General features: G+C 42.7%; 1 protein-coding gene across 1 annotated transcript; it reads left to right on the forward strand.

Moving 5' to 3' along the window:
• Positions 1–8,701: 8,701 nt before the first annotated feature.
• LOC311246647 (serine/threonine-protein kinase pkn3-like) lies at positions 8,702–34,929 on the forward strand. Its single transcript, XM_084336816.1, has 5 exons — positions 8,702–8,710; positions 19,784–19,969; positions 25,555–25,690; positions 31,481–31,570; positions 34,115–34,929. Exons 2-5 carry the CDS (start codon positions 19,812–19,814, stop codon positions 34,736–34,738), a joined length of 1,008 nt encoding a protein of 335 aa, XP_084192942.1. The 5' UTR covers positions 8,702–8,710; positions 19,784–19,811; the 3' UTR covers positions 34,739–34,929.
• Positions 34,930–52,500: the final 17,571 nt, after the last annotated feature.

Genomic DNA, 52,500 nt, shown 5'->3' on the forward strand with positions numbered 1-52,500 from the left:
GATTTTGGTGGATGTGCCATACAGAATGCTGTTGCAATAGTCCAGTCGGAAGTGATAAGTGCATGGGTCAGTGTTTCAGCAGCAGAGAAGGATAGTGAGGGGCGTAGAGACGGCGGGCATGTTCCTGAGGTGGAAGAAGGGTTTACATGCAGGAGGAAGGAAAGGGTGGGGTCAAGAATGATACCTATAGGTTGTGGACGTGGGTGGAGGGGGGTGACAATGGAGCCGTCGGTGTTGACTGAAAGATCCTGGGTGGGGCGGGTCAGGGAATCTAAATGTGGCATGCCGGTCCTCTGCTTGTGCGCTCGGCCTTCTACTCCTATCATGTACAGGATTCAGTTCAAAATATTACTCATCACCACAAAGCCCTCAACAACCTGGCCCCCTCCTACCTCTCTGACCTCCTTCTCCACCACACGCCTACCTGCAACCTCATGTCTGCAGATGCTAACCTTCTCCAACCCAGCAGAACTACTGTAAGGGCCTTCACTGCAGCTGCCCCCATCCTCTGGAACGCCCCCCCCCCCCCCCAAACCGCCATGCAGACACTCTCTCATCGTTCAAACAAGCCCTCAAAACCCACCTTTTTATCCTTGCTTTCAACCCATGAAGTTCTTGACAACATGAACAACCTTTTTTTTTTCTCTACTAAAACTCTAATGTATTGTTTTGTTTTGTTAAAGCGTCTTAGAGACATTTGGAAAAGCAGTGTATAAATCTGATGTATTATTATTATTATTATTATTAAGATGAGCGGAAGCCTAGCTTGTTGTCTTCTTCCTGGGGGGTCGGAGTGGGGGCCAGGGAATAATCCTCACAGCTTACGTCCATCTCTGATTCATCAACGAGAGGGCTGGGGACGCTGTGGGCGGTCTCTAGTCAGTCTCTAGTCAGTCACCAGTCAGTCACCAGTCAGTCTGTAGTCAGTCTCTAGTCAGTCTCTAGTCAGTCTCTATCATTCACCAGCTCAATGTCCGAGAGAAACACTGGTGAAATGAGGCGTCTGCAAAGACTGATTGAATGTAGTTTGGTGAACCAATTTCACCAGTTACAGTGTTTCTCTTACAGGGGGGGGGCATTTATTATTGTTTACTATGAGGGGGGGGGGGGGGGGGGCATTTATTATTGTTTACTATGAGGGGGGGGGGGGGGGGGGGGGGGGGGCATTTTCAGGATCTCGCCTCAGGGCCAACAGACCCATGGGTTGGCCCTGAGCACCAGCATGTAATTTATCCAATCAGGTGCATTCCACCCCAAGTAGGGAGGGGGTTACATAAATACATGTAAACAACAACGTTATTTGGGACCCGCCAATGTTTTTTAAATGATAAATTCACTAATCAATCATTGATTAATAAAAGTGTAAAATGTCATACATTTTATTCTACACATTTCTAAAATCTCTGTGGATGTATTATTAAAAGAATTAAATGAATTACTCCAGGTTCTGCACATAAGATAAGATCAGATAATATAAGATAAGATAAGATAAGATAAGCTAAGATGAGATCAGAGCAGATAAGATAAGATATTCCTTTATTGATCACCTTGGGGAAATAGATAGATAGATAGATAGATAGAAACTTTATTGCCATTTCAACACGGTTGATTGGGATTTGTCTTGGTGCCGCATACAGTACAGACATTGTTAAAAACATACAATATAAAAACACAAGAATACAATCCCCACAATAAAAGTTTTACACAAACAATTAAAAAGAAAAAATGCTACAGTACCTAAAATAAATTGCTCATGAAGTGCAGGCATCATAGCAGCATGGGGGAGGGGGGAGGGGAGTTACAGGTATGGGCAGGGTAATAGTAGAAGACATAAATACAGGCAATAAAATGATAGTACAGTAGAAAAGTACAAATAGGCAGTGTAAACAATACAATTTACTCTGAATATACACATAATTATGAGCAAGTAGGCAGTGTGATCAAAGGTGCAGATGAGGGTCTGTGAGCCCTATCAGTTATAGTATACATTACAATGAATATGGTGACAATAAACACCAGAATCTAAATATATACTACGAGTAATATTTACAGTAAAGCACATTCCTAGCGCTCATCCCATGAACAGAGAGGCTGAGGCCCACATGGACAGCAGATATATCTGGTGGAAAGTCTCCAGTTCCCCCTGCTCCTTTGTAAATCAACCCTGGACGTGTAACGCAACACTGCAAGCCTCCCTCTGGGGCCCTGGGAGGAGGTCAAAGGTCACTCCTCACAGACCACACAAAGGATCCCTAGACCGCAAGCGATGACACCTATTGTTTCATTACACATATGAGTGCATGCTTACCAACTGTTTGCCTGTTTTATTGCAACACTACTATCACCGACATCTAAGAAGGGAGATCCCCCCTTGAACGGCCCTTCTAAGGTTTCTCTCCTCCACATCGCCTGTGGTGCATTTTTTCCTATTGCTAGGTTTTAGTGAGTTGTTCCTTACCTTCGTGTGGGGTATGTCTGGGAGTGTTGCATTCATTTATTTTAAATGTTTTGGACTTTATGGTGTTTTTGTTTTGTTCTTGATTTATTGTGATGTTTTCTTCTTGACTTGTTTAAAGATGACGTGTCCGGCCCATGGGGACATTGACGTGTGTTGTCGGGCCTTACAAATACATTTGATTTGATTGTACTTCTCCCAAATGGTCTCCCATCGTCCAGAAGAATGTTATTCGATGTATTTTTAACGTGTAGGTTGTGGGGAAGGTTATGAGAAAGTATCAGGTAGTATGATGATGTGTGACTTCAGGTTCACCGTGGAACCCGCCGGCCATTGGAGGAATAATTGGTACGTATTGGTATGTATGGAGCCACTTTTGTATTTAAGAAATTCATTATTATACCATGGTAAATGGTAAAATGGTGCATTTATATATCACTTTTATCCAAAGCGCTTTAACATTTTTGTTCCTCACATTTTACCCATTCACTCACACATTCACACACCGACGGCGGAGGCGACCATGCAAGGTGCCGACCTGCTCATCGGGAGCAGTTAAGGGTGTCTTGCTCAAGGACACTTTGACACGCTGCCTGGGAGGAGTCGAACCATGACACCAATCGTAATATTGTGGTATTTCTTTTGTACGGGAAGGTTAAGGTTAAAGAAAGGGATAGGTTTATAAACAACTCTTTAGGTAAGATTTACATTGACATTGTCATTTAGCTGAAGCTCTTATCCGAAGGGTTCACCTCTGAGTGCTACATATTAGCATAGTAGTAGTAATAAGTTAGGGCTTTGCAAACCGTCAACAAAGAGGCCTATTAAGATGTTTATTTAATGTTCTATGCCTTATCTTGACTTTGTCTATTTAGCTGCTGTCTATTTTATGCTCATTTTATGCTTATTTTATAATAATAATAATAATAATAATAATAATAATAATAATAATAATAATAATAATAATAATAATAATAATAATAATAATAATAATAATAATAATAATAATAATAATAATAATAATAATAATAATAATAATAATAATAATAATAATAATAATAATAATAATAATAATAATAATAATAATAATAATAATAATAATAATAATAATAATAAAAGCACCTTTCATGCAGAATTGCAGCTCAAAGTGCTTCACAACAGCAAAATGAGCACACAAAGTGCAGATGTGTACAAATCACATAGTTTTCACATTAGGATCTAACATCCCAATAGGCCGCCTTGTTTATGGTTTGATTCTATTGCAGTTTTAAAATAGACAGTAATAAAAAGAGTAAAATAGAATAGACAGAGTAAAATAGTGCAATAGTGCAGTGCAATAAAATAGTTCTGAATAGTTTATGCCTAATTCTATGTCTGCATTTTACGCATTGCTCTTGATCTGCCCATTTTGTGCTCATTTTTCTTTTGTCTTTCTTGTCTTTTTTTTCAGCTGTGAAGCACTTTGAGCTGCAATTCTTGTATGAAAGGCGCTGTACAAATAACGTTATTATTATTATTATTATTATTATTATTATTATTATTATTATTATTATTATTATTATTATTATTATTATTATTATTATTATTATTATTATTATTATTATTATTATTATTATTATTATTATTATTATTATTATTATTATTATTATTATTATTATTATTATTATTATTATTATTATTATTATTATTATTCACAGCTTGTCTAGCAAGTGACGACCCCCTCACATCACAGCAGACGTCCTGTCCAGCTACCTTTTTCAAACCAGGACTACAAATGACTTCAACTCTGACCTTTTAAAAAACATTTTTGTGGATCTACTCGTGACGACGCCACGTCTCCTTTAGTTCAAACAGAGAGTCACAAAAGAGTCACATTATTGCCTGACGCACTTACACGTGTTTGTTTTTGGCAACACATGCACACACACACACACACACACACACACACACACACACACACACGCACGCACGCATGCATGCACGGCATTGCACGCACACACGCACGCACACACACACACACACACACACACACACACACACACACACACACACACACACACACACACACACACACACACACACACACACACACACACACACACACACACACACACACACACACATAAAAGCACACACACACATGCACAAAAGCACACACACAAACACAAACATGCACACACACAAGCACAAAATCTCACACACACACACACACACACACACACACACACACACACACACACACACACACACACACACACACACACACACACACACACACACACACACATGAAAGCACACACACACATGCACAAAAGCACACACACGAACACAAACATGCACACACACACACACACACACACACACACACACACACACACACACACACACACACACACACACACACACACACACACACACACGCACACACTTCTCTAACCATTAGGCCACCGCTGCCCACGCGCTGTGTGTGTGTCTCATGTGTGTGGTCAGTCTCGTGGGAGCAGTTTCAGGACATTTAAATGCACAACTTGCCTCGTCTTTGTTGTTTACTCTGCAGCACCACCTGGTGGCAGATAAAGATATAGAGAGAATGAAGAGAGAGAATGAAGAGATAGAGAATGAAGAGAGATAGAGAGAATGAAGATAGACAGAGAATGAAGATAGATAGAGAATGAAGAGAGATAGAGAGAATGAAGATAGATAGAGAATGAAGAGAGATAGAGAGAATGAAGAGAGATAGAGAGAATGAAGAGAGATAGAGACTTTGACTTTTGATATTCTGTTAAGCCCTATTTTCTGAAAATCCGCCTAAAAATACATACCTAAGTAAATGGAAGATTGCTCCACTTCTACAAGGGTAATTTGCATGTTCTTGGTATCTAGGGACATCTATGGATCTCAGGGAATTCATTCCCAGTGTCAGAAATATTGTGTCTGTTACTAGGCTTGAGTAAATTGTGATGAAACAAAGGAGAATATAAATGATGATTTTTCTTTGCATTTTTGACAGTGAATAACACCATGCTAAAAATGACCAGACATGAAAAACTGCCACTGAGCTCGTCCAGCACCTTCTTGAGATCACGTGTACAAAAAAATCTAAGCAAATTAATAAATGGAAGATGATTAAACAGAAGGTTTTGTAGATACAGTAATGAATTCTGCCATCCAGACACATGTCATTTGAAATATTATTATAGAATATAGAATATCAGGCCTATACTGTAAATGACCTTACTTATTGCCAAGTTGCACATCTATGGATTGGGCCAAATCAGGAGGAGTGCAGGCCTCATATCCAGGCTCGGTGATGACATGATGAGTCTCAGGTGTGTAGGATGACCCAGGTAGACAGCGTGGTGATGAGGAGTCAGGAAGCAGCCCATATAAGGGCGTGGGGACCTGCTGCCAGACAGGAGAGAGAGAGGCCCGGGCTTTTATCCAAAGCGACTTACAAGTTTTGTACAACAAGACAGCAGGAAGGGCACAACTCTATCAGCTGAGTAACAATGTTCATCAAAGTGTTGCGTGCTACAGTGTAGGTTAGCATATTAGGACAAGTGCATGACAAGTGCATGAGTGAGGTTAGTTAGGGTTTTATTTTAGATTCTTTTCCATTTCAGATAATGATTGAAGAAGTGTGTCTTTAGTCGACGGCGAAAGATTGGACGGGTTTCGGCTGTCCTAACTGTGGTGGGAAGTTCGTTCCACCATTGTGGGACAAGGACAGAGAATAGGCAACTTCTCTTTGATGACCCTCCCGGAGCTCGGATAGGAGTAGGTCTGAGGCGGCCAGAAGATGGTAGATGGGTGTGTAGTTAGAGACCATTAACCGGAGGTACTGTAGGCAGGAGCCGTTCCCTTCGCTGCACGATATGCCAGGTCGAGGGCCTTGAAGCGGATTCGAGCGGCCATGGGGAGCCAGTGCAGGTCCCTGAGAAGTGGGGTGACATGGGCCGACTTCGGTAGGTTTGGGATCAGGCGGGCCGCTGCGTTCTGAATGAGTTCAAGAGGCTTGGTGGCAGTGGTCGGAAGGCCAGCAAGCAGTGCGTTGCAGTAGTCGAGGCGGGAGATGACTGTTGATTGGACGAGGAGTTGGGTGGCTTCTTTTGTCAGGAAGGGGCGGATCCTTCTGAGGTTGCTCAGGAGGAATATGCAGGCCGAGATCCGCTCAGAGACGTGGTCACGTGGATATCAGAGGGAGGGAAGGAGAGGAAGAGTTGATATCATCGGCATAGCTGTTGTGTGGGACTGACACGTTTCTAGTCTGACTGGTTATTGCTGGTTATCTTACTGGATTATGGTGATGACACAGTAGGAGAAGAATGAAAAGAATGCTTTTATGGAGACGGTTTTTGATTTAGTTCCGCCTGCATGACCCACATACTTTCTTAACCGCAGGTTGGTTCTGGATTCTCGTCACACCCTGATACTGGCACTAGGCCTTGTAACTAGGAGTTCTGACAATTTGCTGTCGTGGCCCCTAGCTTAGTAATACTGAGAACCCATGTTTGCATTTTGTCTCCTGTCAAATAGCACTGTAGTATAACGTTAAAGTGAGCAAGCAGCCTAAACACTGGTGCCAGTGCCTTTTGGGTAAACTGAAACGTCTTCCAATTTGTGACATATCATATAAAGACGCATAAAAACCAACAACACATCAGATGAAGACACATAAAAACAAAAAACAGCAGACAAAGAAACATGAAAACAAACAAACAACAAAAGGGGGAACTATTTTTTATTTTTATTTATAGACAATGTGCATTTAAACATTGTCACATGAAAACATGTTTGCACCAGATTTAGCAGAAGCTAATTTCCATCTGTAGTCTATACAAAACATGAAATGCAAACAGTGCCAGAGTTCAAAATATTTATACACGTAAAATGCCACACAACATGCACAGGACACACAGTAGACGGGTCAATATACAGTATGGTTGAACCAGTAGAATAGGTTTCTAGGCCGCCGCCTACCACTGCCTTCAAGAGTTACTATATAACAGGCGGCTGGGTGGCGCAGTGGACTAAGCGCTCGTCACCAACGCGAGAGACACTGGTATCGAATCAGACTGTCACCGTTGCCTCCGGCTTGGCCGGCCGTCATACTGGCTCAATTGGCAGAGTCAGCGGGAGGGAAGCCGGTGGGGTGGTATTCTGGTCGTTGTAAACAGCGACTCCTACAGGTCGGACAGGGCGCCTGCACAGCGAGGGAGGGAGATGGCGAGGGTAGTGTGACCTCCCACACGTTACACCTCACCAATGAGAGTCCGCACTCTCAGGTGAAAAGATGCTGCTGGCTGTCTCCTATGTCTCGGAGGAGGCATCTGATAGACTTCAGGGCTCCCTAGACCGACCAGTGGGGGGCATAATGCGAGCCATGACCAGGAAAGGGAGGGGGGAATTGACATAATGACTAAATTGGGATGGGAGAAAAAACACAGAAAAACAGGAGGAGAAAAAGTGGATCAAAAAAAAAGAATTACCTGGTTTTTAGTGAGTTTTTCCTTACCTTCGCGTGGGGTATGTCTTATTTTACATTACATTTTTGATTTCATGGTGTTTTTTTGTTTTGTTCTTGATTTATTGTGATGTTTCTTCTTGCCTTGTTTAATTAATGGATGAAGCTTATCAAAAGTTGCATAAGGCTTGTTTATATCTTTTGAACATCTCCTAAACAGTAAGTCAGATTGCTACAGCATTATGTGGGGTGTCGTGAGAGTCGGCCAATGTTAAATAATAATAATAATATCAGATGCTTCCTCCGACACATAGGAGACAGCCAGCAGCATCTTTTCACCTGCCAGCGTGGACTCTCATTGGTGAGGTGTAACTTGTGGGAGGTCACACTGCCCTCGCCATCTCCCTCACTTGCTGTGCAGGCACCCTGTCCGACCTGTAGGAGTCGCTGTTTACAATGACCAGAATACCACCCCACCGGCTTCCCTCCCGCTGACTCTGCCAATTGAGCCAGTATGACGGCCGGCCAAGCCGGAGGCAATGCTGACAGCCGGATTCGATACCAGTGTCTCTCGCGTTGGTGACGAGCGCTTAGTCCGCTGCGCCACCCAGCCGCCTGTTATATAGTAACTCTTGAAGGCAGTGGTAGGCGGCGGCCTAGAAACCTATTCTACTGGTTTTATGAAGAGGATAATACTTTCAGTTTCATTTCCGTTGGTTGAAAGGTTTCCAGTGAAAGGAAAGCTGTAACAGACGTTGTTTTGAACATAGACCTCTCCTGACGTTGACAAGGTAAGCCGTTTTGACTATCCACAAAAATTTACCATCAGTTAAAACCTGATTCCTGAATTTTCCCCAAGTGGATCAATAAAGGAATATTTGATCTTAACTCACCTTATCTAAACCTTAAACCTACTTATGTTACTTTTGTTTTGTTGTTGTTTTTATTAGTTCGGTTATGGTTCATATTGCTAATTGACAAACAAACCAAACTTTCTAATCTAAACCAAGCCATGTGATCAAGTCTGATCAAGTTCGAGTTTTGTTTCATTTGTCACATATAAGGTACATTACATTACAGTGAAATGCTTGGTTCTGTATGACCCTCCTGAGATTGTGCTTCATACAGCAACACCAAACACTATACAAAAAATATACAATATACAAAACTAAAATGCTAAAATTAGGTGGAGAGCAAACGTGTAGGAATAAATAGATAAAATATGGTGTAATGTTTAAAAAGTGTTTAAAGTGTCTAAAGTGAATTAATTCATGTTTAATGTGAATGTTTAAAAAGTGAGTGTGTGAATATTATTGCAGTGAGTCATTTTGGTAGTTTTGTCCTCATTCCTTTTGGCTGGCTCTTTATCAGGCACTGAGGAGACGTGACCTACAGTACTTTAACTTTGGGTTGCCTGGTGGGGCAGGAGTAATTAAGCGTCTTTTCCTGCTTTTTGTTCAGTTTGCGTTCAGACCTCAAACGTATCTGTGGGTTGTTCCTCGAATCAGGACAAAAGGATATTGAATATTAGACACAGGACAATGAGTTCAAACATCATGTATGGTATTTATTGAATAATCAGAAAGCATAATTACATGAATTATCGGGTGGTCCATGGATCACGACAAGCTTGTTGACAGCAATGCAGTATAGCAGAGTGGCCAAGGAGCTCTCCTTCCCTCTATTCTAGATGGTCTGATATACTGTCCGACCTAGGGTGTCTTCGCTGGCTGACCAATCAAGTGTGAGACACCTGTGTCCTTTCCCATATGATCCAGCTCTGACCAGGTCATAGTTATGTAACCGGAAAATGCACAGGCATCCCTCCCGGACCGGCCAGCCACCTTTCTGGAGATAAGGGGGCCCATCTAACCTTGGCCTAAAAGCCTCTCATTGTAAAAGGCAATCATAGTGTTCTCAAATGTTTATGATACTGATTGTACTGTAATCCTATTTATCAATGACTTTTAACTTAATCAATGTTCCTAATTAACTAATATATTTATATATGATATAAGCCTAAAGTCTGACGTTAATTTCCGACATATCGCTCCAGAGTTCACTTGGAGGCGGACTGACACCACCCCGAACAGGCGTGCAGATTTGAGTTAGATTACTGCCCAAACGAGCCGCACCCCAGAATGAATGTGAGGGCTGCTGGTTTTTCGGTCACTAGCAAATAATAGGGATTGAAAACTTGATTGATTGAAAACTTTATTAACAGATTGCAGAATGGGTACAATACAGTACGGCTCAATACAAAACAACTGCAGAGAGGATGCAGACCAGAGAAAGACTTTCGTCTTGTTTACATCAGGGTCCCCCATTTTCAATTTATCAAGAGTTGAAAGTTGAAAGTTTAAAGGGACTCTTTAAGTTATTCATAAATAATATACACAGTAGATATAATAGATATACACAGTATATGGTAGATCTACATAGTATATGTAGTAGATATACACAGTAGATCGGTAAAGGTCGGTGGGACAAAATAAAGCAAATAATTAGAATAGGAATATCTCCATGTCTTACTTTGAACAGCTATACTCCTACTTTGACCTTGTTCTGGTTAAGGTCACCTGAACATGCTGTTTACATGGCAATCTCTTATTCAGAGTAATATATCCACAGGGGTAATATCAGAATATTGCAAGTCCAATGTAGTCAATGTCAGAAAGTGTGGGTACCCCTGATTTGGATCATTATAGCTGACGCTTCTTTTAACCAAAGTGACTTACAAAGTGTGCACAACAAGTCAGCAGGCGGGGCCGGCTACACCTCTGGAAGCTAAGGGTCAGTGGCATTATTTATCTAGCAGTGCCAAGCTTGAGTGCTACATTCTGATAGTAGTAGAGACATAATTAGCATAGTAGATAGTAGTATAGACATAATTAGCATAGTAGATAGTAGTACAGACATAGTAGATAGTAGTATAGTAGTATAGACATATTAGCATAGTAAATAGTAATATAGACATATTAGCATAGTAGATAGTAGTATAGACATATTAGCATAGTAGATAGTAGTATAGACATATTAGCATAGTAGATAGTAGTATAGACATATTAGCATAGTAGGTAGTAGTATAGACATATTAGCATAGTAGATAGTAGTATAGACATAGTAGATAGTAGTATAGACATTAGCATAGTAGGTAGTAATATAGACATAGTAGATAGTAGTATAGACATATTAGCATAGTAGATAGTAGTATAGACATAGTAGATAGTAGTATAGACATTAGCATAGTAGGTAGTAATATAGACATAGTAGATAGTAGTATAGACATATTAGCATAGTAGATAGTAGTATAGACATATTAGCATAGTAGGTAGTAATATAGACATAGTAGATAGTAGTATAGACATAAGTAATTATAAAAGTTATTATAAGATATTATAATAATATTATTAGCATAGTAGGTAGTAGTACAGGCATAGTACATAGTCACTGAGAAGAAATCAAATGCTTTATTGAGTGGTTGATTGATGTTTACATCTTTGTTTTATTCTATTCAACCCTAGGTATTGTGTAACTTGTGGGTCATTCCAGAATTGGAGGACAATTAGGCATCAATACTTTTGAAAAATGTACCCTTTATTTGATAATTTTCTGTTATGTATTTCATAAAAACAGGTATTAAACCATCAAATAATTGGATTCGTCCAGCTCAGGCATCAAGGGTACACTTTTTATGATACGTTTTATTTGTTGTGTGCATGTTTGCCGCAACCCTGTTACAAATACTCAGGAAGCTGAAAAAAGTACATTTAAAAATATTTTCACTAAATCCTTTACAATTAAGTAAAGAAAGTCACATGCTTACTGAATACTGATTTAATTTCAGATAAGACTTCACTTATATTAATTTAAGCAACTTTGAAATCGATCTTGCCCAACTTTTCAATAGTCACATATTTCTTTTTTACTAATTTCAGTATTTAATTTCAAATATTTGTTCAAATACATTATGCATTTAATCATGCAAACTATTACATTTACAATAGGTTAAACCACTGTGAGCTGAGAAAATCATGTACGATTATTTGAATAAAAATGATATGGTAACAGCCTTCAAATTAGAGTAACAGGGTTGCGCTAAGTAACAGTTGAATGAATACATTACTTTTGATTGTAGATCATGACATATATGTAACAAATACATACTCAGGACCACAGGAATGTTGTTTAATAATATTTTATATTTGGACTCAACAGGATGAGTAGGAATGATACAAAATAAACATGTCAACAAAACCACAAACTGGATCAGGACAGGCCAACAACCTGGCATTTTTGCTGCATTCCTCACCTGAATAAGCATATAAAAAATAGTAATGAACTGATATACTGGGAATGATACAAAATAAACATCTCAACAAAACCACAAACTGGATCAGAACAGGCCAACAACCTGGCATTTTTGCTGCATTCCTCACCTGAATGAGCATATCAAAAATAGTAATGAACTGATATACTGGGAATGATACAAAATAAACATCTCAACAAAACCACAAACTGGATCAGAACAGGCCAACAACCTGGCATTTTTGCTCCATTCCTCACCTGAATGAGCATATCAAAAATAGTAATGAACTGATGAATCTTTTAGAAAGCTGATTTTATGTTCAGATTTCATTTTCCGTGGTTGGCCAGAGTATCCCATACCTCTCTCGCTATTGCCATGTGGCGCGAGGTAACGTTCTCTGGGGGAGGAATGAGGGTCAGCATATCCTCTGAGGGATACCAGTGGAGATCATCCCTCAATGGCCAGAAAAAACGGTTTGCCCCCACTCTATGCATACATTTCACTTGGCAGTGGGTCTCATTCACCTCCTGGATGATCCCAGGGTAGATGGTGTGGTCGTACAGCAGGGCACACCATTTCCCCACAACGCCTGGACCAGTGGCGGCCGGTGGGTACTTCGCCACTAGGGGCGCTATACCAAACATTTTGCAAACATGTACAGTACAGTACCACGCAACAGACTCATGGCAAGACGTGAGCGATTCGACTCACGCTCACGGCAATGAATCGGCTCTTATGAACGAGTCGCTCAGCTGTTACTACAACAACACACAACCAGTCAAATAAAGTATAGTCTAGACTCTAATTCACAACTTGAAACACAATATATAAATAGAAAAGTTAGAAACAAAACTCGCCCCGTCTCCAAACACAGGCAGATCTCTCCCTCTCTCCTTCTCTCTCTCACACACAGCGCGACGTGGAATCGATTCGTTACACAATCAGACCTATTATATACCAAGAATAACTTCAGTATGAGTACAGGGCTGTACACATATTTTGCATATTGTTAAACGAGCCAAGGCTAGCTATTAAACTATCGATATGAATCGAAAATCTGGGACCCTGATGTAAACAAGACAAACGTCTTTCTCTGGTCTGCATCCCCTTAACAATTGTGTGTATTGAGCCGTACTGTATTGTACCCATTCTGCAATCTGTTAATAAAGTTCTCATTCATTCATTCATTCAAACATAGATGATATTGAACAAGCCATAATCCACGTATTTTCAATCCGAGAGAGCTGCAGTAGTTAAATCAATGAGCCATCGACACAGTCAGTGTGCGGTAACGTTATTATTGCATCCAAGATTGATACATGGCTGGCTAGGCAGTTGGTAGTCATAGTCTTGTGTTATAAAATAAATAAACAATCAGCAATGTCTCGCTTCATGAATGGCCAGCAGTAGCCTAACAGTACTGCTCCTAAAAAAAACTATTTATAAACCTTAACGTTAACCACAGAGAGAGAGAGAGAGAGAGAGAGAGAGAGAGAGAGAGAGAGAGAGAGAGAGAGAGAGAGAGAGAGAGAGAGAGAGAGAGAGAGAGAGAGAGAGACTCACTGTTTAGTTGAAACGTCCAGGGCAGGAGAGCTTGATAAACGTGTATAATCCACTGATGATGTATTCCAGACCACTGTCCACTGTAGTCTGTCTCCAGACTGCATCAGCCATATAGCTTGTTAGCCAAGTGTTAGCTCGTTAGCACAACACAAGTACATTCCTTTGTCCATTTCCACTCGAACAGACTGCAAACTACCTGGCGTTCTATCGCCATGCTCTAAGACAAACTCTAACCTTAACCAACTTTGAAAGAGTGCCTAAGCTTAACAGTCTAAAGAACTTGCAGTCACGGCATGCTCGTCTAAGACAAACAGCTGCCTGCATCATTCTCACAACAACACAACTATCTCCACCGACCAACCTAGGAATAACCTAGAATTGGAACATTAGAAATTGGATTCGGCCAATCAGAGATCGTCTCTGTGAAATTCTGCTACGGAAAAAAATACTGGCGTCGGCCAATCAGAGAGCGTCTCCGCGAAATGCGGCTACAGATATTCTTGACGCTACTGGCTAGACCGCTTCAAATCGCGCCCGGAATCCAACATAATAGTCATATTTCAACGCACAACGCGTTATGCACTGATTGGCTGTGACGGATACAGCGATCAAACTGTGACGCGCACTCAGAGCGCTATCGCGTATAGCCCGGGCCGAGAAATACGAAAAAATAAAAAAAATAAAAAAAACGTGATGTCACTTCCTGCTCTGGAAAACGAGTGTTTTTTAATTGCGATAATAACGTTATATTGTGCATTGGAAATACAAACATACTTAAAATGAGTAAATATTATTCATTTTAAACATGTTTATATTATTTATAGTGCTATAAAACAAAAAACAAAAAGATACTTTTTCTTGTTCTACTCTCATATAACCAGGCAGGGCCTGAAGGGGGGGCGGCGCCCTTGCGCCCCTAGTGGCAGAGCCGCCACTGGCCTGGACTGAGCCACTGCACTTCTTCACATACATGTGTGCTGTGTATGGGGTCTTCTGTGTGGTCATCTGTGGGATTAAAGCTGAAGCTCTTGGTTTTTTGGCAATCACACTCCAGATTCCCTGTTGCAGAACATATGCAGCTGACATCGCGGTAGAGCATTTTCCCAGGTGAAAGAGTGACCACCTGGTGGAGCCTCATAGTGGACGGTACGGCTGGAAGGTCAGCTGGCATTTCTTTCACTGCATCATCCACAGCTTGCTCCTGAATGTAAAACAATTTCACTTTTGATTGTTCCTTACTCAGAGCTTGGTACAGGGACAGTGCCGTGGGGATATCAGCTCCTTGGGCGACAAGCCTGTCGGCCCTCCTCTTCAATGTGCCACCCACACCATCTGGGGCACCTTTTCCATGGCTGGCTTCAAAGTAGTTCCATGATCCTCTTGTAAACCCCCTTTTGAAGATTTCAGTACAAAACAGGTAAAAATGTGTGCAGGGTCCGTCGCTAAGAAAATGGATGGTTTTCACATCTGGGAGTTTCTCTCTGATTTCCCTCAGGATGGGCTGCAGGTGTTGCCATATGGCAGGTGGTCCCTTCAGTCTGGATGCTGATACAGTGCAGAAGGAGGTAGGGGCAGATGCCTCCCCCACATAGTAAACCCCAGTGTGCAAAGTGGCCTGTTGGTGTGATGCACCAAAATGGACAGCCTGTATTTCAGTGCTGTACTTGCAGCTGTAGTTCTCAGAGAAGTCTATATGGACTGCACATTCATTTGCAGGGAGGTTCAGCTTCAGGGCCCGTGAGAAAGCATATTGCTGCCTGATGTTGTAGAGATGGCGCCTGAACTTCTGGAGCAAAATCTGAAAAGTTTCCACCAGCTCTTCTTGGGAGCATTCAAATTATTTTTTCAAAGTGACCTTTGAGGCTGCTCCAGGATCATTTTTGTGTTCTTTGTCCACAGTGGCCCACTGAAGGTAGGAGACACGATCGGTGGCTCTGTAGTGGCTTGTGAGTGTATAGGTATTGTTGCTGCAGTTCTCACATTCCCCATACATACATTGCTTGCTTGTGGTGTTACACGTAATGGCTTGTGTCAGGCTCTCCAAATTGGATGTGTCAATGATGTGCATCTGGTGAAGCTTTTTGGCAATAAAGCCTAGATTTTCATGTTGTTTGCACATGCAGGTTTCACGATCTGCCAATGTTGGATGCACAATCCAGTAGGGGCGAAGCGTGCAGAACAGTGAGTATGATAGATGGAGGTTGGTGTGCTCAGCCAGGAACTTCAAATGGAGGTTCTTCATTGAATCCATCAGTAACCTTTTCTGCATTTTCTTTTTTTCTTTTGTCAGCGTTTGCTTTTTTCCAGTTGTGATCCTGCTGACATCGTCACGTGAAAAGAACAATCTCACTGTGGACCTCAGTGTAGCAGCTTTACCCTTGTGTTTCTTCCTCTGGTACTTGCAGACATTTTCATTTGCCAGTTTTGTCCACCTCCTCCTTGAAAATCCATAAACCTCCTGTGCCAATCTCTGCAGCCTGTACTTCTTCTGGACTTTGTTGGTGACTATTCGTGCAATGACCTGTTTGTCACTCTCTCTCTTTGAATGTGCATACTTGTCACGGACTTCCTCAGCTACAGCTGTGTGGAACAACAGGGTTCTCCTTAGGGTTGTGCCCGAGATGTGCCGAATCAACTTGTTGACTTTGGATCTTGGAGATGGATTGTTCTTTTTCAAACGTTGGAGTCGCTTTCTGTATTTTGCTTCCCTCTGTTCAGCTTTCCTCAACGTATCCTGTACTTTCTGGAACTCCCTGTTTAACTTTGCTTTGGTAGCCCTCAATTTTCTTCTCCCAGCATCACGTTGCCTAAAAGAAAGATATAAACATAAATACATTGTCACATAATCATTTCACTTGCATGGACTTTTTCCCAATTGTAGTTTTGCACCAAACAAAGTAATTACCAGGATTACATGGGCCTAATAATTACTGAGTACATATATCAAGTAAATAAAATGGTAAATGGTGCATTTACTGTATATCACTTTTATCCAAAGCACTTTAAAAAAAATTGTAGCAAATGTAATGACAATATTTTTCACTATGTCACTGTTCATTCTACAGATAAAGTTCACCTTTCTTTACTTAAATATATATCCTCAATGACCTAAACGTATGTCCTGACCTTGAAGTCCCAGGTTGAGAGCTGACTGGGGATTCTGGCCTGACTGGAACGTCTGGACTGACTGGGGCATCAGGGCTGACTGGAGGGGTGTTCAACCCTTCAAGTACACTTTTCCTGGCATCACTCCTCTTATGAGCCTCCTTCCATTTTTTACGCTGGGCACGCTGCTCTCTCATACTGCGGTCTTTTTGCCTTTTCTTCTTCCCTGTTTCTACATCTTTTCTCCACTTATCTTTCTCTTTTTCTAAGTACTGCTGTCTCCTCTGTTCATCAGCATCACGCCTGGCACGGTAGCGCCTCTGCTTTTCAGCCAAGGTACCCATGTACATGTCAAAATACTTCCCAAAGGTCAGTGAATACCACGATCACAACACCAGAGGGAGCTCCACAAATCATGTAAAACCCAGATTCGGCTCAAACAAGGGACTAAACACGTTTCGCAATTATGCCACATCAATGTGGAACGCCCTGCCTAAAGCTGTAAAGGAATGTGAATCACTACCCACCTTCAAAAACACTCTCAAAAAACACCTACGTGAGACTGCAATTCGAAACTGGCCCCTACAAATGTCCTAACCTAGTTGTACAGTAAATGACCAAGTAAGGCTTTGTCAATATTCCAATGTACAGTGTAAAATGTGTGTGTGTCCCCTACCCAACCCCCCCCCCCCCCCCCACCTCCAATGTACAGCCCTCACCCAACCCACCCAACCCCACCCCACCAACCTCCTCCAATGTACAGTTTCTACGCCAAATGTATATACACTCCTTTTCTGGACACTTTTGTATCACAAACAGTACTGTATTTGCAAATCTGATATGTCATAAATGTATAGATGTAGCAGTACTGTCTATCTGTATGTCATGTATGTCATATATGTTATGATGAATTGAAAATGGGGGACCCTGGTGGAAACAAGACGAAAGTCTTTCTCTGGTCTGCATCCCCTTAACAATTGTATGTATTGAGATGTACTGTACTGTACCCATTCTGCAATCTGTTAATAAACTTTTCAATCAATCAATCAATCAAGCAGTGCTCAATGGTGTGGAAGAACTCTGTAGAAATCAATTACATTTAGAACAACATGTCTATTAACCTTTGATAAAATAATGATTTGGGTAACACCTTACATTAAGTCTGCATTCACTACTATTAGGCACTAATAACATAGTTGTTACTAGTACACGTAAGTACAGTTAGTTACAGATGGAACAAGACATCTAATAATTACAAAGAAATGTGTGTAATTACACATGTTTGTGTTCTACTTGTGTAAAGACATACTGCTGAACTGAAGGAGATGCAACCCTGTTACTGTAGTGCAACCCTGTTACTCTAATTATAGTAACAGGGTTGCAAGTAACAGGGTTGCAAATCAATGCTAATGTTAGCTTTTACCTCAGGAAAAGATGCTAGCTGAGGAATGTAAGTTACTGTCAATGTCAAGGTTAAACATAGTTATATGAATAAAGAAAGACACATTTGAAATAAATGTGTCTTATTGTGATAATATGAGTAACAGGGTTGCATTGGTTAGAGTGACACAGTCAATCAAGGCTGAAAAGATTAGAAAAATATAAAAAGTAGAAGAGAGGACTTACCTTTGGTCTGGCCATTTTATTAGCACATGGCTTGATGATGTCATTTCCTGTGTCATGTGACTCACTGTTTTAATTTTTTTCCTCTATCAGGTGAAATAGGTTTCTGTAACAGGGTTGCACACATGTTGTGGGACACAACTTCAGTTCATAATTACTATTATTTAAAATATGTTGATGAATAAACAAATTGTTTTTATAATTACAAAAGACATATATCAACAATCTAATACCAAAAAAGTAGATTTAAACCATATATTTAAATGTTATATTGGACATGCAAGTTGGTCATCAAGAAGGTGGGACAAGAGAAAAGTGCCATTTTAGGGGGTGTTCAAGAGCTATTTGGTATTTTAAATAATATTTTGGAACCACTTTTTCTACAACCATATTTACATTTTGTCTCAGGACAAGTACAATTTACATAACAAGTGCATGTTTTAGTATTTTGTGCATGGATTGTTTGGAATTTCATAGACCACTACACTTCCGCGTTACATTGAAATCAGGGAGGAGATTGCGGGGGGGTCAAATGAATGGATGTGGACTAGAGCCGTGATGGAAGTGGTTGCCGATACGGCTGTGGGGGTGCTAGAGACATGATCGAATAGACGTTTATGCGCCTCGCTCTCCTGAACACGGCGTGACCCATAACTAATCGATCAGAACTAAATCGCCAGAGAAAAAGCCCATTTTAAAGCACCTATTCCGCATGGACATGCGCAGAGTGCCCATGGAGTCTGGACGACGCGAGATGACGCACGAATGAATGTGGACTGTTCCATCAGAGGGCGGAGCTTCGGTGGCCAATGTCCTTTCAGCCGAACAGGATAATGAAAAAATGATCCCACTAAATGGCCAGACGCGTCTTATGGCGACATCTACAATTACCTCATTGAGTCTACAGGTAGACTAATGTTTATATTTAAGTGCAGCGGTCTGTAGCCACTTACATGACCATCGAAGCTCCCCCCTCTGATGGAACAGTCCACATTCATTCGAGCGTCATCTCGCGTCGTCCAGACTCCATGGGCACTCTGCGCATGTCCATGCGGAATAGGTGCTTTAAAATGGGCTTTTTCTCTGCCGATTTAGTTCTGATCGATTAGTTATGGGTCACGCCGTGTTCAGGAGAGCGAGGCGCATAAACGTCTATTCGATCATGTCTCTAGCACCCCCACAGCCGTATCGGCAACCACTTACATCACGGCTCTCGTCCACATTCATTCATTTGACCCCCCCGCAATCTCCTCCCTGATTTCAGAATCCCGGAAGTGTTACGGTGGTCGAAAATGTCCTCCAATTCTGGAATGTCCGATGTCACAATTGGAGAAGGCGCTCAGGGGAAAGTGCGGAAGGAGCGGTTTCGTGGAGAATTGGCTGCTGTGAAGAGGGTCCTCAGAGGCACCACTACTGAGCGAGACATCGACAGAGAGTATCGCATATTCATGTGAGTATGAATAACAGCCATGGTGTCTGTTAGCTAAAGCAGGGGTTCCCAAACTTTTCAGGCCGGGGCCCAGAAAATAAGGCGTCAGAGAGCCGCGGCCCAATGCACATCGTCTGGCTTTTTTTTTTTTTTTTTCTTTTTTTTTTTTATGCGACCGATTTTTTAAGCCAAATATCACTTCAATCCTATTAAGTTAGTTCAAGTTAGTTATTCATTTATATGTGCTATTTATGAGAGGGCTAACTTGTTGCAAAATAATAATGATAATAATAATAGCCTCATTAAAATACTATTGTTGCTTCGGTTGTTTTCAGCGTTTTATGTGCATAATCTGTTATTTAGTTTGAAATGTTCGTTGAAATAAGTAGATTTTTCGTTTTTGTTTATTTATTAAGTTAATATAAACCATATAGTCACATTTTAGAATACAATAGAATATAATTTTAGAATACAACTAGAAACACTGTCCTGGCCTGCTTCTAAGTTCAGTGGCCTGACAAAAAAAAAAAAAAAAAAAAAAAAAAATTATTTATTTATTTTTTTTAATCATCTCGCGGCCCATCCGTGGCTGCTCGCGGCCCACCTTTGGGTCGCGACCCCGACTTTGGGAACCACTGAGCTAAAGGACCCTTCTTCAAAAGGGGCATAATGGCCAAGGTCAACAAATATCTAAGGGTGGTAGGAAAAAGTACACAATTCCTTGAAATACCCTGGTGTGATAGGTCAAAGGTCAAATTACATTCAAAATCCAATTAGGCTACATTCAGACTGCAGGCAAATGTGTTGTTGAACAGTGGGCCTCATTCACCAATACTCTTATTATTTGTCTTGTATTCTTTCTTAACCGTTTGTTAAGAGAAAAATAAGAAAAGCCACCGCTGCATTCATCAACCCGTTCTTAACGTCCAAATCTGTTCTTACCCAGGTGTGTTGAATCCCACTCATTCTTAAACTCAAATGTGCATTCGCGCTCAATTCATTTGCATACAGACAAATTATAATACGAGAGCCGTGTGCAAAACATGGGTTTACTCTGCATGAGTGGATCCCTGTATCCAACAGGTAGCGCTGGAGCGCTTTGCGACGGATCAAAGTGTATTGTGTCAGATTCAAATGTATTGCCATCATATAGCACCTATAGCTATATAGTGGAATAGACTGTATTAATATACCGTCTAGTTGCTCACTCCTGGCCACCTGCCACAGCGCTCGCACACACACACACACACACACACACACACACACACACACACACACACACACACACACACACACACACACACACACACACGCACACGCACACACACACACACCTCCGCGGGACCTGTCAAAACGCGGACCTGTGTGTAAAAGCCTCACAGAAAATACGACAACAGTTGTCACTTGCAAGAAGATACAAGGAAAATGAAAATACTGAAGCAGACGATGAAATGCCTTCACAAAGTGCATCGATGTGTAAGCTGTCACTTGGAAAGCAGGAGTGTTTGGACAGCAGGGCAGTGGCTGATAGTGACTGATAGTTCATGTAGCGGGTTTTGAATTAACTGATCGGTGGGTTGATATGTCCTAATTGTGCAGGGACAGGGCTTCAAATTATAATTGATCCGCAAAATCAGGGGTTTTGGATAAATATGCCTTGTTTTATAAATATGTATACAGAAACAATTCCGTTGCTTTTGTTGGTAATATTCATTCATTTCATTGATAACAGTGCTGTAATTTCATTTTCTAATAAATATGCATGATCAAAATCAACAACGTGCGCTTTTATTTTGATATTCCTTATTTCCACGTTGAAATTACACGATACATTAACACATTGGGTGCCGTTAACGTAGATCTACGTTTCTGTGGCCCAGCGGTTGAGTGCCAGAAACGTAGATCTACGTTTCTGTTTCGTTATTTCTTTTATTCGCTATTGCCATTCATAATCCATCGAGGCACCTTGTGCAGGCTGTTCTGAATGTGTCTGAGATCGCAAACGGCCAATACCGCCGCCTAACGCCTTGCGGCCGCTATTGCACTCGATTTGAAACGATGTGGTTTGTTTTCTTGGCCGAGCTGCGGCGTGAGGGCGGGTTCTGAACACTCCGGCAAGACAGGCAGTCACCACAGTTCCCTCGACAAGGGTCCCTGCCCGCCAGATCATCTGCAATGCTGGATAACGTTGGACAAACAATCGCGATGAAAATTTGGAATGGCGATCAGATAATTGGATTCTTCTTTTTGCAGTACATCAAATACAAGGTAAGGACTATATGTTACCAATCTTGCGTTGATGCGATTACTTTTTCACCGCGATTGCAGCGTGTCTGTGTGGTATGTGTGTGTGGTGTGTCCCGTTGGTAGTACTCACAGCACGGAGGGGCGCCCCGCTCCAAACCCCCTTTCATGCGTGCATGATGAAAGATAATACCGATAATCTAGTGTTGATTTCAGTTTGATTGTTGATCAAAGCGAGTAATGGCAACGTGTTTAGTGCATTCCACTACAACGCTGTTTTCGAGTCTTTTCCTGGGATTACTCAGAATCACTCAAACTATACTCATATTCACCACGGTATGAAACGGAAATGTACGGATGAAAAAATTATCTGTTTTTTGCATGTTGACCGGAAGAAACTCACTGACAATCGACAACGTTATTAGATCCATAGCTATAATATTTAATATAGTTTTTGTTATGGGAACAGAGGAACGTTATTTATTTACAACAGAAAAAATATACAATACAAAATACTGAGCACTACAACAGCAACGGTGGAAGTGTGGTGTATGCAGGTCAGGGCCTGAGTTAATGAAGTGTGTGTTAACCCAAAAATGTGTGGTGTAGCAGATTATGTGTGTGTATTTAATATGTGAATAAAGTCTTACCATGTTGAAAATATGTAGTGGAATCAAGGTTGCTTCAGCAACGCCGGGGGCAAAACAATAACGGATTCCCGAGGGGATAACGCGAGGGAAACAGGCGAGATCGGGGGAGAAAGTAAAACACGGGAAATTAACGAGGCGATGAACACGACAAGCGTTAGAGAACGGCAGCCTCCGAAAACTAGACAAAAGAGAAAAAGAGAACACGATACTAGTTAACCAGTAACTCATCTACCCACGCTAGAGCGAGAGAGAAGAATGAGGTTAGGATTAACAACAAGCAGATAACAAGCGCACCAACAACGAGAGTTAAGTACACAGAAATCTGAATGTAAATCACAAGAACTAGGAGAGACAAAATAGTATAGAGAATTACTTTAAGACGCAACCAACCTATGTTCCAACAGAACAAACTTGCGTAGTCCACTGGGCTGGTCAAGCATTTATAATCCGGGAAGAGGCAGCAGTCTCTGATTGTAGATCAGAACCAGCCATGGAACGGGAGCGTCTAGCGAGACGCACACATTGGGGCTGAATAACAGCGCCACGCGACCTCTGGGGGGAGGTGTCAGACGCAGTCCTCACAACAGTATCCCCCCTCTCACGGGAGACACCGGGCGACCTCCCCACGGCCTCAGGATTCTGCCGATAGAACTCCAGGAGAGCTGGATCGGCCAAAGTATGAGGAGGGAACCCAACTGCGATCCTCCGGGCTGGACCCCTCCCAGTCCACCAGGTACTGGAAGCCTCGACCCCGACGGCGGACGTCCAACAGCTTCCTCAACGTCCAGACCGGGTCGCCATCTTGTAGGACCCTCGGAGGCGGGGTGCAGCAACAGGGGCAGACAGGCCGCTCTCCAACACAGGCTTGAGCAGGGAGACATGAAACATGGGATGGACCTTGAGGGAGGGGGGTAATATCAGACGTACCGCGGAGGGGTTGATGATCCGATCCACTTCAAACGGTCCCACGTTATGAGGCGCCAGCTTCCGGCACAGGACTTGAAGCGGCAAATCCTTCGCCAACAGCCAGACGCGCTGGCCCGGGTGGTAGACAGGAGCTGGGATTCGTCTGCGGTTAGCGCTCCGCTGGGCCTGCTCCGTAGCCTTGACCAGAGCACTGCGGGCAGTCTCCCACACACGGAGACAACGCTGGAGATGGGCGTGAGCTGACGGCACGGCAATCTCCAACTCCTGAGAGGAAAACATAGGAGGCTGGTAGCCCAACGAGCACTCAAAAGGGGACATACCCGTAGCTGCGCTGGTCATGGAGTTGAGGGAGTACTCCACTCCAGGACGCTGGATTGTTCGTGGTGACGCAGCGGAGGGCAGTCTCTAGACACTGGTTGGCTCACTCGGCTTGTCCATTCGTCTGAGGGTGGTAACCGGAGGACAAACTGAACTGAAACGGTCCACAATAGTTAGGATAACAGTCTTACCCAGGAAGTCCGGAAGCCCAGTAACAAAATCCAGTGCAATGTGGGACCATGGACGGGTGGGCACAGGTAACGGACATAGGAGGCCTTACTGTGGTCACACACCGGACAGGCAGCCACGAACTCCCTAATGTCTCTCTCCATGGTTGGCCACCAGAAACTCCGCCGCAGGAAGGATAGAGTTCTCCCGATGTGGTGTGACCCCATTCAATTACCTACGAACAAACCAGGTCGGGGAGAAACAGTCGGTTAGGGGCTCCGTTACCAGGGTCTGGGCGTGTTGGGTGGTTCGGACCCTGTTCTCCAGCGCCCACGTTACCACACCTATCATCTGGGAGGGAGGAAGGATAGTGTCGGAACCCTCCTCAGCAGGGTTCTCCGGAAATAACCTACAGTGTGTCGGCCTTAGCGTTCCGCGACCGCGGGCGATAGGTGAGGGTAAAATTTAAACGGCTGAAAAACAGAGCCCAACGCGCCTGCCGAGAGTTTACTCTCCGGGTGGACTTAACGTAGGTGAGGTTCTTGTGGTCTGACCACACCAAAAATGGATCTCTGGCCCCCTCGAGCCAGTGTCTCTACTCCTCTAAAGCGGCGTGAACCGCCAGCAGCTCTCGGTTACCGATATCGTAGTTTCGCTCTGCCGGGGTAAACGTACGAGGACGAGGTGATAAGCATTACGGAGGTCAAGCTTGGTGAAAACTGTGGCATGGGTAAGCGGCTCAAAAGTAGAGCTCATTAGAGGTAAAGGATAACTATTCCTCGCCCTCCGTCCTTCTTCTTCACGAATAAAAAACCTGCTGCCACAGGGGAGGAAGAAGGACGGATGAGCCCCGACGCCACAGACTCACAGATATAGGTATATAGATATAACCCTAACCCTAAAGAAAATAATGATTAAAATCATGAAAATAAATAAATGCACAAACCTCTTGGAGGCCTCATCCATCCTTTTATCATCTTACTTATGAATCATTCAAATGTTAAACTGTACAGGCTGTGTATTCAAAAAACTTGTTTAACATGGGAGTCAACCTGTTCATTCCTCTGACTAGGGTGGAAGGTGTATAAAATGCGTAGTGATTTTTGAAAAAAATACATGGATTATGGTCATTTGACTCAAAGATGTGATACTGAGCTACTTTCCTGGCATATATACTGTACATAAAATTTTGCCAACGCTATCCACAAACACGTGAAAAAAAGGCTATTTGACGAGAATTGCGACAAGGGTGACTGGAGGGTTAAGATGGTTCCTTTCTCTTTGTGGTCTGTGGGACAGGAGGGCACAGCATCCCAACGTAGTGAAGTTTTTGTGCGAGCCGACTCTGGAGGACTGTTATTGGATCATTAGGATGGAGTTCATACAAGGAAAAGACCTTGAAACCCTCAACAAAAGAATGGACTTAAGGAATAAGGTAAACACACCACGAAGACTGAAACTAGCTGACTACTTGCTACAGTACATGTTAATTGATCATAACTACTTTCTACATGTTCATTTCTCATGACTACTTGCTACATGTTAATTGATCATAACTACTTTCTACATGTTAATTTCTCATGACTACTTGCTACATGTTCATTTCGCATGACTACTTGCTACATGTTCATTTCTCATGACTACTTGCCAGAAATGCTTGAATAAATGAAATCATAGTTATCTATATTATAGATAATATATATTATATTATATATTATAGAGTGCTGACCTTTCCACTGCAGCCACAGATCATTCACATTTGCTGTGCATCTTCATGACCCCCAGAGGAAGAACCCTATTGATTTTTGGTGACCCCATGACCTTTGGTCGACTGAATTTCAGAAAATACAATAGAGTTTCAGGAACTCGTTTTTGACAAATATGAAGTTTAGAGTAATTTCACCTCATGGTGGCGCTATTCCCACAAAGACAAAATTATCTGCCCTTTACCCGAGCATGATGCAATTTGTAATTTGTTGTTACTTTGTGATATGCTACGTTGTCTCCAATATGGCTGCCATTTAGATTTAAAAAACATCACCAAACAAACATGAATATGATGACACAAGCTTTTCAAAAGCCACAGCCTGTGCATCTGGCAACCCATTACAATTATCGGAGGGTCTCCAAATTTTCCACCCAACTTGACAACACATCATCAGGCTCACGAATCGCATCGTCCACAGAGTCACACAAAATCATCTCCATTGTAGGACAGGACACATCCCGCTGTGGTCAATAGGATCTCCAACCAAATCCTCGCCACGGTGGGGCACCCACTACTTCTCCATCAATATTTCATCCTGAACAACGTGAGCACTGGCCACACTCCTCACCTCACCAGCTGACAGTAAGGCCCCCGAACAGCTCCTCCAAGGGTGGATCAGCTATTCGTGCATCCCGCAGCTCGCCGTGAGACACAGACAAAAGGCACATCAAATACAAACTCCAAAGTATTTTCAACCACCTCCTCCATACCTTTAGCCTCATTCCGACTCATTGCCGTCGTGATCGTGCACGCGGGCCGCAGGGATAATGTCGTGAAAGCGCACCGCACTTTCATCAGAACGTTCTGAGCTTGCAGGGGAGAGAGAGACTACCGGGGGTGGTGGGTGACACATTAGTGCACTGCAAACACGACTGCCAGCCAAGTCGTCACCCAAGATAATGTCCACTCCTTCCACGTCAGTTTTCTCTGAAAATGGCAAAACAGACTTCAAAACATGTGAACACCTGTGACTCTCACACTAGCCCCAATTTGGCAGCTTCGGAATACATTTTTGCCAGCTCTGTCATATGCCACAAACGCTCCACTTCCAAAATCCATATCCATTTTATGCTGCAACAAAAGCAACTCTTTCTGCTGCTCAAAGTTCCTTGTCGGAACCGCACACCGCACCCCGGCCATATCAGCCTATAGCTCAGCAGATAAACACAAAACAATATATATAATATATATACAAAATTCCAAATCAACAGACAGTGTTGCCAAGTCAATTTGTGCGCACAAACGTGGAAGTCGCTCTCTAAATAGACTGCCTACCAGAAACTAACCTATCATTACTCACCCTAGTCTTCATGTGGATTAGCGGTCTAGTAGGTTACCTACCTGCAGCTCTAGATGTGTACCCGAGAAAACTGCTCCAACCGCACACCACACAAAAATAACAAATCAAAACAACTCGGGCAGTCAGGTGGCGTAGCGGAGATTGCGTTCGTCACCAGCCCCGGAGACGCTGGATTCGCCTGTTCGAATCCAGCTCACAGCTCCGGGGTTGTCACCAGCTTGGCTGGCCGTTCACACTAATACAATTGGCAGTATTAGAGGGTGGGAGAAGCTGGCGGGGTGGGTCCGGGTCGTTGTAAACAGCGACTCCTACAGTTCGGTCGGGGCGCCTGCTAAGCGCGGATAGGATCTAAGGGCGGTAGTGTGATCCTTCCACACGTTACACCCTCTCGGTGAGAGTCCGCACTGCCAGGTGAAAAGAAGCGGTTCATTGGCTAGACGTGTGTCGGAGGAAGCACGTGATAGCCTCCACTCTCCCAGACCGACTGTGGGGGGTAAGTCCGCAGCGACCAGGAAGGGGATTGGGAATTGGCATAACGACTAACATTGGGATGGGAGAAAATCGGAGGAAAAAGATCAACTAATGCCTATGCAGAGCGGCTCACACACGCGGCCAAATGCACGCACCAGCGGACCCCGCAATCACCGCTGATAGTTGACACCTGCTCGCTTATGCAGACTGCAGGGCCAACTCCGCTGAAACACAACCAAACAAAATAGTAAAATCAAACAATCAAATCAAACAATCGCAATTCTGCTCAAAACTGCAACTCCCACTCAAATTACTAATACAAACCAAACAAACAAACTTGTCACAAACCGGCCGTACGGCGATGACAAAGAGGGAGACGCAGACAACCCACTCAACATTCAAAATGTCCATTTGTGGGGCGGCGTGGCTCAGGGGTAGAGCGGGTTGTCCAATGATCCAAGGGTTGGTGGTTCGAATCCCGCTCAAGCCCATGTCCATCCCACTGCCGTTGTGTCCTTGGGCAAGACACTTAACCTACTTGCCTCGTATGAATGTGTATGCATGTGAATGAATGTTGGTGGTGGTCGGAGGGGCCGTAGGCGTTGATTATTCGCCACGCTTCCGTGAGTCTGCCTCAGGGCAGCTCTGGCTGCAATTGTAGCTTACCACCACCGGTATGACTGTGTATGAACGAATAATGGACTTTGTGAAGCGCTCTGGGTCAGTGAAGAGCGCTATATAAATCCAAGTCATTATTATTAATTTGCACCTGAATCTTCCCCTATCCAAGACACATTAAATTAATTTCAGCCAACAAAAAGTTTCCAGGTTACTTACCACACTAGCAAACCGTCCACCATAGATTTAGTCACTTATCACTATCTGCAGCCTTTGACACGGTCTCCCATTCCATTCTCCTCAACCGCCTCTGTGACCACTGGGACCACTCTCACCTGGATCGAGTTCTACCTCAATGACCGAAAACAGTTCATCTCCATCTGCAACTCCACCTCCACCCCTGCCCCAGTCAACCAAGGTGTGCCTCAGGGTTCCGTTCTTGGTCCACTCCTCTTCATAATCGACATGCTCCCCCTTGGTCACATCATCCGGAAACACGGTCTCAATTTCCACTCTTACGCTGATGACACTCAGCTCTACATCAGCACCTCACCCTCCACTCCTCTCCCCCCACAGCACCTCGTCAACTGTCTCCTTGACATCAAGGCCTGGATGTCATCCAATTTCCTGAAGCTAAATAGCAAGAAGACTGAGCTCATGGTTGTGGCCAAGCAGTCACTGCTCCGGAAGGTTGGAGACCTCCTCCTTGAAGTGGATGGCTGCCTAATACACCCTTCCCCAGAAGTCCGCAACCTGGGCGTCATACTGGACTCCACCCTCTCCTTTCATTCCCACATAAAAACAATAACCAAATCAGCCTTTTTCCATCTCAGGAACATTTCCCGACTCCGGCCATCTCTCCCCGACTCCGTAGCAGAGACTCTCATCCACGCCTTTGTCACCTCCCATCTCGACTACGCAAACTCTGTCCTCATAGGGCTACCCAGTAATGCCCTGAACAGGCTACAATATGTACAAAATTCTGCTGCCAGGGTTCTCACCCGCACCAAGTCCTGGCACCACATCACCCCCACCCTCATCCACCTCCACTGGCTTCCAGTCAAGTCCTGCATCAATTTCAAGATCCTCCTCATCACCTACAAAGCCCTTCACTCCCTTGCCCCCCGGTACCTAGCGGACCTCCTCCATCCCTTCATCCCGCCCCGGAGGCTACGGTCCTCTGACTCCGGTCTCCTCTCCATCCCCACCACCAACATGCGGACTGTTGGTCCCAGAGCCTTCTCTGTGGCCGCACCCACCCTCTGGAACTCACTCCCTCCAAACATCCGTAGTGCTACATCCCTGCACTCTTTCAAATCCCAACTCAAAACCCACCTTTTCACCAAATTTGTAAATGACTGCCTGATTTCCCCTTTTTTCTTTTGTTTTCTTTCTTTTTTTCCTTTTTATTAATATTTTGTTGTTACGTTGTTCCCTTTCCCCCTCCCTTAGCTGTTAAGCGCCTTGGGTCTCCTGAAAGGCGCTATATAAATTTAAGATATTATTATTATTATTATTAAGGGCCTAATGCAGGGAGTAAAGATTATGAACAAAAATGCTGAAAAAATTTGTCTTACAAACAATTCTAGGGTCCAAATTATTTTCCTTTTTATAATACCGGATTTATTCTATGAACGAGCCCCCACTTGTTATGAACTGGCTCAAGCTCGCAACAAGAATGGGGAGACTCAGGCAACCAACTCTCAAATAACAGGGATTTATTACACTACACAGACAAAGAACAAGAATGTACGACAAACAAATGATCGGCGTGACGTCTCAGGAGGAGAGCGCCGCTGCTAACAAAGACCAAGTCAAATCCAAACTCCAAACAAATTTTTGGCGTCTCAGGAGGAGAGCGCCCAGCATCTGAGGTCCGCAAGGCTGAGCATGGGGAGACCCGGCCCAGGTGTCTCGTATTGCTCTGATGAGCGCTCCAGCCACGCCCACCTCCAGCACCTGTCAACAAAGAACATACCGTAAATCCTCTAATAGTGGAGGGTACTCAAATAGAGGACGGGCCCCTTATAATGGCCCGGGGTTTGATACATGCAAATACAGGCCGGCTTCCAATACAAAGGTATTTCGTGCCGTGATATAGAATGAGATAAACTCTTGCCAATGCAAATTAAGTGCTGCCTCTCTCTACACTGACTACATTAACGTTTCCCTCGCGTTAGCATTAGCGTTAGCTAACGTTGTCATAGCCAGATCTGTGGTGTCGGCTGGATGACGTTGGCTTCATTTGAAAACGTTGGTTAACGTTCGCTATCTATATGGCGTTGGCAGGCGGGGAAAAAGCTACTGCATGTTATCATAATGCAACTCGATTCGACTGAGGTAGAGTAGAGAAGGTACCACACGCTAAATCGTCCCCGGACCCCGCAACCTATAGACAGTTCCAATTTCAGTGTGTGGATTACGTTAATCCACCACTGTTTCACCCTGACAAAGCAAATACTCATGTGATCTGTATATGTTTATGTCTAAATAAAATCAATCAATCAATCAATCACAATTACAATTGGCCAGTTTGTGAAATGAAGGCCTGCCTCTTATATAAGCCTCTCTCTAATAAAGGCCTGGTGCTCTTTGCAGCTGAGGTAAATACAAGACCCGTCCTATATTAGAGGATTTACGGTAAGCACACACACAGACAGGCGGACAATGGTGACAGAGTGGAGGGGGTCGTAACGATACATCATTGTTGGAATGGAATTTTGGAACCTATGGAACCCGTTCTAGTGACTGGCTGGTAGTTTGCTAAACTGGTAGTTTGGTAAATCTGCATTTTGCTATGATGCCCCTCTAGCTCATGGAATTTAAAGCTTGAGATGCTCCCCTCTGTTGCAGAGTTTAAAACCTTGATGTCAATCAAGTTGTACATGTTTTAATTGATTTGTTATCCTTACTTGTCTCATTGTTATGATCTTATGGCTAACTCGTACACTCGACATGACTGTAAATGAGGGAAACCTCAGTTGCCTTTCGAGTTTAAATAAAGGTTTGAAATTAAATGAAATTCAAAATAATCATTGTTGTTCTACACTTGTGTTCATATAACTAAGATGACCATCATCAATGGAATGTGTAAAGGCCTTGAGCACCTGCACAGAAGAGGTATCGTTCACCAGGACCTAAAACCTGCCAACATTATGGTAAGTAATGATAGTACTGTACGTTTCCATGTAGGGCTATACCTTCAGTATATAGGCTATTTATTTCACTTATCTATCACTGGTAATGCCCCCATCTAAGATTTGTTTCCAATTATAGTATGTATATACAGATTCTCAGATTCTTGAAAATAAACTCTGTAACGATCCCACCATACAGTAACTCAAAGTGAATATCTACGTTGTACAAATGTCCACAAACATTTGACAATAAGTAAAAACTAGTACTAACGACTACAGTAGTCTATTCTTCTGTGTATTATTAGCCCTCAGTCGGTTCAATCTGAGATTGATCAGTTCACAAACACAAATCAGTATTGTGCTGATTTTGGTGCTAAAGGTGGTGCCATAATCCAATATGGATTTCGGCCTTAAAATAAAGACATTGGACCTCATTCACTAACATTCTCGTAAGTTTCCTCGTAAATAACCTTGTGAGAAGTTTGTAAGAGGAAACCTACAATAGTAATCCCCCGATTCCTGACAGGAAACCCAAGGTGCTTAACCATTTCATTACCACACTACAGAAGGTTAACCTTCTGTAGTGTGGTAGTGAAAGGGTTAACCTGCTGTCGTGTGGCAGTGAAGGTGGTCAAAATGATCACAGCTGAATGAAGAACGTCACTCATTCTTAACTGAAAGCGTGTTCCCGTACACCTGAATTTGCATACACCCAGCCAGCTCCTTATAGGGCATGAAGGACTGTGTGCAAACAGATTCAACAGCTCCTTATACCAGAAGGGAGAGGCTGAGCATTGCACCTCGGTTGTGCTGACCCCCATATTCCACAGGTAGGCCTAGTGCGGAAGCAATTTGCGAATGATCAAAATTAGATTAGATTAGATTAAAATGTATTGTCATTATACAGCACAAGTACAATACAACGTAGATAATGTACGTTAGTGCGTCGTCGCTAATAAACTATAGATTTATATTATATATTATTAAATATAGCCTACATGAAAGGAATGGGATGTGCTGAGAGCAGAATGTAGAAGTGTCCATTCTATTCCGCTATAGCTATATCCGTGCGATTAAGTTGAGTTCTTATTTGTTTGTTTGTTTGTTTATTTATTTATTTATTTATTTATTTATTTATTTATTTATTTATTTATTTATTTATTTATTTATTTATTTATTTATTTATTTATTTATTTATTTATTTATTTATTTATTTATTTATTTATTTATTTATTTATTTATTTATTTATTTATTTATTTATTTATTTATTTATTTATTTATTTATTTATTTATTTATTTATTTATTTATTCATTTGCACAATGTCACACAATGACATCACGCCATAAATCCATATCTACAGACTGTATGAATGAATTACTTTACATTTGTTTACCAATGAGTTTAACTGTTATTAGTGCAATTATAGAAATCTCAGGGCATTGAGTCGGAAACTGGCGCATATTGACGGGAGGAAGTGGCGCAGCCAAAAGTGAGTGTAGTCTTTTGAAGGAAGAGACCCAGGGCTTTCGATGGGCTTTCGAATTCGAAAAACTACACTACCCAGCTCACGCCAGCCACTGTCAATCATCTGACTTCTGGATATACTTTTTTATTTCTCAGATTTTTTGGCATTATCGCCCACAAACCTGAACGTTTTTGCCATAAAACCGAACGTATTTAGTTTCTCTATCTTTCTGTGAACGTCTAGCAAAAAACGGCGTTAAAAAATGGCGGAGAAATTTACATTATAAAAAAGTAACTGTACTTACAGTAGATTTCATTCGCGGTTTGTGAATCACGCCTGGTGATACTAAATCCAGATTGAACTCTGCCATTGGAAAGGGGAAATTTGGCCCGATCCATAGATGTACGACTAGGCCATAATAAGGTCATTTATAGGCCTGATATTCTATATTCTATAATCATATTTCAAATTGCATGTGTTCGGATGGCAGAATTCAGTACTGTATCTACAAAACATTCTGTTTAATCATCTTCCCTATATTAATTTGCTTAGATTTATTGTACACGTGGTCTCAAGAAGGTGCTGAATGAGCTCAGTGTCACATTTTTCTTATAGTCTTATTTCTTATGGTCTTATTCACCGTCAAAGATAATTTTTTTTTAAATATATATAGAATTGATATTCTCCTTTGGTTCATTACAATTTACTCAAGCCTAGTAACAGACACAATATTTCTGACACTGGGAATACATTCCCTGAGATCCATAGATGCCCCTAGATACCAAGAACATGCTAATGGACCTTGTAGAAGCAATTTTCCATTTATTTACTGTAGGTATGTATTTTAGGGCTAGGGCTAGAGGTTAAGAACACCGCGCACACCAGTGTGTCTGACTTACGACTGCCTTTCTGCGCTTGTAAATCCTGCTCTTAGCTACGAGCGAATCCCCGAGAAGGAACCGTTCGAGAATGCCAAAAGTGGAGTTACGATGACATTTGCTCGTAACCTTTCTCATAAGTCTGTTCGTGAATGAGGACCATTGCTTTTTCTGTACAATAGCCATTTTAACAGTAGGCCTAATCATGTGTCCTTTCTAGGTAGAAGACGGAAGCTTCCGAGCTGTGATTGTCGATTTGGGTTTGGCTAAAATCACTCAAAGTAGTTACGGCCCGTCTTCCGGATTATACGGTGGCACCCCGAACTATCTGGCACCAGAGGCAAGAGGATCAATGAGGCAAGATAAGCGGTCAGACGTGTGGGCCATGGGTAAAATCATCGCTGAGCTGCTACTGGAGAAGATGATCGATCTTGACGCCATTTCCCCAGTTTACATCAAGCAGCAACTGAGCAACAGTCCCTACTGCGACATGGTCAGCAGGATGCTGAACAGGGATCCCGCAAAAAGACCAACATTGCAGGTCATCGAGTTGTTGCTCACTCATATCACTATGATGTTGAACCGTGTGCTGGGCCCTTGGAATCATCCTAAGCTACCCCCCCCCCCAGCTACGCCCCTGCCCGCAGCTAGACCACTTCATGTCAACGAGTTGTTTCTCCCTCAGATCCCTAGGATGTTGAACCGTGATCCCGCAGCTAGACCACTTCATGTCCCTCAGAATAATATAAATGATGATGCAATGGTCATTGGAATTATGGGAATTGTTTTTGTAATTTGCTTGATTTCTCTCTTTTTCAAGCTGGTTACCTACCTGCAGCTCTAGATGTGTACCCGAGACAACTGCTCCAACCGCACACCACACAAAAATAACAAATCAAAACAACTCGGGCAGTCAGGTGGCGTAGCGGAGATTGCGTTCGTCACCAACCCCGGAGACGCTGGATTCGCCTGTTCGAATCCAGCTCACAGCTCCGGGGTTGTCACCAGCTTGGCTGGCCGTTCACACTAATACAATTGGCAGTATTAGAGGGTGGGAGAAGCTGGCGGGGTGGGTCCGGGTCGTTGTAAACAGCGACTCCTACAGTTCGGTCGGGGCGCCTGCTAAGCGCGGATAGGATCTAAGGGCGGTAGTGTGATCCTTCCACACGTTACACCCTCTCGGTGAGAGTCCGCACTGCCAGGTGAAAAGAAGCGGTTGATTGGCTAGACGTGTGTCGGAGGAAGCACGTGATAGCCTCCACTCTCCCAGACCGACTGTGGGGGGTAAGTGCGCAGCGACCAGGAAGGGGATTGGGAATTGGCATAACGACTAACATTGGGATGGGAGAAAATCGGAGGAAAAATATCAACTAATGCCTATGCAGAGCGGCTCACACACGCGGCCAAATGCACGAACCAGCGGACCCCGCAATCACCGCTGATAGTTGACACCTGCTCGCTTATGCAGACTGCAGGGCCAACTCCGCTGAAACACAACCAAACAAAATAGTAAAATCAAACAATCAAATCAAACAATCGCAATTCTGCTCAAAACTGCAACTCCCACTCAAATTACTAATACAAACCAAACAAACAAACTTGTCACAAACCGGACGTACGGCGATGACAAAGAGGGAGACGCAGACAACCCACTCAACATTCAAAATGTCGATTTGTGGGGAGGCGTGGCTCAGGGGTAGAGCGGGTTGTCCAATGATCCAAGGGTTGGTGGTTCGAATCCCGCTCAAGCCCATGTCCATCCCACTGCCGTTGTGTCCTTGGGCAAGACACTTAACCTACTTGCCTCGTATGAATGTGTATGCATGTGAATGAATGTTGGTGGTGGTCGGAGGGGCCGTAGGCGTTGATTATTCGCCACGCTTCCGTGAGTCTGCCTCAGGGCAGCTCTGGCTGCAATTGTAGCTTACCACCACCGGTATGACTGTGTATGAACGAATAATGGACTTTGTTAAGCGCTCTGGGTCAGTGAAGAGCGCTATATAAATCCAAGTCATTATTATTAATTTGCACCTGAATCTTCCCCTATCCAAGACACATTAAATTAATTTCAGCCAACAAAAAGTTTCCAGGTTACTTACCACACTAGCAAACCATCCACCATAGATTTAGTCACTTATCACTATCTGCGGCCTTTGACACGGTCTCCCATTCCATTCTCCTCAACCGCCTCTCTGACCACTGGGACCACTCTCACCTGGATCGAGTCCTACCTCAATGACCGAAAACAGTTCATCTCCATCTGCAACTCCACCTCCACCCCTGCCCCAGTCAACCAAGGTGTGCCTCAGGGTTCCGTTCTTGGTCCACTCCTCTTCATAATCGACATGCTCCCCCTTGGTCACATCATCCGGAAACACGGTCTCAATTTCCACTCTTACGCTGATGACACTCAGCTCTACATCAGCACCTCACCCTCCACTCCTCTCCCCCCACAGCACCTCGTCAACTGTCTCCTTGACATCAAGGCCTGGATGTCATCCAATTTCCTGAAGCTAAATAGCAAGAAGACTGAGCTCATCATACACCCTTCCCCAGAAGTCCGCAACCTGGGCGTCATACTGGACTCCACCCTCTCCTTTCATTCCCACATAAAAACAATAACCAAATCAGCCTTTTTCCATCTCAGGAACATTTCCCGACTCCGGCCATCTCTCCCCGACTCCGTAGCAGAGACTCTCATCCACGCCTTCGTCACCTCCCGTCTCGACTACGCAAACTCTGTCCTCATAGGGCTACCCAGTAATGCCCTGAACAGGCTACAATATGTACAAAATTCTGCTGCCAGGGTTCTCACCCGCACCAAGTCCTGGCATCACATCACCCCCACCCTCATCCACCTCCACTGGCTTCCAGTCAAGTCCTGCATCAATTTCAAGATCCTCCTCATCACCTACAAAGCCCTTCACTCCCTGGCCCCCCGGTACCTAGCGGACCTCCTCCATCCCTTCATCCCGCCCCGGAGGCTGCGGTCCTCTGACTCCAGTCTCCTCTCCATCCCCACCACCAACATGCGGACTGTTGGTCCCAGAGCCTTCTCTGTGGCCGCACCCACCCTCTGGAACTCACTCCCTCCAAACATCCGTAGTGCTACATCCCTGCACTCTTTCAAATCCCAACTCAAAACCCACCTTTTCACCAAATTTGTAAATGACTGCCTGATTTCCCCTTTTTTCTTTTGTTTTCTTTCTTTCTTTCCTTTTGATTAATATTTTGTTGTTACGTTGTTCCCTTTCCCCCTCCCTTAGCTGTTAAGCGCCTTGGGTCTCCTGAAAGGCGCTATATAAATTTAAGATATTATTATTATTATTATTATTAAGGGCCTAATGCAGGGAGTAAAGATTATGAACAAAAATGCTGAAAAAATTTGTCTTACAAACAATTCTAGGATCCAAATTATTTTCCTTTTTATAATACCGGATTTATTCTATGAACGAGCCCCCACTTGTTATGAACTGGCTCAAGCTCGCAACAAGAATGGGGAGACTCAGGCAACCAACTCTCAAATAACAGGGATTTATTACACTACACAGACAAAGAACAAGAATGTACGACAAACAAATGATCTGCATGACGTCTCAGGAGGAGAGCGCCGCTGCTAACAAAGACCAAGTCAAATCCAAAGTCCAAACAAATTTTTGGCGTCTCAGGAGGAGAGCGCCCAGCATCTGAGGTCCGCAAGGCTGAGCATGGGGAGACCCGGCCCAGGTGTCTCGTATTGCTCTGATGAGCGCTCCAGCCACGCCCACCTCCAGCACCTGTCAACAAAGAACATACCGTAAATCCTCTAATAGTGGAGGGTACTCAAATAGAGGACGGGCCCCTTATAATGGCCCGGGGTTTGATACATGCAAATACAGGCCGGCTTCCAATACAAAGGTATTTCGTGCCATGATATAGAATGAGATAAACTCTTGCCAATGCAAATTAAGTGCTGCCTCTCTCTACACTGACTACATTAACGTTTCCCTCGCGTTAGCATTAGTGCTAGCATTAGCGTTAGCTAACGTTGTCATAGCCAGATCTGTGGTGTCGGCTGGATGACGTTGGCTTCATTTGAAAACGTTGGTTAACGTTCGCTATCTATATGGCGTTGGCAGGCGGGACTGGCGTTGTCCAGTTGACATTACAGATCATGATGGCTATGATAGCGTTAGCTAAAGCTACTGCATGTTATCATAATGCAACTCGATTCGACTGAGGTAGAGTCGAGAAGGTACCACACGCTAAATCGTCCCCGGACCCCGCAACCTATAGACAGTTCCAATTTCAGTGTGTGGATTACGTTAATCCACCACAGTTTCACCCTGACAAAGCAAATACTCATGTGATCTGTATATGTTTATGTCTAAATAAAATCAATCAATCAATCAATCACAATTACAATTGGTCAGTTTGTGAAATGAAGGCCTGCCTCTTATATAAGCCTCTCTCTAATAAAGGCCTGGTGCTCTTTGCAGCTGAGGTAAATACAAGACCCGTCCTATATTAGAGGATTTACGGTAAGCACACACACAGACAGGCAGACAATGGTGACAGAGTGGAGGGGGTCGTAACGATACATCATTGTTGGAATGGAATTTTGGAACCTATGGAACCCGTTCTAGTGACTGGCTGGTAGTTTGCTAAACTGGTAGTTTGGTAAATCTGCATTTTGCTATGATGGCCCTCTAGCTCATGGAATTTAAAGCTTGAGATGCTCCCCTCTGTTGCAGAGTTTAAAACCTTGATGTCAATCAAGTTGTACATGTTTTAATTGATTTGTTATCCTTACTTGTCTCATTGTTATGATCTTATGGCTAACTCGTACACCCGACATGACTGTAAATGAGGGAAACCTCAGTTGCCTTTCGAGTTTAAATAAAGGTTTGAAATTAAATGAAATTCAAAATAATCATTGTTGTGTGGTAAATATTGACCTTGAATTCCATAACTAATATGTGTGAATAAAAGAAATGAATCCATAATGTAAAAACAGGGCTTAGCCAAAAGGGCAGTCCAAACAAACCCCGATCAGGGGGAAGATTGGAGTGTAGAGAACGACAGTTGCCAGTCATAAAAGGCCACAGGGGAAGTCACCCCCCACAGTAAACAGGCCCACTTGAAATAGCAGAGGAACAATTGGTATTACACTCTTGTTATGGAAGCCTGATATATCTATCACAGATAGACAGAGTGTCAGTCTGGTGAATAAAGGTTGTGTGGTTCATAAGATGTCTTGTATCAGTCTGAGAAAGCACTGACTGTACTTGGATGATATTAGACATCTGTAGTCATATAGATTCATTTAGAGGAGATTTGGCCACACCAAGGAGGGGGGGCCAGCAGCAGAACTCCTCTGTACTCAGCAAAAGACCACATCAAGGAGGGGGGGGCCATAAATACCCCCCCTTCTGGTCACTGAGGGAAGATGACACCAATCCACCCGGGGACAAGAACCAACCCCCCACAGAAGACGCCGATTGGACCAACTGTATTAGTAAAATGTGCTATTATTGGCCAGAAATTGTAGTATATAAGAGCGGACATATTGTTAGTTCAGGAGCCCAGACCAAACCAACCCCAGGGGTCTGCAGCTCCACCACCTACCCGACCACAGAGAGACTACTGCTTTTTGATGTAAGTAAGCCGAATGGAACCCGTATGTTGGGTTAGACTAGAATGTAACTTAGCTTAGAAACCAGGCTTACTTATATGCAAAAAAGGGCTTACAGTATTTTCAATGTATGTTCAAATTATGTTAGCAAATGACTGTTTGGTGTACCTGTTAGGGTTTGAGATGCAAACCTTGTTGATTCCTGTACACAGCAGACATGCTAATGTTTTCTGATAATCCTTTGTATGCGAAAGGCAACCTTTTATTCACTCTTGGCCCTGGCTCAAATAAATCAGTTGAGTTGAACTACAGTTCTGGTTGTCTGGCGTACACGTTTATTCCTCATCTGCTTAAGTCAGATGAGGAGACCAACAATTCTATCACGTATGATCCCTTTCTCCTCCTTCCAGATAGCAATCTCATTGTACTGTACAATAACCTTAGATTATTGTAGGATTCTGTAGAAATATACTACAGTTGTTCTACACTTGTGTTCATATAACTAAGATGACCATCATCAATGGAATGTGTAAAGGCCTTGAGCACCTGCACAGCAAAGGTATCGTTCACCAGGACCTAAAACCTGCCAACATTATGGTAAGTAATGATAGTACTGTACGTTTCCATGTAGGGCTATACCTTCAGTATATAGGCTATTTATTTCACTTATCTATCACTGGTAATGCTGTAACGATCCCACCATACAGTAACTCAAAGTGAATATCTACGTTGTACAAATGTCCACAAACATTTGACAATAAGTAAAAACTAGTACTAACGACTACAGTAGTCTATTCTTCTGTGTATTATTAGCCCTCAGTCGGTTCAATCTGAGATTGATCAGTTCACAAACACAAATCAGTATTGTGCTGATTTTGGTGCTAAAGGTGGTGCCATAATCCAATATGGATTTCGGCCTTAAAATAAAGACATTGGACCTCATTCACTAACATTCTCGTAAGTTTCCCAATAAATAACCTTGTGAGAAGTTTGTAAGAGGAAACCTACAATAGTCCTCCCCCGATTCCTGACAGGAAACCCAAGGTGCTTAACCATTTCATTACCACACTACAGAAGGTTAACCTTCTGTAGTGTGGTAGTGAAAGGGTTAACCTGCTGTCGTGTGGCAGTGAAGGTGGTCAAAATGATCACAGCTGAATGAAGAACGTCACTCATTCTTAACTGAAAGCATGTTCCCGTACACCTGAATTTGCATACACCCAGCCAGCTCCTTATAGGGCATGAAGGACTGTGTGCAAACAGATTCAACAGCTCCTTATATCAGAAGGGAGAGGCTGAGCATTGCACCTCGGTTGTGCTGACCCCCATATTCCACAGGTAGGCCTAGTACGGAAGCAATTTGCAAATGATCAAAATTAGATTAGATTAGATGAAAAAATTAATTGTCATTTAATGTAAAATGTATTGTCATTATACAGCACAAGTACAATACAACGTAGGTAATGTACGTTAGTGCATCGTTGCTAATAAACTATAGATTTATATTATATATTATTAAATATAGCCTACATGAAAGGAATGGGATGTGCTGAGAGCAGAATGTAGAAGTGTCCATTCTATTCTGCTATAGCTATATCCGTGTGATTGAGTTTAGTTCTTATTTATTTATTTATTTATTTATTTATTTATTTATTTATTTATTTATTTATTTATTTATTTATTTATTTATTTATTTATTTGTTTGTTTATTTATTTATTTATTTATTTATTTATTTATTTATTTATTTATTTATTTATTTATTTATTTATTTATTTATTTATTTATTTATTTATTTATTTATTTATTTATTTATTTATTTATTTAGTCATTTGCACAATGTCACACAATGACATCACACCATAAATCCATATCTACAGACTGTATGAATTAATTACATTACGTTTGTTTACCAATGATTTTAACTGTTATTAGTGCAATATCAGATTATAGAAATCTCAGGGCATTGAGTCGGAAACTGGCACATATTGACGGGAGGAAGTGGCGCAGCCAAAAGTGAGTGTAGTCTTTTGAAGGAAGAGACCCAGGGCTTTCGATGGGCTTTCGAATTCGAAAAACTACACTACCCAGCTCACGCCAGCCACTGTCAATCATCTGACTTCTGGATATACTTTTTTATTTCTCAGATTTTTTGGCATTATCGCCCACAAACCTGAACGTTTTTGCCATAAAACCGAAAGTATTTAGTTTCTCTATCTTTCTGTGAACGTCTAGCAAAAAACGGCGTTAAAAAATGGCGGAGAAATTTACATTATAAAAAAGTAACTGTACTTACAGTAGATTTCATTCGCGGTTTGTGAATCACGCCTGGTGATACTAAATCCAGATTGAACTCTGCCATTGGAAAGGGGAAATTTGGCCCGATCCATAGATGTACGACTAGGCCATAATAATGTCATTTATAGGCCTGATATTCTATATTCTATAATCATATTTCAAATTGCATGTGTTCGGATGGCAGAATTCAGTACTGTATCTACAAAACATTCTGTTTAATCATCTTCCCTATATTAATTTGCTTAGATTTATTGTACACGTGGTCTCAAGAAGGTGCTGAATGAGCTCAGTGTCACATTTTTCTTATAGTCTTATTTCTTATGGTCTTATTCACCGTCAAAGATAATTTTTTTTTAAATATATATAGAATTGATATTCTCCTTTGGTTCATTACAATTTACTCAAGCCTAGTAACAGACACAATATTTCTGACACTGGGAATACATTCCCTGAGATCCATAGATGCCCCTAGATACCAAGAACATGCTAATGGACCTTGTAGAAGCAATTTTCCATTTATTTACTGTAGGTATGTATTTTAGGGCTAGGGCTAGAGGTTAAGAACACCGCGCACACCAGTGTGTCTGACTTACGACTGCCTTTCTGCGCTTGTAAATCCTGCTCTTAGCTACGAGCGAATCCCCGAGAAGGAACCGTTCGAGAATGCCAAAAGTGGAGTTACGATGACATTTGCTCGTAACCTTTCTCATAAGTCTGTTCGTGAATGAGGACCATTGCTTTTTCTGTACAATAGCCATTTTAACAGTAGGCCTAATCATGTGTCCTTTCTAGGTAGAAGACGGAAGCTTCCGAGCTGTGATTGTCGATTTGGGTTTGGCTAAAATCACTCAAAGTAGTTACGGCCCGTCTTCCGGATTATACGGTGGCACCCCGTACTATCTGGCGCCAGAGGCAAGAGGGTCAATGAGGCAAGATAAGCGGTCAGACGTGTGGGCCATGGGTAAAATCATCGCTGAGCTGCTACTGGAGAAGATGATCCATCCTGGCGCCATTTTCCCAGCTTACATCAAGCAGCAACTGAGCAACAGTCCCTACTGCGACATGGTCAGCAGGATGCTGAACAGGGATCCCGCAGCTAGACCAACATGTCAGGTCATCGAGTTGCTTCTCACTCAGATCCCTATGATGTTGAACCAGACTAATAGAAATGATGCAATAGTATTTGGAATTGTGGGAATTGTGGGAATTGCTTATTCACTTTTCTACGTACTCATGTATGAATAGCTAACAGATGACAAACAACTCTATCTCCCCCTGAAACCAAATGACCAGTCCAAACTCGACAGTCTCAATTCCTGCCTTGCTGATATTAAGTCCTGGATGGCACTTGACTTCCTCCAGCTTAATGAAAACAAGTGTGAGGGGCCTTTCTCACTCACCATTCGGGGTCGAATAAGCGGCGGGTCGAACCAGAAAAGGGTGTGTCTGTCTGAGTGAGAACGCTCCCCCCCGTACCCGCCCCCTGCTGATTCGTCCCCGGGGGCGCTGAACCTGGACCGATGAAAATCTTGAATTTTGGGCAGATAAAACCACACAGCAACAACTGGACAATACGCACAAAAACGATATTTATGGGCAATTTGAGAGTTCAGACCTCAACCAAAAACAAGCATGTGGAGCCTCACAGCTCAGTGGATGAAAACATGAAGCCACGTTACAACGCACAGCACTTCCCTGGCTCGCATTTGGCCTGGCAATTTTATTTGCCATGCTATGTCTATACATTGGTTTCTTGTTCGAATGCATTTATTTCTATAGACCAGTGGTGTCTCTAATGTTATCTAGCTACTGATAGCTCCCGATATCATCAGTTTGGTGCTGGCTGGCTAACTAGCGTGAGCTAACGTTAGCTGCTAGCCACAATGCTATACTGTTATACTGGCATATTCCATTCACGTTAGCATGTAAGCTAACAAAACCGCGCCGATGAGACTAAACTCCGCTTTTGGTGTTCAATTGTGTTGATGTTAGTTTTGTTTCATCAACAAATGAGAGGCAGAACACACAGTGAATGTATCCGTTTTGTTTATTGCCTGTTCTTTGCTGAAAAATAAGTGCTACAGTGGCTATACTAGACTCCGCCGCCGTGTTAACACTCTTCCTGTTTACATTTTCGAGCGTGACATCATCGCCTATGGCAAGCGTACACGCTCAAAACGCAAACCGTAAACAGAACCCGGAGCGAACCAAGACTGAAGTGTGTACAGTGTACACAAACTAGAGGGGGGAGAGGGAGGGGGGAAGTTCGCACCCGACCCGGAATGAGGACGGTACGGACCGGAACGAACCCAAATGAGTGAGTGAGAAAACACCCTGAGATTGTCCTGTTTGCCCCCCCCCCTCACTTCCCTCAGTCAGATCCATCACCAGCAGCCTAGGCACCCTGTCCACCATCGGTAGGCCCTATGAAACCTAGGTGTAAGTGCTGTTGCATAAATATTCTATATTCATAATTCATTGATTAATGATTGATTTCTTATTTTCATGTATAAAGTAATAATTAGATAAATATTGTGATGCATAAATCATTTGATGAAAAAAGCTAAATTCATTGGTCAACAGTTAAACGTGATGAGGCACAAAGTATCACGAGAGTATGTCACATTTAACTGCGAAATGACAGAGCTGGTGCGCTCTGATGGACTTCAGGTGAGCAGGTGTAAAACGCTGCTCCACAAGTTTTGAATGCCATTTTATGGACGTCTGGAGTCGAAGCAGACAGTCAAACATATATCCTAGGACAAGGACTCAAGAACCTCTTTTCTTGACAAGCGGTCAATGAGGTATTTTATTTCTTTTGAGTAAATGCACTTTGTTTCATGCCCGAGCTAAGTGCCCTTGTATTTAACTGATGCATTTGTACAGTGTTCATTCACAAAATTTCCACCCGTGGAATATTTTCTGAAAATCCGCCTAAAATATATACCTAGGTAAATGGAATATTGCTCCACTTCTACAAGGTCAATTTGCATATTCTTGGTATCTAGGGACATCTATGGACCTCAGTGAATGTATTCACAGTGTCAGAAATATTGTGTCTATTACTAGGCTTGCCATTGTGATGAAACAAAGGAGAATATTAATTATGATTTTTCTTTGCATCTTTGACAGTGAATAACACCATGCTAATAATGACCAAACATTAAAACCTGCCACTGATCTCGTTCAGTACCTTCTTGAGATCATGTGTACGAAGAATCGAAGGAAATTAATAAAGGGAAGATGATTAAACGGAAGGTTCTGTAGATACAGTACTGAATTCTCCCATCCGGACCAATGCAATTTGAAATATTATTATAGAATATAGAATAGGAGGCTTATAAATTACCTTATTATAGCCAATTCACACATTTATATATATATACATATATTATCTTTCAAATGCCCGAGTTCAATTTGGATTTAGTATCACCAGGCGTGCATAAGAACAGATGAAATCTACTGTAATCTACTGTACTTTTTTATTTTCACCACAGTGCAACCATTTTGAAACTAATTTCAGATCTAATTGTTGCTACATGCTAACAATAGGGAGGAGAAACTAACTGTGTTTCAATATTTGTCAAAAACTTTACCTTTTGTGGTAGAATTATCCCGAATATGAACAGTTATTGAAATAATCCATACAGAACTTTGAACCTTGAACCCAATAGAAATTTACAAGAAGTGTCGTTTTCAAAAATTCCAACCCTGGTCGACAGCTAGCAATGTATATTACAAAATGCCCACAAAGAAACTACAATTCCCATGGTTCAAAATGTCCAAAATGGTCGCCCTCTCGGAATAGACTTCACCAAATCGAAAAGTTAAATCTATCTAATGACACTTTTAACCTATTGCTAAACTAACGTATTGATGATAATATACATTCTACATGCTGTTGTGACATGTTCATGATGTTAATACTTGAATATGTTTTTACTTTTTCTCCCCATTTTCTATTTTTCTCCCATCCCAATTTCGTATTTTCCAATTCTACCCTCCCCTGTCTCGAATGTTGTTAGACCATGCCTCCCACTGGTCGGCTGCAATGTGGACGAAGCCTTGCATCATGTATCCCCTCCGGTACACGAGGAGGCAGCCGTCGCATCTTTTCACCTGCACAGCGCGATCTCTCAGTGGCGAGGAGTAACGCGTGGGAGGCTCACGCTGCCCCCGATGCGTCCTGATTCTGCTGTACAGGCGCACTAACCGACCTGTAGGAGTCGCTGTCCACAACGTCCAATCCCCACCCACCGGCTTTCCCACCCCCTAATACTGCCAATTGTATTAGTATGAACGACCAGCCAAGCCGGAAGCAACGCAGAGAGCTGGGCTCGAACCCAGCATCTCCTGCGTTAGTGGCGAGCGCCTTGCCCACTGCGCCACTTGAATACGTTAGAAATTAAAATCTCAACTTTTATACAACAGTCTAAAAAATATTGATTTATGACCAGATGTCATTTCGGAACCGGTACCGGGCGCGTAGGGTGGAAGGTTAATAATAATAGGTTAATAATAATAATAATAATAATGCAGGACCTGTCGCAGAGGTCTTTAATTGGCATGCAACGACACTCAATGTTAGCGGCACACAGCGGTTAGTTAGCACACACACACCGGAACACACACGCATGCATTGTCTTTACGATCGCCGATGCGATACACCTCTGCGCTTAACCCATCCCGTCATCCTTCCGCCCAAGGGAAGCCGGGAGCAGACGAGGGCTGTGGCCTGAGCCACGCCCGGGGACCATCCAAGTGCTCCTGCCCGTCTTCGTCACGGACGCGACAGCGTTAGCGATCTGTTGTTTTGCATGTTTATCCATTGGGTTTCTCTTATCGGTGGGGGGGGACCCTTGCAAGCATGGGGAGAACATGCAAACTCCACACAGAAAGGCCCGGGAGATGGTACCTGGCATCATGGAAACCTGGTCCCCAAGCGGGAATCGAACCCCGGACCTTCTTGCTGTGAGGCGACAGTGTTAACCACTACACCACCGTGCCGCGTATATAGCTCTCACGGCGTGAGAGGGACGAGGAGTTGTGATGAGCCCAATATAATAAACGCCTGTTTATAAAGAACCGACCTGTGTCCGTGTGTCGTTGGGAAGAGAGCTACACTAGGTGTCCTTTTTTATTCTGACCTCAGGCTCAACAGGCAGATCAATGCAGTGGTGAAAGCCAGCTTCTTCCAGCTTCGCATCGCTGCCAAGTTTAAGCCCTTTCTCTCTCCCCCAGATCTAGAGACAGTCATTCATGCCTTCATAACTTCTAGACGGGACTACTCTCTCTACATAGGCATCACTGACTCGGCCCTGCCCCGCTTGCAGCTAGTCCTTAATGCTTGTACGTATGTGCAATGTTGTTCCATGTCTGTTCCATGTTGTATGGCCTAGTCTGTTCCCCTACCTGCCTTTGTAAAGCACTTTGTTTGGCTTGTGTCATGTAACACGTGCTTAAGTATCAAACGTAAAAGTATACATGATGTTTGTGTATTCCAGTGTTTGGGAGCATTCAGTCCTCGATCCACTGACCTCTAAAGGTTATGTGTTAAAGTGGTATGTGGTCCAAAGAAATATTTGATAAAAAATAAAAAAAAACTGTACTTAAGTACAGTACAGTAAAACATACCTTTTAACTTTCCACCACTGATAAGGTAAAGATACTCTCTCATTACAGTGTGTGCACAACTAATTGACCAATGTCAATGAATGAATGCATAGCACCTCCCTCTGGGGAAGCATGGCATTACATAATGTGTCAGTGTACATTTTACAATAAAAAACAGCAACATACATTTAGGCCTATTTCATAATTCACCTCTATTTTCATACATACTCCTGGTTAGTTCATACTCCTTGTTAGTAAATCAGAATAATATATTTAAGTGTATTTGTGCCAATGCATGTTTAGTAGAAGTTTCAAGATTCAAACATGCTTTTTCCACGTATCTACGTAGAGTTGAGAACTTTATATCGTCTGTTTTACAAACATTGCGAATACTTTGTCCCGTGTCAAGTACTTTCTTGACGGCCATTTTTTCATTGTCGGTATTCCCAATTTTTCTGGAGTCCAGTTTTCTGTTGCGTACCATTTTTCTGAAACCAGATAAAGCATGCAATAGTATGGCACAGATATAATATATATATATAGTTATATTTGGAATAAAAAATAGTTAAATTGAGGAGTTCATATTGCCGTTGGTCAACAAACAAAGCGACCTCCTTTTACCGGGGCACAGTGAATCACTTGAAAAATGTATCCACTGTGCCCCGATTCACTGTGCCCCGCATGCACTATGTGCAATCATGTGAAATGTTTTCATTCATGGCCATTAGCAGCAGAGAGGACACATGCTCATAACACTTCATTAAATATCCCTCAAATTACCAACATGTGCTTGGTTTCTTATTCCTGGATGATCTATACTAAATCACAAAAACAAAAGAAACCTGAAATTTTACATTTGATGGTACAAAACGGGGATTACCTTTCAATTCTTCACAAAAGTGTGTTGCCTGGAAATTAAGCACATTTTCAGATATGGATTAACCAGAGGCACACACTGACGACATCATCAAGGCATCCCTGTGTACAAGTTTCTATAAATAGCCACTGATTCACTGTGCCCCTTGATCCACTGTGCCCCGGTCTCCGGAGACCGGGGCACAGTGGATCAGAAATCTTATATTTCAGCATTTTTCCTGGCTTGATGACAGCATGGTGCTGGTCTATTGTGGAATTGATAGCAGAATATGTTCTCTATAAAACATGTCTATCATATCCTGCCAACTGCCAAATATGAGATGCTGAGATGGGGTTGAATGTAAAAATATATTTGATCCACTGTGCCCCATTAACGGGGTACAGTGGATCGCTACCTGGGGCACTGTGAATCAGTCCATATTATACATTATTTTTTCACAAACAGCATCTTTATTGTGTGAACGAAGCAAATCTTTCATGTACAAATAAGACATGTCAACAATAGACATATCAACCAGACCAACAGTTGAAAATACTGAAACAATATGAAATGTTTTGCTATACTAGTAGCCTATGTAAAACCCAGCGTAGTGCTGGGAACTTTCGCACACGCATCTGACACATCCTGTACATTTTGGAAAATGAATGTGAATGATACATCATGGTCTCTGACTTCACAAGTCTGTCCAGGTTTACTGATGTACAAAGGACCCCTCCTGGCTACATTCCTATCTGTGAACAAGATAATCACGGCAACACCTAACATTGTATTATTTTCATGGTTATAATGAATAAAATGCATTGCAAACTAAACACACAACATTGCTTCAACATATTATTCAATATTGAAAACCCTCAGTTGCAGATGCTGAATTGTTTTACAATACCTAGTGCAGCATATTTGAATACAAGGAGAAATTGACTGGAAATATCATATGGCGTGCAACACGTGCTGTGCCACCATGCTGAATGGGGTTGGGCAGCTTTGCTACAACATCTTCAAACAAAACTTCTGATATGTCTTCGATATTTGGGAAAATGAACGTGAATGACTTTGGTTTCTCACGTTGCATAAACTTCACTTCAAATGTGGTTTCATGCGGCTTTGGACCTGCCCTACATACATTGCATTGGTTTTCTTTGTTGCAAACTTTGTCAACACAAAATCTGTTGCATTCAGAGCATTGCAATCCGGCAATTCTAAGTACTCTAGTTGGCCATCATCAAGGTCATCATAATCTGATGCGTCATCACAAAGTCTTCTCGCATCAGCATCCGCGTCAGAGTTTGACGTGTCTCCCTCCATATCATCATCGAATTGCAGCTTCCGCTCCTTCTTTTGAGCTACTTTTGGCTTTTTAGACTGTTGACTGCCTTGTTTATTCTTCTTCCTTTTGCTCTGCTCATTGGCTGCCCTGATTTGTTCTTTGATTGGAGTGTCTGTCAGAACAAGGGTTTTCCCCTTCTTTTTTCCACCTTTGTTTTTGCGTGGTGGTGCCTTTGGAAAAGGGCTGATTTCTTCTGGTGTGATGATAGGCCTACTCAATTCTGTTGAAGTTGAACCAACTGCTTCGAGTGCCTTTGAAGATGTTGCAGTGTCATCTGGGGCTTCACGTGAAATTTCTGGTGCAGGTCGATGAAGTTCTTTGGCTGGTTGTGGAGGTTCTGGATCTGGGTCTGAAAGCTCTGGTGCTCTCTGTGGAGGCTGTTCAGCTGGATGAGGTGGTTCTGTGGCTGTGCCTGAAAGCTCTGGTGCTCTCTGTGGAGGCTGTTCAGCTGGATGAGGTGGTTCTGGGACTTCAGCGATTGGCTCTGCTGATTATACTGCAACAGGTCGATCTGTTACATATGAACTGAGGAAATCATCATCGCTGAAGATATTGGGGGTTCCAAAATAAAAGAGCGACGTCTATAGCAGCGTAAATACGTTTATTTTGTACATTATCTAACGTTAACACGAACCTAAACTAACTTTAGGTTAGTTGTAAGTAACGTTAGTTTAGGTTTGTGTTAATTAGATAATGTACAAAATAAACATATTTATGCTGCTATAGACGTCGCTCTTTTATTTTGGAACCCCCAGACTGGAAGTTACCCTAGTTATCTGCTTTAGTGTCCGGTTGCTGGTTAGCTCCGTTAGCGTGCAGTATATCAAGACCAGCCATGGGAATACTGTTTGCTAAATTGGGGAGGCTTTTAATCGTCAAGGTAAGAGGATTTTAAGTCATGGTATCCATAAACTTCAATCGGTTCGGATCATTTGACTGAAATGAGAATGTAAACAAACAAGGCGTCACGTTAGAAAGTAGCACTGAAATCACTGCGCCTAGAGAGGAGTGGTTAGGCAAAAAAAAATTCAGAGTATAATTTTATTTGCTTAGAAAACGTAATTGTCTAATTCAATTATTTTTTATTTCTCCACGTGGTAAATACACAGGTCACAACATGTTTACAGGAACGTTTTGGAGTTGTATTTGGAGTGTATTTCGTGACTGTCGGGCACTGTAGCAGGGTACAAGTCTGACCCACTTCCAGTGATGAAGCTAAGCTACGCTAACAGAGCGGCTGCTCCCTAAGCCTAATGCATGCACAGAGACAAAAAAGGTATGTATCTTCTTGTCTAACTCCAGGGAAGATGTTAAATAAGCTACTTTCCCAAAATGTTGGAGTTTTCCTTTAAATGTCCAGGTTTGGAAATGAGGAAATATCCTGCAGCTGACTGAGGAAATAAGCCAAACATTTTTACCAAACCTAACTTTTCACAGTGATGTGAACTCTCAATGGTGGTGACTAACAAAATAAACCCTTCAAACAATGTAAGTGTTCTTTGGTTTACAGGCCAAATACAATGTAAGTGTTATTTGATTTACAGGTCAAATACAATTTAAGTGTCCTTTGGTTTACAGGCCAAATACAATGTAAGTGTTCTTTGGTTTACAGGCCAAATACAATGTAAGTGTTCTTTGGTTTACAGGCCAAATACAATGTAAGTGTTCTTTGGTTTACAGGCCAAATACAATGTAAGTGTTATTTGATTTACAGGCCAAATACAATGTAAGTGTCCTTTGGTTTACAGGCCAAATACAATGTAAGTGTTATTTGATTTACAGGCCAAATACAATGTAAGTGTCCTTTGGTTTACAGGCCAAATACAATGTATGTGTTCTGTGATGTACCAGCCAAATACAATGGAGGTTAGTAGGAACAGTGTCTGTGTTTTCCCCAAAAGTAGTTTGCGAAAAAAGTACCAGGATGTGCTGGTGATAACCTTGTCTTCTTTATTTTTTTCATTGTGGTCAGATTAGGCATTGAAAGACATACAGACATATTAGGATTATTGAAGGACCTTCAGTAATATCTCACACATAACCCCAAAGTATTTCTGTCCCTTTCCCACCCCTCTCTCTCTCTCTCTCTCTCTCTCTCTCTCTCTCTCTCTCTCTCTCTCTCTCTCTCTCTCTCTCTCTCTCTCTCTCTCTCTCTCTCTCTCTCTCTCTCTCCTTCTCTCTTTCTCTCTCTCTCTCTCTCTCTCTTGACCTAACGACGTCCCTGTGCCTGGTGCCTATTCGGCCCTAGGTCACAAGTCAAGTCAAGTCAAGTCAAGAGTTTTAATTGTCACGGCATACAGGTATACAATGAAATGCGGGTGGTCTTGCCCGCAACGATGTGCAATACAGTGGTACATATAATAGAATCAAAAGAAGAAAACAACATTGTGCAGTAACAGGTAGCAGGTAACATGGAGTGACATCTCGGTATCTGTACATAGTTATTTACAGAGCATGTGTGACATGCTAGTTAGCTTTGGTAGTGCAATACACTGTTCCTGTTATTCTAATTTAAAGTGTCCTTTCCTTTGGCCATAAGTGTGCGTGTGTGCGACATGAGTGTGTGCCCGCTCATGTTAAAGTGTTAAGTGGCTGCTCGTGTGTGAGCGTGCACAGTGTGCGTGTCGTGTGTGTGTTCATGTGTGCTTGTGTGTGGACAGTTCAATGTTCTGAGCACTCAATGTTCATTGTTCATGGCTCTGATGGCCTGGGGGAAGAAGCTGAGCCTAAGCCGCTCTGTCCTAGTAGCTGGGGTTCGCAGGCGTCTGCCTGACCTCAGCAGCTGAAACAGGCTGTTATTGGGGTGGTGAGGGTCTTTCATTACAGACCGGTCACTGAAGGCTCTCTCGATCAGCTCGAACAGGCATGTAAAGACAATA

This window comes from Notolepis coatsorum (assembly GCF_963971535.1).
Source record: "Notolepis coatsorum genome assembly, chromosome: 19".
Lineage (NCBI taxonomy): Eukaryota > Metazoa > Chordata > Actinopteri > Aulopiformes > Paralepididae > Notolepis > Notolepis coatsorum.

Bases quoted from the DNA above. Each gene is read 5' to 3' on its own strand.
- LOC311246647 (XM_084336816.1), top strand. From the start codon at position 19,812: ATGTCCTCCAATTCTGGAATGTCCGATGTCACAATTGGAGAAGGCGCT. The intron at 19,970-25,554 runs GTGAGTATGAAT...TCTGTGGGACAG, and splicing joins AGAGAGTATCGCATATTCAT to GAGGGCACAGCATCCCAACG. The intron at 31,571-34,114 runs GTAAGTAATGAT...TGTCCTTTCTAG, and splicing joins TAAAACCTGCCAACATTATG to GTAGAAGACGGAAGCTTCCG.